The sequence below is a fragment of the Gossypium arboreum genome, chromosome 1, assembly GCF_025698485.1.
Source record: "Gossypium arboreum isolate Shixiya-1 chromosome 1, ASM2569848v2, whole genome shotgun sequence".
Lineage (NCBI taxonomy): Eukaryota > Viridiplantae > Streptophyta > Magnoliopsida > Malvales > Malvaceae > Gossypium > Gossypium arboreum.
In genome coordinates this window covers 106,242,068-106,314,156 of record NC_069070.1, presented here as the reverse complement: position 1 = coordinate 106,314,156, position 72,089 = coordinate 106,242,068, and the positions used below count along the sequence as shown (strand labels likewise).

Sequence of the window (72,089 nt, the reverse complement as noted above, 5' to 3'; positions counted from 1 at the left end):
AGGATATTACACAATCGTTCTTGAGACTAACTTATTATCACGATTAAGGTAAGTGTACCTATCGAACAATACTATAGTTCAGCAAGATCGGATTGTCGAACCCAAAGGAACTACGAGTACTAGTATTTACTTCCATTTTATTATCTAGCTTAAAAATTAAGAGGTTTGGTTGTCTAAACTAATTACTAACTAAGAATGCACAGAAAGAAAACTTGGGAAAATACTTTTGGGAAAATTAGATTGATTGAGACAATACCTAAGGAAAAATCCACCTAGACTTTACTTGTTATTTGACTTTGAATCAAACAATTTATTCATTTGACTTGATCCGTAGAAATCCCTAAGTTATGTTATTATCTCTCTCGAGACTAATAATGTCTAACCCTAGGTTGAATAATTGAAACCGCTTTCTAATTAACACCCTAGAATTGCATTAACTCGATCTATGGATTCCCTTATTAGGTTTCACCCTAATCTAAAAAAATCTTATCGCTCTATCTCTAGGCATGCCATCAACTTCGCTTAATTATGACAAATTTATTCTTAGACAGGGTCTTCCTCCTCTGAATAAGAGCTTAACTTGAATCAATATCCTAAAATATCAAAAAAAGAATTAAGAACACATAATTAAAAACAAGTCATGTAACACCCCGTACCCGAGACCGTTGCCGGAGTCGAACACGAGGTGTTAACGGACTTAATTCATTAATTAAACAGCTCATACAATTTATTTTAAAATTTCCAGACAAGCTGGCTAACTGCATCACAGTCGCTTTAAAAATCATATCTCGAGTTATGAAACTCGAAATCCAATTCCGTAAATTTTTCCTGAAACTAGACTCATATATATATCTACTAATTTTTTTCTAGAATTTTTGGTTGGGCCAATTAGTACAGTTTATTAGTTAAAGTCTCCCCTGTTTCAGGGTTCAACTACTCTAACCTCAGTGTATTACGAATCAGATATCTCCCTGTACAGAGCTTCAATGACTATGCCGTTTATCTCTAATAAAACTAGACTCAATAAGGAATCTGTACATATAAAGCATGACTTCTAATTATCTTTGTAAAATTTATGGTGAATTTCCAAAGTCAGAACAGGGGATCCAGAAATCGCTCTGGCCCTGTTTCACAAAAATTTAAACATCTCATAAAATATAGCTCATATACCTGTTTCGCTTATTCCATATGAAAATAGACTCATCAAACTTCGATTCCATAACTTATTCATTATTTAATTCCATTTATACTATTTTTAGTGATTTTTTAAACTCACGTCACTGCTGCTGTCTGAATCTATTTTATGGTAAATTTTACCTTTTTCATGGTTTCCATGGATTAGCTAGCAATTTGACATACATAATACCAAATATGATCATGATTAGCCATTCCAATGGCTAATCATTACCAAGCATTTCTATCTCCATACCACTCAATAACCATATCATAAGACCATATATACAAAATGATTATAATGCTATACATGCCATACTCAAAATATACAAGCCATTATGTCAAGATGGTATACGAATAGTGTGAGCGTGCCTCCGACCGTTTCCGATTTCCGAGCTGGCTTGTCAACACTACAAGGAATGAAAAGGAGGGAGTAAGCATAAATGCTTAGTAAGCTCACATGCAAATAGCAAGTAACATAACCATATAAGCAAACATAAAACATCATTTGCATAATCATCACCAAGACATTCATATCACCTTTTCATTTATCATCTTACCATATTGTTGTTATATCGAGTTTTCAACCCGAGGGTTAAGTACATACCTGTTCAAATTATCCATTTCACAACACTTACCAATACGTCCCTTTCATCTTGAGTATTCCTCCATTTGAGTAGAACTTTACCCGTTGAACACATCGAATATAATTCGATACATGGAAAGTTTGCACATAAGTGCCACATATGTAGCCAAGCTACCATGTAACCCGCCCATAAGTGAACTCGGACTCAACTCAACAAGCTCGGCGTTCAGATCCATAAGTGAACTCGGACTCAACTCAACGAGTTCGGATGCCTAGTTACATCACACGAACTCGGACTCAACTCAACGAGTTCGGACGCCAGCATCCATAAGTGAACTCGGACTCAACTCAACGAGTTCGGATGCCCAAATATCCCAGTGACATGTCACTTGTATCCTAATCCATTCCCGAGGTTCAACGGACCTTTTCCCAATCATGTGTCTCAACCATCTTCTACGGAATGCCGATACTGATACTCGGTAGTATTTCACATTTTCCAAGTATATCACATAATTTGACATATTATCAAACAATTATCACAAGTATAATATTTCATAATAATTATCATATCATTTAAAAACATTAAAACATTTAAAATAATAACTATGTTACCAACATCTACATATGAACTTACCTCGTATGCTGAAAATGGCTATTTTTACCATTTCGTCCACAACTTGGTATTTTCCCCATTTTAGCCCAATTTCAGTTTTCCTTGCTCTATCATTTAAAATATAGTCTAATTAGGACTCACATTATTCAAATTGACCCAAAATCATATTTTGAAAAATTACAATTTTGCCCCTAAACTTTTGCATATTTACACTTTTGCCCCAAAGCTCGTAAATTAAAATTCAGCCTATTTTCTTATGTTTTATGACATGCTGATCATTTTTCCTTCTATGGCAACATCAAATTCTCACTCTAACATGTACTTATGACTATTAGGTATTTTTACCGATTAAGCCCTTTTGCTCGTTTTCACTTAAAACCGAGTAGCACAAGTTGTCTAACATAATTTAAAACCTCATATTCTATCATAAAACACCAAAATACACAAATTTCACCTATGGGTATTTTTCCAAATATAAACCCTAGGTTAAATTATTGCTAGCATAAGCTAAATCGAGCTAGGGACTCCAAAACGTAAAAATCATTAAAAACGAGGCTAGAACGAACTTACAATCGAGCTTGGAAGCTTGAAAACCCTAGCCATGGTTTCTCCTTGCTATATTCGGCCATGGGGTTGAAGATGAGCAAAATTGGCTTTAATTTTGTATTTTAATTCATTTTACCCCTAAATGACCAAAATGCCCTTACTACTAAACTTTCCAAAATTCCATCCATGTCCAATTTTGTCCATAGACTTAGAAATTGGTAAAATTACTCTTTAAGGACCTCTAATTAATAATCTAATTCAATTTTATGCAAAATACTTCTAGAACACAAGTTTTGCAATTTATTCAATTTAGTCCCAAATTTCAAATTAAGCACTTTATGCATAAAATTTCTTCACGAAATTTTCACACAATCATGCAATCATATCATAGACCTTAAAATAATCATAAAATAATTATTTATATCTCGGATTTTGTGGTCACGAAACCACTATTTCGACTAGGCCCAAAATCAGGATATTACAAGTCAAATGTTTATCATACAATTCAGATAATAATAACAAGATCCGTCTTAGGTTTCATTCCCCTTAGGTATTTAGGGGGTTTAGTTCATACTTATGAAAGAAAACATCTCAAAAGCATAAATATAACAAAACATAAGAAAACTCAAAACTCCTGAAGGAACTTGAAGGGAGATTTTCAGTCTTGATGATGAATCCGGCTTCTGAGATGGATTAGTCAGCTTTCCTTAAGTAATTTCTTGCTTCCTACTCTGCGTCCCCCTTCTAAGTGCCTCCTCAGGTGTTTAAATAGGCTTTGGAATGCCTAAGAGCCCTCAAAATTTACCTTTTTCGAATTGGACTAAACTTGGGCTTGGCAGGGACATGCCCGTGTGCGATTACTTAAGGCCGTGGTCAAGGCTGTTAAATGGGCACGAGTGTGTGATCCACCCATGTAAGTCGTGCTTCAATCCTGCCAAAGGGACACGGACGTGTGACACGCCCGTATGAGAAAGTCCAAGCCGTGTCGATTTCCCACGTGGGTCCATTTTCTCCGTTTTCGGCCCGTTTCTCGCTCTTTTTACTCTCCTATGCTTACCTAAGTATAAAACATGAAATTAAAGGATTAGGAGCATCGAATTCACCAATTCTAAGGGGAAACCACCCATAAATGCGCTAAGCATGGGATAAAAATATGTATAAATTATGGTTTATCAATGGTCTTACATGTAATTACATCTCGATAATCTAATGTAATGACATTTGTATCCTATACTATTCCTAAGGTTCGTACGGGACTTTCAGATGTCGTAACCTTGTTGATTCTTGCTCGTAAGTACTAGTTCAAAATTTATAGTAATTCAATGACAATTAAACATGTATAATTCAATTTAAAGACATTTATTTGCATATGAGCTTATCTCGATCATCAAAACGTTGAAATGGATCGACTAGTCAGAAACTTTATTTTTCCTTCAATATAGACTCGTACGAGACTTAACTTGATCTAATCAATCAAATTCAGCTATTTCAATTCATATTCTATTCATTTTAACTCAATTTCATATTTTGATAAAATTACTATTTTACCCATACACTTTTGACCATTTTACAAATTAGTCCCTAAGCTCGTAAAATGAAAATTTAATCAATTTCATAATAACCCAAGCTAGACAAATTTCATACATGTTCATAACAGCCCATATTTTTCATTTATTCACACTTTTACCACACAATTTATCATTTTTCACAATTTAGTCCAAAATTTACATTTTTACTAAAATTCACTTAACAAAACTAAAGGTTTGAATGGGTCGGGCTACCCGGCCCGGCCCGGCCCAAAGGCTCGTCAAAAAATGGGAGGGTTCAGGTAAAAATATAGGCCCGAAATATGGGTTTGGGTAAAAAACGAGGCCTGTTTAGAAAATGGATCGGGCTCGGGTAAAACGTTATTGGCCTACTAAATATATATTTTTTATTTTTAATCATATATACATTTTATTTTTAATTTTAATATAATCAATTTTTATTATATTTTCAATTTGTGTATTGTTTTAAGAATTGTTTTAATATATTTTTTATTTGTTTCTTGTTTTAATATTTGTTTTAAATGTATTTGATGATTTAATATATTTTAAAATTTTTTATTTAATGAAATAAGTTAAAAAAATTTTAATATGGGCCGGGCTCGGGCTTAACAATTTTATTTTGGGCCGGGCTTGGACAAATTTTTAGGCCCATATTTCAGGTCGAGCCGGGCTCGGGCCTAGAAAACGGGCCTAAAATTTTATCTAGGCCCAGCCCGACCCAGCCCATGCACACCTCTAAACAAAACTCATTAATCTAACATCAAAGATTTATTTTCTATCATTAAACATCAAGACACTCATACATTCAACAATGGCATCATCCAAATACTTTAACAGATTTGAAATCAGAGGTACGGGCTAGCTATATTACGAAGCAACGATCCCAAAAACGTAAAAATCATCAAAAACCGAGTAAAAATGGACTCACATGCTTGGACAATAGGTAGCCGACCCTTGAAACTCATCCATGGAATTCTTTTCTTTCTTCATTCGGTGGAAGATGATGAGAAATAAGCATGAAATTGTTTTCATTTTATTTAATATAACTAATTACACTAATTACCATTTTACCCTTTGTCATAAACATTAATATTTCACCAAATTATGCACCTAACCGTCCACTTTCAATATAAAAGGGCTAATTACAACATAATCCCTCAACTAATTTATCTCTTATCCATTTAATGCATTTTAACTATAAAACTCATATTTTTCACTTTACTCGATTTAGTCCTTTTATCAATTTAAGCATCCAAACGTTAAAATTTCTTTACGAAATTTTCATACAAACATTATATCATACATTAAACCTTAATAAAATAATAAAATAAAAATTTTGACATCAAATTGTGGTCTCAAAACTACTGTTTCGATTAACCCTAAAAATGGGTTGTTACAGGAAGAAGTCGATGTCGGTCATGTAAGGCAGAGGTTTGTATGTCCTGAATCACAAATCTGGATCAAGAGCATTATTTTAACTATCATCATTAGAACCACAAGGTTTTGGTTCAGTTGGAACTTGCTTTAGTTTAGAAAAGGGTGTTACTTTCAAACCATCCGGATCGGACTATTGGGTTGGTTTGTGGTTTGACTCTAATTCGTCAACTACATCGCTACCCCTTCTTCCTTAAATGCATCTTCTTTCTCATCTGTAACTACATTGCCATCTTCAACTAAAGGGCTCTACGTACTCTCGTCGGACCCGATCGTAGAGAGTAACTTATCGATTCTTCTATATCCCATGTACCCGATAAAATCTACAGTGGATTACGAACCGGTGTAGGTTGATAGGCCCTCGATACAAGTGCTTTTGCCCTAAAACATCGAACCAACAAAGTTGAAATCGAATGTACTGATTGAATGTCGTGCCTAGGTGTCAAGGTTTAGGTTACGGTTATACTCCAGTTGAAAGTGGCCATTAAAGTTTACATCAATGTCGAAAATCAAAGAATGTCTGCCCATTGATGTTTCAAAGACATCATAGTAAGAGCTTTGTAACAAACTGGTGAACCCACTGCACAACCGTGTAGTAAGACTTTTTCCTTCAGCTTCGGTTCCAATATTAGTCGCAACAATGGCTAAAGATGAGCCAGTTCCATCAGCCTTAGTAAACTCAACATATAACTCTATTACAACATTTTCGTTTGAGCAGTGTGGTGATATGATCCGCTCCCGCCTAAGCTCAACTTTCACATCAAATAACTCATACTTAAAGGGGTCAACCGGTGTCGGACATCTATATTGCAAGCTCGAAATTTTTCCCCAGCTTGAATCTCTGGTTTTCTCTTAATTCTAGTTTGTAGCTCACGTAATTGAATTGTACAGTTGAAAGCCAATTCCACGGAGTAGGCTCCTAAAAATATGACCTTGAATTTTGTATTATAGATTTAACTGTCGTAGTAAATGACGTATTTCACTTGTCGGCTCATTTCAATTTAAAATGAATTGGATATTTAGAACAAAAAAAAAAATCTTTAGACGGTTATCCAAAGAAATGCAGATGACTCTCACAACTCAACTCTTCGGTGTTTGATATGAAATTGTTGTGTGCCTAAATTTTGAATATTTCAAAACTTTAATAGCAAAATAGAACAAGGGTAGAGGGAATGTATACTTCAAAATCCATTGCTAAAGACGCGCTTTTATTGAATAATGAGAATGAAATGCAAAATAGTACTCAAAAACGCGTTTCACAAATAATATAATTACATTAGACGCATGTTTTAAAGGGTATTCAGTGCCTCAAAATGTTCTTCAGATTTTATCCAAGATTCCCGGGGTTGGGGTACTTTTTTCAAACTTTATAAAAATGTTAGTGAAAACTCATAAATGTTGCCTTATAAATACCATATAGAAATTTGTGCGCATAATCATAAGGAAAAATTGTGGGGCTTCTTGCTTTAATTAATGTAATTTTTTTCTCCATTTCCATGCAGTCGATGTCTTTAACCTTCCTTCTTATCCGAAGGTCGGCACCATTGTAACAGCCCGATTTTAGCTAAATCAGAACAGTGGTTTCGGAACCACAAATTAGATATTGGAAAATTATTTTAATTTTATTTTTGGTGTTTATAGCATGATAGCATGTATGTGTGAAAATTTTGTGAGCTAATTTTATTGTTTAATTGCTCAATTTGAGAAAAAGGATTTAATTGCGTAAAATGCAAAAGTTGCATACTATTTGTTTAAAGTTCTTAATTGTTATGATTTAATAATTCAAAGGTCCTTATGATGATATCAGACCATTGGTAGTGCTAATGGACATTAATAGACATGCATTATAAATTTTTATGTTTAATTCATTAAGGGTAAATAAGTTAATTAAAATACAACAAAACATGAATTTTTGTCCATATTTCTTTCTTTGGTCGAATATTGAAGAAAAAGAAATATTTGAATTGAGTTTTAGGGTTCGGCACTTGCAAGTTCAATTTGGTAAGTGTTTTGAGCTTGGTTTTTGATAATTTTTACGTTTTTGAGGTCGTTGCTTTGTATTCTAGCTAGCCCGTACCTTAGATTTAGAAATTATTAAAGGTTTAACATATTTCCATTGTTGAATACTTGAGAAATTTGATGATTGATGATAGATTATAAAGGTTAATTTATAGATTAATAGTTTTGTAAAGTAATTTTTGACAAAAATGTCAGAAAGGGGTTAAATTGAGAAAATGTGAAATGTAGTGGTCAAAAGTGTGAATAAATGAAAATTTTGGCTGCTTGGGACTTATATGTTATTCAGCCAAGCTTGGGTTTAATGAAATTATATGAATTTTGTGTATTTGTAAAATAGGGACTAAATTGATTAAATGTAAAAGTTTAGGGTTTAAACTGTAAATAGGCCTAAATGTATGTTTTGGACCAAATTGAATGAGTGGTTGATTAAAGAAGTTAATTTTGAATATATTTAGATCAAGAAAAGAGGAATCCAAAATTAGATAGGGGGAAAGACAAGATTATCGAGCAATTGACTCATTTCACCGTTTTCATACCCGGGTAAGTTCGTATGTGATGATTTCATTATAAATGTATGTTAAATGCTTTGATATTGCCTAAACTATGATGATGAGATTTTCATTAATGTATGAATTATAAATACGATTCTACGAAATTATTCAAAGATAGAATCGATAAGTTAGAAATCCCAGTTGAACCTTAAGAATAGATTTGGATACTTGTGGCATGTTATAAGATGATATACCGATTTGGCTTCGGGCCATGCATATTGGATGAGTTGGCTTTGGGCCATGATATTAGCACTTCAGGTGCGAGTTATACCTATTTGGCTTCGGGCCAAGCATATTGGATGTTTTGGCTTTGGGCCATGAAAATAGTTCTTTAAATAACACACAGTAAACTTCACAGCTTAGTAAGTTCATACTTATTATACTCAACAATTCAAAATATACAAATCATCAATTCGTACAAATTGATATCTCATTCGTGGTAACCAACAAACCTTTCTTAATCTTATTCAAGAGTTTATGGACAAGTTCATAACTTCTTCTATTTGGATTTCATGCTTTAAATGTACATACCTATACAAATTCATATCGAACTCATTCCTTTACATGATACTGTCGAATACTCAATATTTCGCACACTAAGTGCCAAAGCATAGCCGAAGTTACTGTAATCTCATAACTAAGTGCCTTTCATAGTCGAAGCTATCACAGTCTCGCACACTAAGTGCCTTTCATAGCCGAAGCTTTCTCAGTCTCGCACACTAAGTTCCTTCCATAGCCGAAGCTATCTCAGTCTCGCACACTAAGTGCTTTGTATAGCTGAAGCTATCTTGATACGCACACTAAGTGCCAAACATAGTCAATTTGTCATAGCATACAATCGTAGTCGCATATATACAATTTATGCAATATTAAAGCGTTAAAACCATAGTTGTAACAATGTTTATCATGTACAAACTTACCTCGTACTCGAAATTGATGAATATGATCGATTACTCGATAACCTTCGATTTTCCCCTATCTAAATCTGAATTATTTCATTCTTGATCTATATGCATTCAAAACTAACTCTTTTATTCATCAACACATTCAATTTAGTCCACAAACACATATTTAAGCCAATATGCACTTTGGCCTTAAACTTTCACATTTCTTTCAATTTAGTCCTTATTTCACAAAAACACAAATTACACAAAATTTGACAAAAGCCATGCTTGGCCGAATTCTCTATAGGTCCCTAACAGCCCATATTTCACAATTATTTCACAATTTAACCCTTCAATTTACACTTTTTATAATTTAATCCTATTAAGGCATTTTCACTCAAAATCATTTAACAAAACTCGATAATCTATCATTTAACTTCCATAATTCATCATCAACTATCAATGGAATTTCACAGAAACATCAACTAATTCAAAAACTAAGGCACGGGCTAGCTAGTATTCAAAGCAACGATCACAAAAACGTAGAAATCATAAAAAACTGAACAAATTTCATACCTCAATCAAGCTATGCAAGTGCCGAAAATTCAAAAACTTCAAAACCCTTTCTTTTACTTTGATATTTGATTGGAAGATGAAGGAAATAAAATGATTTTAGCTTTTATTTTATGTAATATTAACATTAATAATAGTTTACCATTTTACCCTTAGTTAATAAACTATTTATTCATCAACTATAAGGCCATTAATGTCCATTAACCTTATCAATGACATAATATCATCATAAGTCCTTTCATTTAATAAGTCGTGGCAATTAAGCACTTTTAAATTATAACATGCTACTTTTGCATTTTACGCGATTAAGTCTTTTTTCTCAAATTGAGCTATTAAATGATAAAATTATCTCACGAAATTTTGACACATATATAATCACATGTTGTAAACACATAAAAGAATATTAAAATAATTTTAAAACATCGAATTTGTGGTTCCAAAACCATTGTTTTGATTTAGCTAAAACCATGTTGTTACAACTCTCCCCCCTTAGAGATTTTTGTCCCCGAAAATCTTACCAGTGAATAGGTTTGTATATTGCTTTTTCATAGCATCCTCGGGTTCCCACGTAGCTTCTTCTACCCCATTTCGATTCCATAATACTTTTATTAATGCTATTATTTTATTTCTCAGCTCTTTGATTTCACGAGCTAGAATTCTGATCGGTTTTTCACTATACGATAAATCTGACTGAATCTCAACTTCGGTCGGGGAAATAACATGCAAAGGATCAGATCGATATCGTCGAAGCATCGATACATGAAATACATTATGAATCTTTTCATACTCATATGGCAATGCTAGCCAATAAGTAATAGGTCTAACTTGCTTGATGATTTCATACGGTTCGATGAATCTCGGACTCAATTTGCCTTTACGATTGAATCAAAGTATTTTCTTCCATGGAGATACTTTCAAAAACACTTTATCCCTGATCTGAAACTCAATATATTTTCGTTTCAAGACTGCATATGATTTCTGATGGTTTGACGCTACTTTCAGACTATCACAAATTACTTTCACTTTTTATTTTGTTTCTCTAATCAGATCAACCCTGTGAATTATATTCTCGCTAAGTCCGGTCCAGTACAACGGTGTTCGACACTTTCGATGGCATAAAGCTTTGTACAATGCCATTTTAATACTTGATTGAAAACTGTTGTTATATGCAAATTCAATCAACGGCAAATACTTTCCCAAGTACCTTCAAACTCAAGAATACAACATCTCAACATATCCTCAAGTATTTGAATAACTCGTTTGGATTGACCATCCATCTGTAGGTGAAATGCGGTACTAAAATGTAACTTCGTACCTAATGCACCTTGCAATTTCTTCCAAAATTTTGATGTGAATCTTGGATCTCTATCCGAAACAATAGAAACAGGTACTCTGTGTAATCTCACAACCTTAGAGGTAAACAACTTAGCAAGCTTGTCAAGCGAATAATCTGTTCTTACCAGAATGAAATGAACCGATTTAGTCAATCTGTCAACTATAACCCAGATCACATCTTTCTTACTTGGAGATAAAGGCAAACCCGAAACAAAATCCATAATCACTCTATCCCATTTCCACTTAGAGATCATAATCGGCTGCAATAAACCAGACGGTACCTGATGCTCAGCTTTAACTTGCTGCCAAATCAAACATTTCGAAACAAATTTTGAAATATCACGTTTCATACCATGCCACCAATAGAGCTGTTTCAAATTGTTACACATTTTCATGCTTCCCAGATGAACAGACAAACAACTACTATGTGCTTTATTCAAAATCATCTGAATCAATTCCGAATTTCTCAGAACATATATTCGGCCTTTGAATCTTAAACAATCATCAGAATCAACCTGAAACTCTGAATCAATGTTTGAATCACATTGAACTCTTTTAGCTAACATTTCATTATCAATCTTCTGAGCTTCATAAATCATTTGTACAAACAACAATCTCGCTTTCAACTCAGCTAGAATCGAGCCATCATTAGAAAGAGCCAATTGAGTATTCATTGCACGTAAAGTAAAAAAAAAATTCAGCTTAATGCATTTGCTTTTCCCGGATGGTAGTCAATCACTAGCTTGTAATCTTTTAGTAATTCTAGCCATCTCCGCTGTCGCAAATTCAAATCTTTCTGAGTCATCAGATATTTCAAACTCTTGTGATATGAATAAACATGACATTTCTCACCAAACAAATAATAGCGCCAAATCTTTAATGCAAACACAATGGCTGCTAACTCTAAATCGTGTGTCAGATAATTCTTTTCATGCAGCTTCAATTGTCTAGAGGCATAAGCTATGATTTTGCCTTCCTGTATCAAAACGCAACCCAAACCATTCAACGATGCATCACTATAGATCACGAATTCTTTACCCGATTCTGGCTGTACTAATACTGGAGCTTCAGTCAAAATAGCTTTCAGCTGATCAAAACTCTTCTGACATTTCTCGGACCATTCATACTTTACATCTTTCTGAGGCAATCTTGTCAATGGATTAACAATCATCAAAAATCCTTTCATAAATCAGCTATAATAGCCAGCTAGTCTCAGAAAACTGCGGACTTCGGATACATTTCTCGGAGGCTTCCAATCTATTATTGCAGAAATCTTGTTCGGATTGACTCGTATACCCGATGATGACACAATATGCCCCAGAAAACCAATCTAGTACAACCAAAATTCACATTTACTGAATTTTGCATATAACTGCTTATCTCGCAGAGTCTGTAATACAATTCTCAAATGCTCGGCATGTTCAGTTTCATCTCTCGAATAAATCAAAATATCATCTACGAACACAACAACAAATCAATCTAAATACGGTCTAAAAATCCGGTTCATTAAGTCCAAAAAGATAGCAAGTGCATTCCTTAGTCCAAAAGGCATAACTAGAAATTCATAATGTCCATACCTCGTTCTAAAAGCAATCTTTGGCACATCAGAGTCTCTAACCTGCAACTGATAATAGCCTAATCTCAAATTTATCTTTGAAAACACTGTAGCCCCTTTCAATTGATCAAACAAATCGAAAATTCGTGGTAGAAGGTATTTGTTCTTGATCGTCATTTTGTTAAGCTGTCTATAGTCTATACACATTCTCATCATGTCATCTTTCTTTTTCACAAACAATACGTGAGCACCCTAGGGCGAGAAACTCAGTCTAGTAAAACTTTTATCTATCAAATCTTGTAACTGGGCTTTCAATTCTTTTAATTCTGTTGGTGCCGTTCTGTATGGAGATATCGATATCAGCGTTGTACCAGGCATTAACTCAATACCAAATTCAATCTCTCGGATCAATGGTAAACCCGGTAACTCTTTAGGAAACACATCCAGATACTCACACACAACTGGCACTGATTCAATCCTCTTTTAAATCACTTTCGTATCAAGCACATAAGCCAAATAAGCTTCGTAACCCTTTCTCACATATTTCTGAGCTAACATCGATGAAATCACTGCCGGCACGACTTTCAGATCATCTGACTCAATTCAGATAATCTTATTACTTTGACATCTCAAATCTATCGTCTTTCTTTTGCAATTCACAATAGCATCATGCAACGTTAACCAATCCATACCCAGAATTATATCAAATTCGTCAAATGGTAACAACATCAGATCATCTAGAAAACAAATATCCTGAATCATCAATGGACAATTCTTGCACACTTTATTAACCAACACGCACTTGCCAAAGGGGTTCGATACTCTAATTACAAATTCAGTAGACTCTACAGGTAAAGTCTTACTGGATATTAAATTCACACATACATATGAATGAGTTGATACTGGATCTATCAATGCAATAACTTTAGTATCATAAAGATTAAAAGTATCGGTAATGACATTTGGAGATGACGCTTCTTCGCGAGCGCAAATAGCGTAGGCTCATGCAGGTACTCTAGCATCAGATCCCGCAGCAGTGTCTCATGTCACACCTCTGCCACCACTTACAATTCTCATGTTTCTGGGTGGTTTACCTCTAACTACAGTGTTACTCGGCCTCGTGTTTTGAGCATTACCTTTTTCAGCTAACTCTTGGCAATCTTTAATAAAGTGATCTCGTGAACCACAACTATAACAAGTTTTGTTATTATTTTTCACCCAGCAATCTCCAAAATGCCTTATTCCACATTGTTGACACTCGGGTTTAACATTTTTATATTACCAACACTCGATACTGATGTGGCTTGAGTTTTAAGGTTGGTGTATTGCTTTCCGCGATCTCTATTCTGATATCCCATTGAAGCTGTCAATCGATTAAAACAGTCTCTAGATTTCTTCGACGGGGAATGATAAGATTTACTCATCAGTCTCTTCCTTAAATCTTTTGCCTCTGAATCAGCCTTTCTCTTTTCTTTGCTGAGATTATTGGCTTCACAAGCCCTCTCAACCAGTACGAAAAATTCCTTCAATTCAAGTATCCCAACTAATAGCTTTATATCTTCATTTAACCCATTAACAAATCGTTTGCACATAATCTCCTTAGTAGACACATATTCTCGAGCATACTTGCTCAAACGTACAAATTCTCTTTCATATTCTGTTACGGTCGTTCGACCTTGTTTCAACTCTAGAAACTCTTTATGTTTCTGATCAAGAAATCGCTAGCTTAAGTACTTCTTTCAAAACTCGGATTGAAAGAACTCCCAGGTAACTCATTCTTTAAGAACCACCGATGTCAACGTTTTCCACCAATGATAGCATTATCTCTCAGCAAAGATACAACACATTTAATGCATTCGTCAGAAGTATAAGACAATTCCTGGAATACTCTGATTGTATTCTCGAGCCAGAATTCAGCCCTCTCTGCATCATCATCAACTGTAGCCTGAAACCCTTCAGTCCCGTGTTTACGAATCTTATCAACAAGTGGCTTACTCAATCAAATTAGATCTATCACTTTTGGCACGACTGTGATTTGTTGAGGAACGAGTGGGGGTGGAGGTTGTTGAGCAACCGGATTCTTTTGAACGAACTCCGTGAACCACTCACTCATCATTTGGAAGAAAGCTTTCTTCGCCTCTCCACTTTGGCTACTTGAAATAGGCCTAGAATCGGTCAGCGCTGCCCCTTGAGCGAGAGCGGTCACATTACTTTTCACATTATCAGCTACGGCTCGATCGGGATCCATTTGCTATATAAAAAGACATTTTATCTATCAAGAACCATCACACTATCACAGTTTATATATATATGGCATATATAGCTGACTCTCACATGCTACGTTAGTCCTAGAATCGACTAAACTGTAGCTCTGATACCAATTAAATGTGATACCCAAAACCAATATCCGTCTTCGAATTAAGGTTAAGAGGTATTACTGATGAAACACAATATTTAACTAACATTTCACAACTTAATAAACATTCATTCACAATCATAATCAAAATCTATTCATATTAATCACATTTGTCCCTTATAAGGTCCTACGAGACCTTAAAACATGCTTAGAAGTGGTTCGAGACTAAACCAAAAACATTTGCAAACTTTGGAAAACTTAAAAAATTTTCAAAGATTTAAAGGTCACGCGCCCGTATGAATAGGCCATGTGCCTCACACGGTTATTAGAAACGCTCGTGTCACAGGCCGTGGGAAAATAGAGCATGCATACTGACTTGCACCACATGGCCAATGACACGCTCGTGTGCCATGGCCATGGGAAAATTAGGGAGGTTACTGTCTTGGGTCACATGGCTGACCACACGTCCATGTGCAAGCCCGTGTGCCACACATGACAAGTAGACACGCCCGTGTGTCTAGGCCGTGTCAAAACTGTAGGGTATACTGACTTAATTTTAAAAGAATACCCCAAGGGATACACGGCCATGTAACATGACTGTGTGTCGCACACGACTGAGACACATGCCCGTGTCTCTGCCCGTGTGGACAAAAATAGGCTATTTGCAAAGCCAATTTGCCACCCTTTTCTCATACGCACCTAGCCATCAAAATGATATCATTTTAATACATTAATAGGCAACCAAATCATGCTATTTCATACACATTTCATGCCATTTATACATTATCCTTTTCACTACTCAATTCCACAACCAAAAACATGCCAAATCAATTTGATACTTTAACTAATATCCATATTTAGACATAATCCAAATCAACAAACATTTACTAAACCAAAATGGTATCCAAACATTATCTTAAATTATACCAAAGCTTACCATTTCTCAAACCATAAGACATCATTAACAATTTTCTAAATACTTATTCATCAACCCATCAAAATAACCATATCATATCTACCAAAACATAAGGCGTCATAAATACATCACTTAACACATATTAACTCATAACATAAGTCAAATTCAACTTCATCAATAACACCATTTACAAGCCAACTCACATAAATTCATAGTACAAAACATACCAAAATGACACTAGCCTATACATACCATATACCATATATACAAAGCTTCTAAAAGTACCAACGATATGATCGATAGTGTGATGACGTTTCCTGACGATCCTCGAGTCCAAGCTAGCTTTGATCATTTATAAAACATAAACAAATAATACACAGTAAGCTTCACAGCTTAGTAAGTTCGTACTTATTATACTTAACAATTCAAAATATACAAATCATCAATTCGTACAAATTGATATCTAATTCATGGTAACCAACAAACCTTTCTTATTCTTACTCAAGAGTTTATGAACAAGTTCATAACTTCTTCTATTTGGATTTCATACTTTAAATGTACATACCTGTACAAATTCATATCAAACTCATTCCTTTACATGATACTATCGAATACTCAATATTTCACACACTAAGTGCCAAAGCATAGTCGAAGCTATTGTAATCTCGCACATTAAGTGCCTTTCATAATCGAAGCTATCACAGTCTCGCACACTAAGTTCCTTCTATAGCCGAAGCTATCTCAGTCTCGCACACTAAGTGCCATATATAGCCGAAGCTATTCCGATTTTCACACTAAGTGCTTTGTATAGCTGAAGTTAGATACGCACGCTAAGTGCCAAGCATAGTTGATTTGTTATAGCATACAATCGTAGTTGCATATATACAATTTATGCAATATTAAAGCATCAAAAACATAGTTGTAACAATGTTTATCACGTACGAACTTACCTCGTACTCAGAATTGACGAATCGGATCGATTACTCGATAACCTTCAATTTTCCCCGATCTAAATCTGAATTATTTCATTCTTGATCTATATACATTCAAAACTAACTCTTTTATTCATCAACACATTCAATTTAGTCCACAAACACATATTTAAGCCAATTTTCACTTTGGCCTTAAACTTTCACATTTCTTTCAATTTAGTCATTATTTCACAAAAACACAAATTACACAAAATTTGACAAAATCCATGCTTGGCCGAATTCTCTGTAGGTCCCTAACAGCCCATATTTCACATTTATTTTACAATTTAACTCTTCAATTTACACTTTTCACAATTTAATCTATTAAGGCATTTTCACTCAAAATCACTTAACAAATCTTGATAATCTACCATTTAACTTCCATAATTCATCATCAACTATCACAAATCTTAAGAATTAAATAATGGAATTTCACAAAATCATCAACTAATTCAAAAATTAAGGTACCAGCTAGCTAGTATTCAAAGCAACAATCACAAAAAAGTAGAAATCATCAAAAACCGAGCAAATTTCATACATCAATCAAGCTATGCAAGTGCCGAAAATTCAAAAGCTTCAAAAACCTTTCTTTTCCTTTGATATTTGGTTGGAATTGAAGGAAATAAAATGATTTTAGCTTTTATTTTATGTAATATTAACATTAATAATAGTTTACCATTTTACCCTTGGTTAATGAACTATTTATTCATCAACTATAAGGCCATTAATGCCCATTAACCTTATCAATTACATATATCATCATAAGTACCTTTCATTTAATAAGCCATGGCAATTAAGCACTTTTAACTTATAGCATGCTACTTTTGTATTTTACGCGATTAAGTCCTTTTTCTCAAATTGAGCTATTAAACGATAAAATTATCTCATGAAATTTTAATACATATATAATCACATGCTATAAACACATAAAATAATATTAAAACAATTTTACAACCTCAGATTTGTGGTTCTGAAACCACTATTCTGATTTAGCTAAAACCGGGTTGTTACATATATAACCATGAGTGATGGCTTATTTTGGAATGTTTGGAATGAATATGGTTATGGTTTTATAGTTGCAAATGGTTAATTGATTTATGGTGTATAATACTTGAGAAATGCTTTGATGAAGTATGATTTTGAAAGTTGAGTTGATAAGTATTTGAATAGGTAATTGATATTGAATTGAGTATTGAAATTGGTTGAAATGGATATGGCATGAATTGTGCATTTGGTTGATGATTTTGGATGTCTAATTAAATGATGAAATGATACCATTTTGATTGTTTAGGTGTGCATGAATAAGGGTGGCAAATTGGCCTTGGAAATGGCCTATTTTTGTCCACACGGGCAGCGACACGAGCGTATGTCTCAGCCGTGTGTCCCCTGGTGCTGTTATTAAAATGAAGTTAGTATGCTCCACGTGGTCTCACATACGGGAGTGTGACCGGCCGTGTGGTACAAGTTAATATGCCCCCTAATTTGCACATGGCCTAGCACACGAGCGTGTGACTTGGCCGTGTTGCATAAGTCAGTATACCCTACAGTTTTGGCATGGCCTAGTACACGGCCTAGCACACGGGCGTGTGTAGTCACTTCGAAGGGCACACGGGCTAGACACACAGACGTGTGGTTGGCTGTGTGACCCAAGTTTGTATGTATGCCCTGTTTCCACACGGCCTGAGACACAAGCGTGTCCGGAGCAGTGTGAGACACATGGCTTGTTCACACGGGCGTGTGACTCCTATATGTTTGAAATTTTTCTAAGTTTCTAAAATTTTCGTATGATATCGATTTAGTCTCAAACCACTTCTAAGTCATTTTTAAGGCCTCGTAGGCCCTTATAAGGGACAATGTTATTGTGATGAATGATTTATGAGAATGAATGCTTTATGGTTGATAAATGTATGTTATACATTGTGAATTGATTGGTAATACCTCGTAACCCTACTATGGCGATAGATACGGGTTACGGGTGTTACAACTACCGTGGTCGTATAAGGACTCTCAAGTGGATAGCGACTGTTGCGGTGTAGTAAACGTGATGGTTCTTTTGGCGTGACAACAATTGTCGTTATTAAACAACCTATTAATAACTACAACCAATATTGCGCCGACTCGAGTTTGACCTCTATTGTGTCAGAACATTTGCTCTTCCCCTAAAAGCCCTCTTGTTTCCACCTCGATGTCAACCTTTGGATAAAATCAAAGGTTAAAAATATCGAGTGCGTAGAAATAGAGAAAAAAATTACATTGATTATATTGGAAAACCCTTTTGTTTTTCCCTTTGATTATAACATCAATCTTATGTATGGTATATATAATGCATTATTTGCGAGTATCCAAAAATCTTAAACTCGTAACAGCATAACGACCATCAACTGGCCCCCGATTTTACTCGAACCTGTGACCGCATCACGTCGTCAATTGGGGCCTCCATTTAGACTTCGACCTGTGACTATATCAAATATTGTTACCCTGAAACCTGACTTCCATAAAATGAGTTTCTGAGATAATGGTCCTATCCCGACATGACATATGAAATGTATGTGTTTTGAGAAGCGTTATTGCATCCCCGACCCTTCAATTCTACTTATAAACTTTCATGGTTTCATCCCTCAAAAACCTATCCTTAAACCCTAAAAATTACCCTAATCCTAAACCAAACATAATTAAAAACTCTAACCCTAACTTTATCAAAATAAAAAAATAAAAATCAAAGAGAGTATGGCTTTCACATTCTCTCTCTAAAAATGACTTATTTCCCTAATTAAAAAAAACAGCCTAAAAGGTCAAATTTAAAAAACCGCATATTTCATTAATGTAGCCAAGGAGACTCAAAAGAAATCACGAGCAAATTTCAATAACAAATTTAAAGATTCCCTATTGTTTTGGTTTTTTTAGGATTTTTTAAATCATTACGATATTTAGATAAGGAAAGAAGATGATAAGATTTAAAATTGCATTATCTAAGTGTTAGATTATAATTTTAATTGTTTCTTCAAATAAGTCTTGATAATTATTTTAGGATTTAATATTAAGATTTAATTAGAATTTAATATTTATGGTTTAAATTTCAACAAAATTAAGGTTGATGATTTTTTAATAATTTTTAAGATATTAGTTTAAAATTTAGGTCCAAGTTTTAGGGTTTATAGTTTTAGAATTTTATAAAAATATTAAATTAAAATATTAATAGTAAAATTGATAAATTATAAGTGAATCCTAACTATTAATTTAAAACAAAATTTTAATATTAAATCTAAAAATATTAATGGGATAGATTTAGCTGTCCTATATATTAGGCTTATGGATTGTTAAAGAAGTTTTTTAAAAAGAAAAAGAAAAACAACTTATTTGATCTTCAAATTTTATTTAAAAAAGTTATTTTAGTTCTTTATTTAATTTTTATTTTTATTTTTAAATTTATATTTTTTATCAAATTACTTCAAATTAATGAAAGAGTTAATGTTTTTAACTTTTCATACATATAGATTGTCATGTGGATGACAAATAAACATGCAATTAATTTTTAAATTTAAAAATTAAAAATATATATAAAATTATTTTTAATTTTTTTAAAATTTAAAACATTAATTAAATATTAACATATCATCTACATGATAATCTACATGTATCGTCGTCAAGAAAGCTAACAAATGTTAACTTTTTAATCTATTTTGAGTGATTTGATAAAAATACAGATTTATAAATTAAAAAGACAAAAATTAAATAAAGAGTTAATTTTTATTTTTTGTAAAATTGAAGTTGGAAATAAATCATTATATATATGTTTACAATTTTTACGAGCATTTAGTATTTACAAGTTAGAAGTAAATGATTTATCTGTCATTGTCATCAACATTAGTTTAGTGTACAAAACTTGAAGCAAATAGTGTGAAATTGTATTTTTATGGGTTTGCTTGTCTTTTTCAAATTTCACCGTCTTTATTGATTGATTTATTAGTGGTGGAGAAGCAAGAAAAAGTCACTTCCGTGATTATCTTTGATTTATAATTAGTTTTAAATTTATTATTATTTTTCAAACATCTTTAGTAAGTTGTTGACAAATTCTCCTCTTTTTAACTCTTTTTATACTTTATGTTGTTCCATGGTGAGATGTTCTTCTTTTATTTATGAAATAAGAAATTATTATATTATTATTTTAAATATAATGCAAGTTCCAAAATTCGAGTTCCTTCCGAATAATATGGTTGTTATGCTCAAAATTTTTAAATGTTTTTTTATACTTATACTTATATTTTTGAATTGTGAAATACTAAAAGTAATGTTTTTCTTGTAAAGGGTAAACTTTAAAATATTTATTTATGTATGATTTAAATTATATTTTGGTTATTGAACTTTAGTTTGTTATATTTTGGTCATTAACATTATCGATTTGTAACATTTTGTTCACTAAATTATTATTCAACATTAAAACTATTACAGAAACCTGACATGATCCAAATTGTATCATTAAATGCCGACTTAACTTCTATGTTATTGTCATGTAGCTTCCATGTCATTTTTATTTATTCATTTTCTTTTACTTTTTCACGTTTTCTTAACAAAACCTTAGCCTCTTTTAACTCATTCTCCATTCTACACAAAAAATGCACCCTTTCTTGTAACACCCCAAAATTTAAAAAACGTTAATTAAAGTATTTAGGATAAATGATAATTTTTTTAAGTAAATGAGGATTTTAAGTCAAATAATACTGGAAGAGATAAAATAGGCATTAAGAAATAAGTATGAGAAGTAAATTATCGTGTAACACCCCACGACCGACCCGTCTGTCGGATTCGGATATGGAGCGTCACAAATGGTTCCTATACTTAATTTTTGCTAATTTAACTGTCAATAAACAGTCTAGAAATAAAATTGTCAAGTAATGATATTAAAAAAAATAATTCTTACAACTAAGGCCATAAGCCACTAAATGTTTAATCCCTCAAATTATTCCTATCTTTGATTAGATTGTTTGTTTACAATGAAACCCTTAAGGGTTTTAACTTAGGGTTAACACATTCGAATTTCAGACTTTAAGGACGTTGTCTGGTTACTCCGTAATTTATCCTGAAGCGAAGCCTCCAATGGTGCCCCTTTCCTATGTGCATGACTCTAATCCATCAATGACCCTTGTTCAGCACTCCATCTTACACGGTGTGTTCATTGACTTTAAGCTGACCTAACTATTGTCCGGCTTCCCAACATAAGACTTTATGATAGCCTTTTCAACTATCCGCCTAAGGATTCCTAAAGCATTCCTTTCTTGGCAGACTTACATTTCTCATACCATGGTCTCGAAGGACTCATTGACATTTCCGTATTAGACGGACTTATAGTGGACCTCATGTACAACCCTAACCCGTCTATGTCGTCAAATTAGGGTTTTTATGTTGCCAAATTAAGGTTACAGAGTGTCATGGTACAATTCAAAACATTTAACTTCAAATACAAAAAATTATTCAAATTAAATAATAACATTCAAAAACACATTTTATTTACAATAAAAATACATTTACACCCTTAAACTGAGCCTACGAGGCCCTAAAAATAGTTTGGGAACATTAGGGATTAATTTGAAACAAATCAAAAAATTTGGAAAAAATTAAAAAATTTTGAAAACAGGGGTCACACAGCCATGTGATTTGAAAACATAGCCATCTGGCCAACCGTGTTCAATTCAAAGTATGGGACAGACAGCCGTGTCTCAACCCGTATGGGTATTCGAAATAGGGTCACACAGCCGTGTCGCAAGCTGTATGCTAGACTCTGTGTGTAAGAAAACTGGTACACCCCAAGGCGCAGTGAAAAAAAAAAATCTGGCAATCACATCCAGGGATCCATGTGCGAGGAACGAATCGGGGTGAGAAGGGTATGAACTATTACCTTTAATCGTCTAGAAAACCAAAGATAACTATTGTGAAACTGATTACGCAATTGTATGTCGGTTCCAAGCCGTTACAAAAAGTTTCAGCCTCTACGTAACCCACCCAGTGTGACACTGAATGGAAAGAACTCTCTTAATTTTTTTCTGAGAGAATTTACTATGTAGCGGCTGCTAGACCTCACTCTATTTATTTTAGATATATTAGGTTTTCTTAAAAACCCTATATTTCCTAATTCAGGAATAGTTGATATTTTAATATGAATCAAAATTCATTATAATAATTAACCGAATATAATAATTATAATTACCATAATTATAATAATGTTTGACCGAAAAATTACAATTACAATAATTATAATAATATTCTATCGTAAATTATAATTACAATAATTATAACAAAGATTTCGATAAATTATGTTTAGTTAAATTTTATACTAATCAAATTCATATATATTAATTTAACCATGTTCTCATTATGTGTACAACATATTTGTACATATAATTCGCTTGATATTTAATTGCCCAATTAAATTAATTCTTTAATTAATTTAATTGATGTGACAGCTAAAAACAATACCAACTATGTTTGGATTCCGTTCATTTCAACCATAAAGTGTGACCCCCTAGGTTCTTGTAACGTTAGCAGTAATACTAGAACAATTCTAATATTACAAACAATGAGTGGCTTCTAGCAATGCATCATTGCTACCTAAGTTACAAGAAGCCATGATTCGACATAACCCCCCTGTGATTAACCCTTCATGTATTAAATCCTTTTGTCCTTTATATTTAGATTGGACACAAGTCATGGAATAGTCACAGTTGCATAGTTCATCTAATGTTTCTTGATATCCTGAGTAGACTATGATAAACAAATAAGTATGATATCTCATATCAACTTATTTGAGCATGGCCATGCATTTGTAGTCTCACTCAATCAAGTGGCTTAAGATATTGATCCCATTATGTAGGAGGGACAAATCCTATATTGATCGACCATATCCTACTACATAGATTGTGGTATATCCAACATCAACCTTTATAGAACAACCAGTTACTGTGGACGTTTGACTATATCAAAATATACAACTCACGATGTTGGGATAATGATGATCTCAGTCTGTGGATCGTATACATAGTAATCACTATGAGTAATGTTGTGACTATTACATAATAATCCAAAAAATATACTCATAGCAGGTCGGTCCAATATGTTGTTCTCTAACACACATACTCATGTATTGATTTTGACATCCCATGTTAATGACAACACTTTGTCATCAATAAATTACACGTTAGTCTTAATGCATTATTGTTGTTTAAGCCCACAATAATACTCGACTAAGGACCTTTTAAGAATAATCATATTATTTTTAGGACATTATTATAAAACAATTTATTTATATACGCAGAAAAGAAACTGAAATAATAATGGCAATGCTTTATTTTAATAAACGAGGTAAAACAAGTATGTTATTACAATAATCTCATGGTTAGTCTTTGGGCATACTCTAACAGTATGCGCATTCGAAGTTTGGTTACACGACTGTGTCACCAAGTTGTGTAACTCTCAAAGACCATGTGGTTCATCTTGCACCTAAAAATTTAAAAGACACACAGTCGTTTGGTGTGGCTATGTGTGGCACACGGCCGTGTGACAGCCTGTGTCCTAGGTCGTGTATTCCTTAAATAACCCCTATTACAAGCTATTTCAAAACTAGTTATTTGGGTACCAGACTAAACCATTCACACACACAATCATATAACTAAAACACATTCAAATACACTCCAAAACATGCCAAATCAATCATCCTATAAGCTTAACCAATATGCCATTAATTGGCACCACAAATCACATACCAAAACAATTCAATTTCACACCAAAATCCATACTCTAATCATTAATCACACACACCACATAACCAATTCATTCTCACTTCAACAGACCATAAGTTATTTACATTGACAAGACATTCACAAGTGACCAAAACAGTTATATACATATACATTTACAAGCCAAACATCAAAACATACGAACAAGTACTCTTAATCCACATCACATTGACCAAATAGCATAAAATACCTATTAGATGCCATTTATAACCATTAACCAAAATAACCAAAAAATACCAAAAAGAGGAAGGATAGTGTGATTATGCTCCGATGAGATTCCAACTGATCGAGCTTTCCGATAATCTACAAAATAAAGAAAACAACTATATAAGCAACTAGTCCTTAGTAAACTTGTGAAAAGGAAACTTAAACTTTATCAAAACACATTATTTTTAAAATAACCAAGTATATTTTCATTAAACCATGAGCATAGTATCCTTTCCTATACACACCATTTCACAAGGTTAGAAAATGTGTCAAAGTACATGTAATCCAACCAAATCATGAAACATATCACAACAAGCTTTCAATATATATTTCATTATTCACATATTCAAATGAAACTCTTTTCATTTCAAGTATATATATCAACATTTTCCATTTCGTCTTTAAATGCTTAAATCATTTCATATACATATATGTTCAACTTAAACTTTAATCACCTGTTGGACCAAATGAAAAATCACCTGATACTCGGGAAATGCTAACACAAGTTGTGACTGTATCATGTAACTGTATATGCTCACACGAGTTGTGGAGAATCCGCAACAAATTCAGGACCTTAGCCGTCGGTAGGACATCCAAGACCAGTTCCCGAAACCATATAACCTCTAATAACATGTCATTTGTATCCTAAGTATTCACAAGGTTCAAATGGGACATTTACTCATCCAAAACCTTTCATTTCTATCCATTATACCGTTTCAATATACTTTCAAGAGCTAATCATTTCAAAACATAACTTCTTATTTAATTAATTTCGTGATTTGATCCATAATATCATAATATGAAAAAAAAATTAATCAAAACTATACATATAATTAGTATTCATTAGCAATTAATCCAATTTAGCAAATAACATATTTAATCCTTATACGAACTTACCTGTACCCAAAAGCGACTTCTAACACGAATCGACGACTACTCCGATACTTTGGCCTTTCCGCAATTAGTGTTCATTTGAGTTGTTTCTTGATCTAGATAAATATTTTTTATTCAATTAATCCAATTATAGCATTTTAAATAATTAATTTAAGCCTGTAGCCAATTTAAATATGAATTTACAAAATTACCCCTAACATTTTAACCTTTATGCAATTTGGTCCCTAAACCCGAAACTTGAAATTTTACCATTTTTAAAGAGAACCCATGCTAGCTAGTTTTATTGGGGGTCTATTGCAGCCCACATCTTTCATTATTTCACCCTAATTCAATTAAATTTGCTATTTTCTCAAATAAGTCTCTAAACATTATAATAATAAAAAAATCACTTAACAAAATACTTATATTTAACTATCAACCTTAATAAGCTTAGCAAGCTTAGCTTTGAGGTATAATAATAGCCTTCCTTACATCCTAAGTACTCGTAGGATGGTGAGGCTGTAAGAAGGAAAGGTAAAATTGTGGTTGGAATAAATGGTGACCTCAAGAAAGAGTTATTGCAATACTTCCAAAAGAATGCTATAAGAAGGTATTCAGGAGTCCATGCTAACCGACACTGTCTTGCAAGCCTTTTATTTTGGAAATGTGTGTCCAATGATATTAACCAATGGGTGTGAGAATGTGAAGTTTTTCATAAATCAAGAGCAATAATTCTGTTCGATCTAGGTTACTCCAACCTTCGCTTATTCTTTGATATGGTATGATTTTGTTGTGAGCATGAATTTTATAAAAGGGTTACCTATATCGAGAGGGAATGATGTTGTTTTGGTAGTAGTTGATAGGCGCACAAAGTATGGACATATTGTGGCACTATCTCATCCTTTCACTGCTTTGAAAGTAGCTCAGGAATACTTGAATCGAGTTTACAAACTCCATGGAGCCCTTGAATCTATTGTATCAGACTATGAAAAGATCTTTATCAATCAATTTTGGCAAGATCTATTCAAAATACTTAAGACTCGACTGCACCTTTCTACTGTTTACCATCTTGAAACTGATAAGATGCATGACTGGTGAGAAACCAGGGGACTGGTTGTTGTGGTTGGCCCTTGCTGAATAGTGGTACAATTGTACTTTTCACTTGACAATCCAAACTACACCATATGAGGCTTTGTATGGATAGGCCACTCCTTAGCATTTGCCCTACCTGGTTGGCGTATCACCAGTAGACAATGTCGATAGGAGGTTACAACAAAGAGAGGCTGCAAGAAAGCTACTCAAGTTTCATCTTAAGAGGGTTCAAGATAGGATGAAATATTTAGCAGATCGTAAAAGAAGTGGGAGATAATTTCAAGTGGGTGACTTTATTTATCTCAAGTTACAACCTTACAGGCAAAATATTGTTAAGAAAGTATAGAACCAAAAAAAATTTCCCAAGTTTTTTAGGCCTTTAGCCATCAAAGCCAGGGTAAGGAATGTGGCATATAAGCTAAAGCTACCCTTTAGTTCTCGTATTCACCCCACCTTTCATGTCTCTTAACTTAAGAAACATGTTGAGAAGTCACATGTTCAATTTGTTCTACCAGTGGTAGGTACTGATAATGTTATGCTCAAAGATAGGGGTGTACAAAATTCGGGTAAAACCAAAAATATTCGGTTAACCGATCGAATTCAGTTAATCGGTCAGTTAACCGAATTAATTCGGTTGGGGTCGGTTAAAATTATTTTGAGTTTTCGGTTAACGGTTAATTCGGCTCGAAACCGGTCGGTTAACCGAAAAAAATTAATAAAAAAATTATAATATATAAATAGCCCACTATTCAGTCAAACCCAATCCAACATAAACCCAAATACCCAATCTAATATATATTAACTTAAGTACCCAACTCAACCCAATTACCTAACCCAATCATAAAATTTACAAATAATTTAGTAAATAAAAACAAAAATCTAAAACTAAAAATAAAAAACATATAATTTTATACAAATAATTCAGTTAATTTGGTTAATTCGGTTAATTCGGTTAGTTTGGGTAATTCGGATAATTCGGTTAATTCGATTAATTCGGTTAATTTTATACTTTTTTTAACCAAAAATTAAAAAATATATAATTTTCGGTTAATTCGGTTAATGGACCGAATTAACCGAAAACTTTTTGATTCGGTTAATTTTTTAAAAAAAATTTCGGTTCGATTAATGGTTACAAATTTTGAAAGGTCGGTTAATTCGGTTAATGTTATTTCGGGTCGGTTAACCGATTGAACATCCCTACTCAAAGAACCTACTCATATTTTTGAGAGACGTATAGTCAAGAGGGGAAACCAAGCTGTCACTGAAATTGGTGGAATGGACCAACACATTCCCTAAAGATTCGATGTGTGAACCTCTACAAGAGTTGTAAAGAGATTTCTTACTTTTGATTTTTGAGGAGAAGGATCTTTCGAAGAGGGAGTATTTGTTATGGTAGGAAATGGTTTGATAAGTTAGTTAAATGATACGTTGTGCTTTAACAGCCCTGGTGTTAAATAAAAGGATGCGTTTAGTCGGCCTTATGTAACCGTTGTTTCTCTCCCAATTCAAGCTAGTATAGGAATTGAGTAGTTATGAAATCTGTTGAATGAAAATCTTTTCTCTCTTTTCTCTTTCTGAAACATCCCGCACCACCTCTTTGACCCTTTTTCTCCATTTTGACCATTAGATTTGCAATTTGACAACTCGAAGCCCACAAAATAGTTTAGAGTCAAGAAATGAACTTCTATGGTTTCTTTTGATCTCTTATTTTTCTATTCCCTTTTTCTCTTCATTTTTTTTTTTAATTTTCTTTGTCTTCTTGCAAAATTTTGTTCATTTAGTTAGACTTAGGGAAAATCAGTAAAAGCTATAAGAAAGGGTTACTCTTTTGTAATCTGGGAATAAGCTTTAAATGTGGTTGAAAGTGAAAATGTGAATTAAATGAATGCGGTTTATTACAATATTCTCATCTTTTTGTAGGATATGTGTTTCTCTATTCTAGCGCATAAAGGCTTACTGATGTGTTTATGGAAACTAGAATTTTTTCTACTAGAAATCAGCTTTTATTTGACTTAATTTTAAAAACTACCTATTTTCATTTAAAATCAAAATTTTATACTGTAAAATGATGAATATTACTGAGGAGGTAAAGCAAACGCATGGTAATGGAGACATGGAGTCGGTCAACCACATCTTTGAAGCTTCGATTAGTAAACATTTCCATGTTCTCAAATGTTGCGCATATACGTGTGTTTTAGGCCAGAGATGATTTTGATAAAACCAATGATGGATTCAAAGAGAGAATGACAAAATGAATTTGGAGGTGAAGTTTGAGCTTTGTCAGGCAGTTAGTGATGATAGTTAGTGTGGGGACTTGGCACCAGAGTTGGCCGGATTTTGGGGTTCGGCACTTAACTTTGGCTTTGAGAGAGAAGACAAAGTGAAGAGAGAAGAAAATAAAATGAAAGGAAAATGAGAAAGAAAAAAAAAAAGAGAGACAATTTGTGCTACACGCATAAAAAAAAAATTATGTGCATATATATATATATATATATATATATATATATATATATATATATATATTTTTAATATTAAATGGAAATAATGTGGATGACACATCAGCGTTAACGACACAATTTGTACCACATCAGATTTCTATTAAAGCTTTAACATCGAATAATGATCTAGTGACTAAAATGTAACAAACTAAAGTTTAGTGACTAAAACGTATTTTAAGCCATTCATAAGTGACTATTTTTGAAGTTTACCCTTTTATAAATTGTTTCTCTTTATACATTGCTTGCTTTTACTCATAAACCTTCTTAACCATTAAATTAGAGGAAAATTGTGCATAAGCGTGCTTAAACTCATGTTCTCCTATAAAATCTTATTAATATAATCTTAGGGATAAATCTCAAAACTATATATGGACTTTGATTTTTTTTTACAATTTTATACATCAAATTTTGACTTGATCCAATTCTCATAAATTATTAACATAATTATTGATATAGCTTCATTTTATGTTTATACATCGTGTAGTAGGCCCAATTTGCCCGAACCCTAAACAAAAATAGAAAAAAAACAAAAAAAAATAAATCCACTGTCCAAATTACAAAATTACAAACATAGGCTCAATTTACAAATTAAATGGCCCAAAATTAACTTAAATCCTAAAGCCCAAAATTTTCAGAAAAAACAAAAAAATCGTAGTTCCTTAGTCGCCGCTATCAGCGCGAACGTCGCCCTTGATGCCTCGGGAGCGTCCCCCCTGTTGACCTTGCCAACGCCTGCAAAAATGACAGAAAAGAAAACAGAAACAGCGCAAGAAACGGAAAAAAAAAAAAGCGAAGACAAATAGTAGCAAGAACAATAGCATAGCAGAGAAAAACGAAAAGAAAAGAGAAAGACATGTTGTAATCTAAAACGGCTATAAAAGTCGAGTTCTTGTAAGATTGAAAATGGAGAAAAAAAAAGCAAATCGAAAACAGAACACAAATATTTGAGGTGATTCATTCTTTTATTTTTTTAATAAGTAAATAAAAATATATTTTTTTACCTATCGTTTGGTCTTCGCACCATCGTCGGTGTTTCTTCTGCCCCTGAAGGCCGTCGAATCCTATGGGATTCAGCCAAGGCCGTAGTGGAGGACACTGAACCGAAAGATTTTCTTTCTTTTCGGGAAGTTTCAGCTTTAGTTTAGGATTTTTTAACTCTGAATATACGTGAAAAAATACATAGAAAGGGGTTCGGCTTTTTTTCGGCCATTGTGGACGGCGACGTCGTCGCCAGTTATTGGTGGCCAACACGGCGAGGACTCGTCAGACCGACGACTGGACTTGGGGACTGAGAGAGAGGGGAGAGCTTTTTGAGAGTTTATTTATTTATTTATTTGGGCATGAAATGATTTTCTTTGTGAAAAAATTGGTTTAAATAGACCCCTAAAACGACGTCGTTTTAGGGCGGGCTTTAATAACCCCAAAACGACGTCTTTTTGTCCTTTGACCCGAGATCTAACCCAAGACTCCCCAGGATCCGCATGTTTTCAACAAAGGGGATATTTTCTCTCCTAATCCTTCCGCCTTTTGGGTTGTTTTAATTCGGTCCTAATTCCATTTGTTTTTCTTTTGGAAATTATACCATTTAATTTTTGCTTGTTTCAATTTAGTCCTTAATCTGCTGACCCTCTAATAAATGACGCGCGTCCCAAGAGCTTGGGATAATTTCCCATTTTGCGCGTATAATTTTGGTCCTTTATTATGTATTGTTATTGTTTTTTTGCAATTTAGGCCCTTAAATTCTACTTAAGCTTCAATTTAGTCTTTATTATATTTATGCATTTATTTTATTATAATTTAGGCTCTCAATTTCATTTCAATTTTGTCTTAATCCTTATTTATTTAATTTTGCCCTTTATAGATTTTTATATATTATTTCTGTTATATTTTGTTTTATTCATTTATTTATTTATTATACCTTTACTTTTCTAATACTTGAAATCGATTTGTTTTTGTATTTTCTTTTTAGTGTGCATTTTTGTTCTTTTATTTATTATTTTTTGTTATTATTATCCAATTATTTATTTGTTTATTATTTTTTTCAAAAATTAGATTGTTTATTTTTTTCTTTGCATATTTCATGTATTATTGTTATTATTTTTATTTTTATTATCATTATTATTTAGTTTTCATTTATTATTTAATTAGTATTAAAATTGACGATTTTAACATGATTATTGCCATCGTTATTATTTGGTGTTTTATTATTATGGTCATATCATCATCATTTACTAATATGATATTTTTTATTTCTTTGTATATCATCGTTTCGATTTTACGTGCTATTATTTTATTTTATTATTACCACAACTATATCACGAACCGTGTTCAAATGTATTTACTTGTTCCTATACTACACCCAAATAAATTAAATACATGCTATTTCAAATGTTATATTCGTTTTGGCTCAATGCATAAAAAAGAAAAATTTTAAATCGAGGCTTTATTCATTATTTTTGGAATTAGAAAAGTCGTGTTCCTAACTTACAGAATATGTCTTCTTTTTAAAACCGGGATAATCGAATATATCTTAAAATAACTAAAATTTTAGCATTTATTCCCACTTTTGAGATTTCAAGTTGCCGTATCCTAACTTACGGGATGTGACCTTCTGTTACCTCGAGATAAAAAGGTCTTTAACATACATTTCTGTTTATTCAATCGATTTTTTTAAGTAAAAATAACATAATAAAGGATCGTATTTTAAAATCTCTTCAAATTATCAATTTTCGACACTAAAGACTTCAAGTAATCAATTAGGTACCAATCTTGGGCATAACGAGGGTGCTAATCTTTCCTCGTGCGTAACCGACTCCTGAACCCATTTCCTAGATTTCGTAGACCAAAAATTATTGTTTTAGTAAATCAAACCTTTTATTAAAACGATCAAATTACAAGGTGATCCAATTACACCTCATAAAAAGGATTGGTGGCGACTCTCATTTTTCATTTTTTTATATATATAAAATGTTGATTTCAAAAAAATAGTTTCGATAGCTTGGTGACACCACTGGGGAATAAAATAAGAGAGTCAAGCCGCGAGTTGATTACTTTTTGGTCTTTTTGTCGAAAATTGATAATTTGGTTTAAATTTACGATTCCTTTATTGCATTTCATCCTTTATGTTTTGATATCTCGGGTTATATAGCGATCTAGTATATTTGTTTTATTGGTTTACAAATTTCTTTTTGCGTGTTTTTTGCATATTACATTTGCATAACCGTTCGATTTTGCATTTCTTAAGTGAGAGTGAGAAACTATTCCTTTGTGAGGTATTCACCTCCGTGTAGGATAATGGATCACTTTCGAGATATATTTGCACCTATGTCTTCATGAGATCTTCATCTCCATATAACCATAGGGAAATGTATTCCCCTGAATTGAGCTCAGTCCATATGAGCCTATCATGGGTGAAGATTAAGAAATCTGTTGGTTCAAGTACCCTTATTTTAGAACTGAATAGCATATAATGAGCCTTAAGAACGTACCCTAGATAGAACCATACCGAACCTTAGTGGTCACTCGAATAGGTGTTCTATTTGTTATTTCTTGCTTGCTTTAAATTATAGCTTTGCATGAAATATACTGGCTTGTTTCTTTTTGTTTCGATTATGATTGCATTGTATTTTCATCATAAAAAAAAGTGTTGTTTCACGTTCGATTGCTAAATAGAGAGCTTGTTATAGAAAATGAGTTTCTTGATAAAATAGAAGACAACACGGCCGCGCGAATATTGTCCGAGAAAAGGAAAAAAGAGAAAGGTGACAACCTGTGAGAGGGGCAGGTCAGAGATATAGACCACGTTATGAGCAAAGTTTTGGTCCTATTACAAGAAATGGCGGACCACTTGCAGACCCCAGGTGTTCAAAGCCTGAAATATGAATTGGAGTCGGATCGAAGCCGAGAATTAGCTTTGTTTCTTGGGAAAGTTAATGTTTCGAATGTGAAGGCAAGACCGTATATGTATCCGCTTTATGTAAAAAACTTTTTTTTTAGTAAAGTTGTTCTAATGAAATTGAACTAAAATCAACGCCTTTTTGCATGCATCTTTTCTTTTCATTAACATTACATTTCATTACATTCAGTAAGTTTTATAAAATCCAAAAGTGCATCGAGTTTAGAACTCTAGTACAGACCCTAATGAGTAATAAAGAGTTGGAATTCTTTGAAGATATCGAAGGTTTGGAAAGGAAAGATGTTTGTACTTTTGAAGAAGGAATTAAAAAAAACCTATCAGGAATTTGTTCCTACATCCTCGGAGGTGTCCTGAACAAATGGACTGTGAAGCAGATTCCTGTAGTTTTTAGGGCCAATTCAGAGTAATATTCAGAACACACCCGTTGCTCTAAGCTTAGGAGCAATAGAAATCCTTTTGTGAAAAAGGAACATGTCCACTAGTTTTATTTCAATAAAAACAATGTATCTTTGTGTCCAACATCTCAAATATTCTTTTATTTTTTTCATTTCATTCATACTCATACCACACAGATAATTATTCTTAGATTTATTTGCTCTTTGGGTCTTCCTTCGTTCCTATAACAGATTTCCAGATATCAATGATATGAGCGACGCTGCTACTAACTTATAATTCTCTTTCGAGCAAGATATGTGTCTAGAGGAACCTTAGAACTTTGAAGATGAGCGAGATTGTAACTTGTCTCCTGATTTGTTAAGGATGGTAAAGCAAGATGAGAAACAGATTCTACCTTATAAAGAGTCAATAGAAATTGTGAGCTTATGAGAAAAATAAGAAAAGAAAAAGGTGAAGATCAGAGATTGCATCACCGTAGAGACAAAGCAAGATCTCATGGAGTTACTCTAAGAATTTAAAAATGTCTTCGCATGGTCGTATCAAGATATGCCTGTGTTAAGTACTAATATCGTGGTACACTAGCTCCCCATAAAAGAAGAATGCAAGCCAGTTCAACAAAAACTATGAAGGATGAGGCCTGACGTCCGGTTAAAAATAAAAGAAAAGGTTAAGAAATAATTTGACACTAGTTTCCTACAAGTGGTTAAATACTCAAAATGGGTAGCTAATATTGTCAATGTCCCTAAAAAAGATGGGAAAATATGAATGTGTGTAAACTACATGGATTTAAACAAAGCCAGCTCGAAAGATAATTTCCTATTGCCTCACATTGACACTTTAGTAGACAACACGGCAGGTTACTCACTGTTCTCCTTTATGGATGGTTTCTTGGGATACAACTAGATGAAGACATGGAGAAGACCATATTTGTAACCATGTGGGAAACATTTTACTATAAAGTTATGCCATTTGGACTAAAAATGCGGGAGCGACATATCAAAAAGCCATGGTAACTTTGTATCATGATACGGTTGAGGTTTATGTTGATGATATGATTGTAAAGTCCCGCACAGAAAAGGAGCATGTACAAGTCTTGAGAAAATTGTTCTTGAGATTGAGAAAATTCGAACTGAAGCTCAATCCAGCAAAATGTACCTTCAGGGCTAGGTTAGGAAAATTGCTAGGATTCGTAACTAGTGAAAAGAGGATCGAGATTAACTCAAACAAAATCAAGGCTATACAGGAGTTACCTCTGTCGCGCACTCAAAAGGAAGTTCGGGGTTTCTTAGGGAGATTAAATTACATCGTTAGGTTTATTTCACAATTAACCGAGAAATGCAACCCCATATTCCATCTCCTTAAGAAACACAACCTAGGTGTATGGGATGAGGAATGTCAGAAAACTTTTGACAAGGTTAAACATTACTTGCCCAATGCCCTAGTGCTGATGCCTCCCTACCCAAATAAGCCGCTGATATTGTACTTGATAATATACTTAGTCAACATGATGAGTCAGGAAGAAAAGAAATAGCGATATAATATCTCAGTAAGAAATTCACTAAATGTGAGACGAGATATTCACCAATCGAGAAGTTATGTTGCATCTTGATCTGGATAACCTGAAGGCTAAAACAGTACATGTTGTACCACACAACTTGGTTCATCTAAAAACTGGACCCTCTAAAGTATATGATGGGGTTGATTGCTTTGAATGAAAGAATGACCCGGTGGCAAATTTTGTTTTCTGAATTTGATATAGTCTATGTGAATCAGAAGGCTATAAAAGGGAGCACAATAGCAGATTTTCTGGCCAATAGAGCTCTAGAAGATTACAAGCCTTTGAACTTTGATTTTCCGAATGAAGATCTAATATATGTTACAACCACTAAAGAAGACTCTCAAGAAGGTCATCCTTGGAAGCTAAACTTCAATGGAGCCTCAAACGTTGTGGGCAACAGAATTGGGGCAGTCTTGGTATCCTCAAACGGAGATCATTATCCATTCACTAGTAAATTAGATCTTTATTGCACGAACAATATGGCAGAATATAAAGCATGCATCATAGGTATTCGTGCAATTATAGAACATAAGATCAAATTACTAGAAGTATATGGGGATTCTACATTAGTGATCTATCAACTTAAAAGTGAATAGGAGATGAGAGACCCCAAACTAATCAATTATAAGGTTCGTTCTTGAGTTAATTGATGGGTTTGATGACATCATCTTCTGCTACCTCTCGCGAGATAAAAATCAGATGGTTAACGCCTTAGCTACTTTAGCTTCCATTATCAAAATGAACAAACAAGAGGATGTAAAACCTATCCAGATGAGTATTTATGAGGCTCCAGCCCATTGTTACAACATCGAGGAAGAAGAAAATGAGGACCACCCTTGGTACCACAATATACTGAGATATGTAAAGAACCGTGAATACCCTGATCAGGTGACCCAAAATTATAAAAGGACACTAAGGAGACTGGCCAATGACTATGTCTTAGATGAGGAGATCCTGTATAAAAGAAGAAAGGATCTGGTGCTACTAATATGTATGGACTCCATTGATGCCAAGAAGATTTTAGAAGACATCCATGAGGGCGTCTGCGCAACGCATGCTAATGGTTTTGCAATAGTCAGACAAATCAAGAGATTCAGATATTATTGGTCCACCGTGGAAGGGGATTGTACCAGTTATGCCAAGACATGCTATAAGTGTCAAATTTATAGAGACAAAATTTATGTGCCTCCTTCACCTCTTAATATTATAACTTCTCCATGGCCTTTCTCCATGTGGGGCATAGATGTCATTGGGTTGATCTCGCCGAAAGCTTTCAATATGCATTAGTTTATTTTTGTTGTCATTGATTACTTCACCAAGTGGGTAGAGGCTGTTTCATATGCCAACGTCACAAAGTCGGCAGTAAGCAAATTTTTGAAGAAAGAGATCATATGTCGATATGGGATGCTAGAAAGGATCATATCTAACAATGCATTGAATTTAAACAACAACATGATATCAGAAGTCTGCAGTCAGTTCAAAATCAAACACCACAACTCGTCACCATATCGCCCAAAAATGAACAGTGTAGTTGATGCAACCAATAAGAACATTAAGAAGATCGTGGGGAAAATGACTAAGACTTACAAAGATTGGCATGAGAAGTTACCATTCGCCCTCTATGCTTATCGAACGTCTATCAGAACCTCCACTGGGGCACCGCCTTCTCATTGGTTTATGGAATGGAGGCAATTCTACCTATTGAGGTCGAGATTCTTTCTCCCTGAGTTTTGCTAGAACTGAAGTTTGATGAAGCAGAATGGATCCAATCTCAATATGATCAATTAAACTTGATTGATGAGAAGAGGTTGAAAGTTATCCGTCATGGTTAGATATACCAAAAGTGAATGATGCGAGCTTATGACAAAAAGGTTCACCCTAGAGAATTCTATGAGGGGGACTTGGTGTTGCAAAAGATCATGCCCATACAAGAAGACTTCAGAGGAAAATGGATGCCGAATTGGAAAAAACCTTATGTGATGAAGAAAGCCTTTCCTGGAGGAGCATTGATTTTAACCAAGATGGATGGTAAAGATCTACCCAACCCTATGAATTCAGATTCAATCAAGAGGTATTTCACCAAAAAAAAAGGAAAAGAAAACAAAACAAAAAATGAGAGGCCAAGATGAAAACCCGCAAAAAGGCGTCTTGAAACTAAAAGAGTTTTGAGTTGAAAACCGAAAAGGGCGACTCAAATTTTGACCAAAGAATGGGCATGAAATAGTCATTTCCCCGTAAAGGTAATAAAGAGGAGAAACTTTACATCTTGGGGCATCAACAAAGTACTCTAGATCTTCTAAATACATATCATGCTCAAAAGAGTCCTCGAGAAGTTAGCATAGAGAAGCTCATGCTACGATATCTAGGGCACCTAGTTTCATCTTATTCAGTTTGTATTTTGGCATTGTTTTCCACTTTGATTAATCTTTTCGTTAAGGACTTTGCTCCCAATAAATTTTAGTCTTATTCTTTTTTTATGACCTTGTTCAAGCATTTTTGCATTGAAATAACGGTTAGTGGACTAACAATGTCAAAGTAGTAAAAAGATTTCTGCATATTTCTCTGAAAGGTTTTTAAAAAGTATAAGGACCTGAAACAAGACCACTAGTCAGAACTAACCAAATCTAAGAGTTGGAAAGGTTTGGGAATGAATAGTTTAAATTATGATTATTTCTTTGGGTTTTCTATCAAAGATACCAGCTGAACAAGAAGGCATGGTAACACATCAGTGATAAAACCTCGATGAGCAACGAGCGATGACAACCTAAGAATTAAAAGGGGATCATTCTTGAAAAATAAACATTCTGCATTCATGCTAAAATTATTCATACATATTTAGTTAAGAGCACTGATTCATTCTAATCATGACATCCTAATCACTTGGCATAAATAGGCCTAAAATGGATTCAACAAGTCATGTTTCCTAGAAAATAGTGTAACAGATCAAACAAATCACAAATCTTATATCCCTGAAGTTACAGTGGGATGGATTGAAATCATTATGGAAAACCTTATCTCCCTAAAGTTGTAGTGGAGTAGGTTAAAAATAACAAATCTTATCTCCCTAAAGTAGCAATGGAATAGATTAAAGTTACAAATCCCATACCACTGAGGTTGCAGTGGGACGAATTAAAGTTATTATGGCGAATCTTATCTCCCTAAAGCTGCAGTGGAGTAGGTTGAAGATAGCGAATCTTATTTCTCTAAAGTTGCAGTGGAACAGATTCAAGTAAAAAATTACAAATCTTATCTCTCTGAAGTTACAGTGGAGCAGATTGGAGTTATAGATCTCATCTCCTTAAAGTTGTAGTGGTGTAAATCGAAGATAACAAATCTTATTTCCCTGAAGTTGTAGTGAAATAGATTAGAGCTACAAATTACAAATCATATCTCCCTGAAGTTGCAGTGGAATAGATCAAAGCTACAAGTTATAAATCTTATCTCCCTGAAGCTGTAGTGAGCAGATTAAGGACGCGAATCTTATTTCCCTAAAGTTGCAGTGGAATAGATTAAAGCTACAAGTCAAATCCTATACCTCAAAAGTTTCAGCAGGTAGGATAAAAATCTATAATGGAAAATCTTATCTCCCTAAAGTTGTAGTGGAGCAGATTGAAGCCTTTAATCTTATCTCCCTAAAGTTGTAGTGGAGTAGATTAAAGATAACGAATCTTATATCCTTGAAATTGTGGTGAAGCAGATTAAAACCACTAATTTTATCTCTTTGAAGTTGCAGTAGAGTAGATTGAAGATAGCAAATCTCATCTCTCTAAAATTGCAGTAGAGCAGATTAAAGTTATAAATCTCATCTCACTGAAGTTACAGTGGGACAAAATTGAAACCACTAATCTTATCTCCTTGAAGTTGCAATAGGTTAGAACGAGGCTACTTGAAGAAGATGAGCACTAAGAAGTCAAGATTCGGCGAGACATGGCAAAATTTGTCCTTCTTAAAAGTCTTTGCTCCATTCTCGTTACACGACAACGAGCAAAGAGGGGCAGCTGTAGTAGGCCCAATTTGCCCAGGCCTTAAACAAAAATAGAAAAAAAAAACAAAAACAAAAATAAATCCATAGTCCAAATTACAAATTACAAACAGCAAGCCCAATTTACAAATTAAATGGCATAAAATTAACCTAAATCCTAAAGCCCAAAATTTTCAAAAAAAAAAAAACCCTAGTTCCTAAGTCGTCGCTGTCAACGCGAATGTTGCCCTTGATGCCTCTAGAGCGTCTCCCCTCTATTGACCTTGCCAACGCTTGCAAAAATGACAATAAAAAACAGAAATAGCACAAGAAATGAAAAAGAAGCGAAGACAATTAGTAGCAAGAATAGTAGCATAGTAGAGAAAAAAGAAAAGAAAAGAAAAAGGCATGCTATAATCTAAAACGGTTATAAAAGTCGAGTTTTTGTAATATTGAAAACGGAGAAAAATACAAAAAAAAAAAGCAAATAAAAAACAGAAGACAAATATTTAAAGGTGATTCATTCTTTTATTTTTTTAATAAGTAAATAAAAATATTTTTTTCCCTATCGTTTGGTCTTCGCACCATCGTCGGTGTTTCTTCCGACCTTAAAGGCCGTTGAATCCCTTGGGATTCAGCCAAGACCGTTGTAGAGGACGCTGAATCGAAAGGTTTTCTTCCTTTTTGGGAAGTTTCAGCATTAGTTTGGGATTTTTTAACTCTGAACCGGAGTTCTACGTGAAAAAATACATAAGAAGGGATTCAGGTTTTTTTCGACCACCGTAGACGGCGATGCAAATCGCGCCAAGGACCGATGGTAAGGCGGTGGCAACTCGTTGGATCAACAATCGAACTTGGGGATTGGGAGAGAGAGAGGGGAGAGCTTTTTTAGAGTGTTTTTTTTTTATTTGGGCATGAAATGATTTTTTTGTGAAAAATTTGGTTTAAATAGACTCCTAAAACGACGTCGTTTTAGGGCTAGCTTCAATAGCCCCAAAACGACATCGTTTTGTCCCTTGACCTGAGATCCGACCCAAGAGTCCTCAGGATCCGCGTGTTTTCAACAAAGAGGATATTTGCGCTCTTAATCCTTCCGCCTTTTCGGTTGTTTTAATTAGGTCCTAATTCCATTTGTTTTTCTTTTGGAAATTATACCATTTAAGTTTTGCTTGTTTCAATTTAGTCCTCAGTCTACTGACCCTCTAATGAATGACGTGGGTCCCAAGAGCTTGGGATAATTTCCTATTTGGCCCCTGCTTATTTTCGCGCGTTTCATTTTGGTCCTTTATTATGTTTTGTTATTTTTTTGCAATTTAGGCCCCTAAATTCCACTTAAGTTTCGATTTAGTCCTTCTTATATTTATGCATTTATTTTATTATAATTTAGTCTCTCAATTTCATTTCAATTTTGTCTTAATCCTTATTTATTTAATTTTGCCTTTATAGATTTTTATATATTATTTTTGTTATATTTTGTTTTATTCATTTATTTATTTATTATACCTTTACTTTTCTAATACTTGAAATCGATTTGTTTTTTGTATTTTCTTTTTAGTGTGCATTTTTTTCATTTATTTATTATTTATTTATTATTGTTATTATCATCCCATTATTTATTTGCTTATTATTATTATTTTTCTTTCAAAAATTAGATTGTTTATTTTTTCCCTGCACATTTCATGTATTATTGTTATTTTTTTATTTTTCATTATCATTATTATTATTTATTTTTCCATTTATTATTTAATTAGTATTAAAATTGACGATTTTAACATGATTATTGCCATCGTTATTATTTGGTGTTTTATTATTATGGTCATATCATCATCATTTACTAATATGATATTTTTTTATTTCTTTGTATATCATCGTTTCGTTTTTACGCGCTATTATTTTATTTTATTATTACCACAACTATATCACGAATCGTGTTCAAATGTATTTAGTTTTTCCTATACTACACTCGAACAAATTAAACACATGCTATTTCAAATGTTATATTCGTTTTCGCACGATGCATAAAAAAGAAATTTTTTAAATCGAGGTGATATTCATTATTTTTGGAATTAGAAAAGTCGTGTTCCTAACTTACGGAATATGTCTTCTTTTTAAAACCAAGATAATCGAATATATCTTAAAATAACTAAATTTTTAGCATTTATTCTCACTTTTGAGATTTCAAGGTGTCGTATCCTAACTTACGGGATGTGACTTTTTGTTACCTCGAGATAAGAAGGTCTTTAACATACTTTTCGGTCTATTCAAGCGGTTTTTTAAAGTAAAAATAACATAATAAAGGATCGTATTTTAAAATCTCTTCAAATTTTCAATTTTCAATTTTCAATTTTCAACACTAAAGATGTCAAGTAATCAATTAGATACCAATCTTAGGCGTAATGAGGGTGCTAACCCTTCCTCGTGTGTAACTGACTCTCGAACCCATTTCCTGAATTTCTTAGACTAAAAATTATTGTTTTAGTAAATCAAACTTTTTATTAAAACATTCAAATTTCGAGGTGATCTGATCACACCTCATAAAAAGGATTGGTGGTGACTCCTATTTTAGTTTTTTTTAAATAAAAGTCGACGATCAAAAAATATTTCGACACATTGCATACACAAATAATTATATTTATTCAAAATAAAAGAAAATTGATTTATTTATTTCTTTAAGTGTGTATGATTGAATCCAAATTAAAGTTTCATGTATATATTTACACCACAATAAAAGTTTCATGTTTATAATTGCACTAAATTAAAGTTCATGTATTAAATTACACATTGAATTAAAATTCATGTATAATTTTGAGACTTATTCCTATAAAGTTTTAAAGGGTAAATTACATTTAAGATTACTAAACTATTAGTAAATTTACATTTTGGTCACTCAACTTTAAAGAGTTTCAAAATGATTATTGAACTATTCAAAAGTTATCATTTAAGTTATTGGGTTGTTAAAATTGTTGTTGTATGGCCTTTTCTATTTGTATTGTCTGCACCAATTGAAAGTTTTCTTTTACATTTCATTTCTTTTTTCATGGAACAACTTTAAACATCACAAATCTCTAAACCAAAATTTAAATAACTTTCTTCTTCAATCTCCGACACTAATTATCAAATTAACTTAGATCTAAGGAATGTTCTTCTACTCGTCGATAGATAATTGATCTATTTTACCATTGTTGAATAGTCGCTTAGAGCTCGCTAGCTAAACTTTTTCTTTTTTTTTTCTTTTTAGAAAAGAACTTAATAACCTAATGATTTAAATAAAAACTTTCAAATACTTTAATGACTTAAATAAAAAAATTTGAATAGCTTAATGATGATTTTATAATTTTTTAAAGTTGAGTGATCAAAACGTAAACTTATGACCCATGCGTGATTTTAAATTGATAAAGTCTTAATTAAAAATATATAAATTTAGTCTTGAACGTAGATTGCAATCTAAATATAATTTTTTTGGACTCTGGCTGTGGTTTAACGAACCCAACAATTTTGTTTTTATAAATAAAAATATAAAATAGTACTAAATTCTGTGTCTGCTAAGCTTTTACTAGAAGTCTGCTAAGCGACAAATTACAGCTTCAGTGTGCATATTTCTGAAAACATCATAAATAACCCAATATTATTGCAGCCTTTTGGAAGTCATATCTTGTCCTTTGCTTCATCCCTCGCATTCGACCATTTCAACCATGGCGATTGACAATAAGCTAGGGAACTACATCTTTTCACTTGTTTCAATTGTTTCGGCTGTGAAATGGGCGTGGAGTATCCTGCTTCGTTACTGTTTGTTCCCTTATACAATACCTGCAGACAGTGGTTACAATTACAAGCAAGACTGGGGTACTGATGTTGAATGTGCTATCTGCTTATGTAAGATCGATGAAGACGATGAGATTCCGGAGTTGAGATGTGACCATCTTTTCCATAAAGCTTGCTTGGATAGATGGGTTGGATCCCGGCGATTCAATTGCCCTATCTGTCGCACTTGTACTTTAACTCCTCCACAACTAGCTTCCGGCATGCAAGTTATTGTTTTCAGATATTGTTCTTTCGATGATTCCAGCAGTCAGCGGGAAACCTGGTAGCTGCGTTAGATTTAAATGACCGCCATCACCCTGATGTTGCTGCCATTTTAAGCTTACTATTGTTAATATTTAGCAAGGTGCGGTATTATGCTAGGGGCTGCTATCGTGTTGGAGGTCTTTTTGCTTTTTTCAGTAATAAATAAAAAATATGTATGATTTGGTTGCAATCAAATTTATTATATCTGCAACCATAATAATTCGATGTAATTAAAGACAGGCAAATCTGTTGTGAAAAAGGAAAGCTTATAGTACGTACGTGAGCCAGTATTGTTGGATTTGAAATCTAGGAACTGGCTATCCTGTGACCCTTTTTTTTCTTGGTTTCCAAAGTATGCAGGGACTGGATCCGGTGATTAATCCTTTCTGATCTGTAAATCCGTTCAAGGAGTAAATATTGAACATAAATTTTAAAATTGTTTCATATTTACGACTAAGATTAAATTCTCAACCACTAATTAAAATAGGAAAGAAAGCAGAAAGACAACCCTATGATTTTTTATTAGCTCAGGAAAAAAGTTACTTATTTTTACTTTTTATTTTCTAAGTTATAAGTGCATGAATCATATTTAATATCATTATATGATAAATTTAGAGGACAATTTAAGCATAATTTTTATAAAGTAAGATTCATATTTAGATGCTCAAGATCTTAATACATAACTTTATTGATAAAGTTGAAGTTTTAACGTATTCTTTATTGTTGTTTTATAATTCATGAAAACTTTTGTTTAAATTTATAGCTGTTTTTCTAACTTTTAATCTCTATGTTGTCTCTAAAATATAATCCGTCTCTTCAATGCATCTAATATTGGTAACATGAGATAATATTTAAAGCTTGTAAATTCAGTGAAATGCATGCACCTAAAACTATTAGCTTGTTAAGACATTAAGAAAAGAGAATCACGTCCTGAGTTACAGCTAGTGGTAATCTCATATTAATATGATATGTAAGAAATGTAGTGAACAGAGTTGAACACAAATTTGTCCAAATCTATCTTAAACTAAACACTAATTTACTGTTTAGAATATCATTAAAGCTATGCGCTGACAGATATTTGAATTTTTATGCATATTTCATATTTTTGAAGATTTATAATATTTGGATTCCAATATTTTATTTATTATTTATAGTGAATGAAAATATTAATCATCTAATAAGTATTATGAATAGTTTTAAATCAAATGGAATATATAAAACCATTCTAATAATCTTTTCCCTAGTTTCACCTTTTTTGTTTTCCATTCTTTACACAAAATCAAGTTTGTTTTCTCTCCTTCCTCGTCACGCGGGTTCTTGTAAAGAAAAAAGTCACAAATTAATCTTTTTTATTTCACGACTTTTGATGCCCAAAATTTCATTGTTCTTACTGTTCAAGTTCGGTAGTAGAGTTTGATTGAATCAATTTCAACTTGATTCGTGAGTAAGTTTTGTCTCCTCTTTTGTTTTGGATCTTTTTGTCGTTAGTTTTTTTATTACGTTAAAGTGTGATTGGTGCAATATATCGATGTTAACCAATTGAGTTGTTTTAAGTGAAGTTCACCAGGTGTTTAACCTGCCGGTAAATTAGGAGTTTCTGTGGGTGTATTTCGCCTTCAAGGGTAAGTGTGTATCGTTGTTTGGGGGCTGTTGATTATTGAAAATAGATTCCATCAGTGTTGAATTTTTGCGAATCGAGATTGATAAATCATCTTCATTGGTGTTTATTTAATGTGTTTAGGTTTTTGAGTTTTTTGAGTTCTTGTGGGTGATTCCGCATCAGAAACGAATTAGGTGTGTAACAAAAAAATTAAAAATCAGCGAACGGCGAAAATCAAAAAATAATTCTGTCGATGCTATATGGCCATGTGCTAGACCGTGTGGTAGGCCGTGTGTGAATTGATGAGCTACAAGGTCTAGATCAAGTGGACCACACGGGCGTGTGAGCCCAAAATTTTGAATTTTTTGCTAGGGCCATAAACATTGTTTGGATATATTGTAGGTCTTTTGTAGAGTCAATATATTATAAATTAAGCTATAAAACACAAATTTTGACCACTTGTTAGCGTAAAATTAGATATAAATACACATGTTTAAAATAATATAAGATAAAATCTGTAATATGCTGTGTATGAACTGAAAAATGTTACGTATGGCCTGATATCTGATAAGCATGACTTGAGTTTGATTTTTGAGCATGTATGACATATACATATCTGACATCTGATATATTTGTATGTGCATTTGAGATGAGATTTGTATATATGGAGGAAGTGTAGACATATAATAACTTGTCGTATTTGGTGGCTCAATCACACATATTTCTGTAAACAGTGATAAACTGCCTAATGATTTGGAGCTGCAAATACTCTGAGAATTGTCATACCTACACTAAGAGATGTGTAGGGCTGGACGACTATTTAATATCCTATATGGTGTGTAGAGATGGTCAGAGATGATGTGTAGCTGATAGGGGTAGGATTGTAAATTTGCATTTGATTCTGTTTCTATATGTGATATATGTTCTATATCTGCTCTATTATGAATTATGTGTAAAATTTAATCTATGAAATTGATTTAATAAGTTACACACTGAGTTTTGAAAACTCATTCTCTATTTGTTTGTCACATTCAGATAACCCTCATATTTAGGCAGATAGGTGCAACGAAAGCTCGGTTATAGTATTTTGGTACATTTGATTTTTTAAAAAATTTTGGGATTAAGGTGTTTTGTAAATTTTGGACTGCTTGGACACTTGAGATTGTTTTAGTTTTAGATTTTATTTTCGTTTTTTTGCTCAAAGTTGTTTAAATGTTTTTATTGACAATGCTCATTTTTCCTGGAAAACAATGGATTTTTTAACAACAAATTGAGTTTTACAAAATTTAATGTGTTAAAGTTTTCCACTGCAAACTTATACATTTTTGAAAATGTAAACAAATAATTGTTTCACAAATCGGATAAGAAAAATATGTTTTCAAATAAATTAGATTTTTACGTAACAAAAGTTAATGACACCTTTTCGAAATAAACGAATTATGAGTTTCAAATGAACTTACAGTAACATCTCCAAATATGGTCATAACATCTAGGTCGGATTTAGAGTGTTACACAGAGAGTTGTAATCTTGATTGAGAAGGAGGGGTGCTACCAAAGGGCTTGCATATTTGCATCAAGCCTAAAAAAATTTCACCCTGATATGAAGTCCAATAACGCATTGCTTGATGAAAAGTTTGAAGCTCATATTGATGACTTTGGAGTAGCAAAAGCATTGACAAGCCAAAATCCAAGTCAATGCTAGGTTCTTATGACTAAATTGCACTAGGAAAGTTGATCTCATGCAAGCCTTTCATTTTCACAACATATGTAGCAGGCCGTCTTGTAAATTCCCTCGTACAACTTCATCGTTCTTCTTACAGTCTTTAGTAATCTTATTTTGCCTACACTATTTTGTTTATTTTCATTCCATTTCTACAGTAATATGGCATGCATTCTCCACATAAGCGTTCACCATTTCTTTGAGCTTAGTAAAAAATGGTTCAGTCAAGACGAGAAGGAGCACAGTGACCCACCAGCAGCACCATTGTTTGAGCCCAGTGAGTTGACCTCTTGTTCATTTTACCGAGCTGGGATGGTTGCTGCCTTCTTTTTCTTGTATATCTCCGTGTCGACTGTTATGTTATGGCAGTTCTTAAAGGACAATATGTGGCTATTTTGTAAAATCTGAAAACATAAGAAAATATTTGAACTAGGGAAAATTATAGATGAAAGCATAGGCATTAGTGTGAAATTAAACAAAAATTTCAGCGTCCTAAACTGGAGGTTTTGGATCTAGTGAGCTGAACCATGTACATCCAAGAGGCAGTGTAGCCAATTTAAAGTACAAAACTGGTTCGGGCCTCACCTCATTGGTGGAAAAAGCTGAAGCAAAGGGATATTTTAGATGTGCATTATGAGGTTAAAAGTAGCGCTAGCAATAGCGGTAACTATGTATAATTATTATAACTATGTACAATTTTATCAAATCAAATTAAACAAGCTGACCAAGGTTGATCAGTCAACCCTTGATCAACATCTTACACGACTTTCTATGCCACATGTCGTCATGTCATTGAAACGCTAGTTATTGCAATAATAGTTGATTGATGTAGGTATAACCTTAGGGAAAGAAAATTTAAGTATTATTTTTTATCATAAAAATTTGAAATAGCAATTTGAAAATATTGACATAATTTAAATATTAATATGTAGGTTAAACCTTTTTAAGTAATTATGCAAAATTTCAAACATCTAGTTTGATGTCATCCTTAAATAAAAATATAAAATGTTGACTTTCAAATTTGGTCTTAAAAATCATAAATCAACTTTTATCAAACCTTGCCATTGAGGCCTTAGTTATGTAAATCATGTATCAACAATTTTATTTGAGTTGAGTTGGTTTGTTGAATTAATTATTTAGTTTAGCATTTGATTGGTTAATTTTGATGATGATCATTAATATGGTTATAAGTTGTATTTAAAAAAAATTTTGACATAATGATAAATTTAGTTCTTAATATTTATTTATTTTTTTGAGTTAATTTGACTTTTAAAAAGAGTTGAATTTGGCTATAAACATTTTAAAAGAATCAAATTATTGTTTTTAGATCAACATGTTGACTAAAACGTTAACATTTTAAACATAACATGTATGGTAATTCACGTGTACTTTATGTTTTTCAAAGTTTTTATTAACTTTTTATAAATTTCTAAATTTTATTTTTATTTTTGAATATTTTATAATTTTTAAATTATTTAATGTCATAGCATATAAAATAAATAGTGACATATTTGCATGAAGCATATGTGGTTTATCACACATGTTGTCATGTCAACATTGTTAAAAAGAAAATGTATCAGTGAAACGACCAAGTTTAACTCAAAAAAACCAAATTGAGATGTAAATGTAAAAGACTAAATTTTCCACTACTATGCTTAAAAAGATTTTATTAAACCTTAAAGATAAAATTTGTTGAATATAAACTATGATTTTAGATAGAATTGAATCTATTCAAATTTAAAGTTTAATGACAAATTTGGCCACTAACGTTTACATGTTTTATCAAAGTGACTCTAATTATATCTTTGAGCCTTTTTTGGCCATCAGCCTTTATTTCTTTTTCTTTTTTAAAATTTTTTTTAACAGATTTAATGAAAACACCATTAAAAAGTTAACGGGATGATGTGAAATTTCATATGTGGAATATTTTAATGAGATGTAATTTATTACTTAAGTAACCCAATAAGATCATTATATGTGAAAATTAATAAAATAAATAAATCATAAATGAAATTAAAAATAAAAACTCTTAATTTAAAGAAAATAAACATAATTATCTAAAAAGTTTCAAAATGAATTAAAGTATTTATTTATGTTTATTTTGAAACCTTTTTAGCTTAATGACACTATCCGTTAACAAATGTACTTTCATAAAATCTGTTCAAAAAGCAATTTGAAAAAATAAATAAAATTTATAGTAAAAAAATGTTAAAAAATATAATTAAGGTCATTTTGACAAAACATCTTAAGTTCATTAAATTTTGTTAATTTAATACGAGACAAAATATGATTGTGACAAGATTTTTTTTTTATTAATTTCGTTGAAAAGGAAAAAGAAAAACGAATGGAAGAAAAAGGAAAAGAAAAGACATTAAATTTTGTAAGCAGGCGAAGGAGGTTACCATTAGATTCAATATCCACGGACGCATGATTGCGACAAATTATGATTATAGTTGTAAGATTGAGTGTGACATGATCGTATAAAAATTCTTTTGAACGGAAGTATAGAAATACTGAACTATTTAAAAAGGGCGACAGAGACTGAGGGCTTAGTATAGATTACTGAACTGGTTAAAAATTCGTAAGTTTTTTTGGGAGGGCTTTATACTTAAATAAGCAAGCAATCTCGTTGCTATATAAGGTTTACAATAGGTTGGAAATACTTGTGGTCATGGCAGACCTAGTAAATTAGGGAGGGCTACAATCAAATTGCAACGAACCCCAGATATCATACAAACAAAACCAAGCAGCAAATATGGTAGCTTCCGTCAATGCCCAGTTTTGCTAATGAGGCTGCTATGCCATTCATTTCAAATTCACAAACATGTACAACATCCAATATCCTCGTACTTGATTGACTTGATCGTTGAAAACAATCCTGTACCTCCAAGGCCGATCTTCTTTGTCATGCAGGGTGCAGGTATTCATATTTTGCCCCCTCTAACAGACTCTCAAGCAAGGCAACCACAAATAAAACTTACAGGCACACCTCTAATTCTTTTAGTCATTCAGGTTCATAGTTCTGGAAATGGACAAATTTCGACTCCAAATGGCATCATCCGTTCCACCCAAGCTTCTTTATTACTGTACCGACAAGCCTGTCTGGCAGCATAATCACTCAACTGTATTTGTACATGTTTAACATTTAAAATATATATATCTCTACACACACATGGGAAGCCCCAGGTAAACCATTATGAAGATTAGTTTCTGAACAGAGGGCCAATTTTACATATCCAGGCAGAATGCACCATAGGTATATCACATGCAGTAGAGAATGACATGTACAAACTGAAAGAATGGGCCGACTATAATACAAGAGTCCCCAGTATCACACACACTTAAAAAAGAAGACCATTACAGGGGGAAAAAGCTAGCAAGTTGGGTATCACAGGTGGAAAAGCTTAGGTTTATAGTATCATGAAATGTCCTCCAAGTCTAAATTTGTTAGAAGTGATAAAGTGTAAATAACAAATTGACATTGGGCTAAGTAAAGAAAAAAAAAAAAATCTAACAACTTCTTTGGTACTTCCACAATACTTTTTTCATAAAATATTTATACAATAAAATTCACAAGTCATTCTCAAATAAATCAAATTAAGAAGTTCAATTTTGTGGTAGATTTGCAAGGTTCAATAAGTTGGATTATGTACTGCCTATCATGTTGGATTTAGTTTTGACTTCCAAAAGCAGGTTATTAGCCCTATCAAGCTTATATCTGTATTAATTTTTCTAGAAATAGATACGACAATGAAATGGCAATTTTATAGAAAAAAATAAAGATCTGGGAATTGTATCAACATTCAACACAAACAATCAAGAATGAAAGAAATAAGAGATTTACCATTCTGTCACTGTGTTGATATAAGCTTATTAGTTGTCTCGCGAAGCACATTGTGGTTTTCAAACACCCCATCATCTCCATTCAAGCTAGGATCTAACTACCTAAGAGAATGGAACTGTATACTGCAGAGATAAAGGTGCAATGACTTGAAATCAACTAGACTTATCCTCAAAGCAAAAAGTTCAATTTCTTCCACTCTCACATCCATCAAATGGCTGCTTAGAATCATTGATGTCACCTAGACTACCAAAAGCAGTTTGATCATAACTATCTAAAATTGGGATAACCCAGTCACCGTCTCTTCTGCCTCCCACATTTGTTCTGAAAACTGAGCCATTTCTTTCCTCCTTAATCTCTTCCAGATCTTCCAAAGGTCTAGTATTTCGACGCCCAAGCAAGATAAGGTCCAGCATTTTCCTTCGAACAACATAAATAGGATTTGGCAAAGCCAAACACCCTTTTGAATAGGCTTCTCTAAGGAAAACAGTCTGAGTACTTCCTTTGGTACATATATAGAAAATACCAGGGTGCTTCAAAAGCAGTTCATATACATTAACTTCAATAGCAAAATCCTTTCTAAAATGAGCCAATCTGCCAACTTCAAGCATCTTCTCTACTGTCAAGCTCAAGAGCTCATGAATAATCCCAACTGCCCGCTTCTCAAAACGCTCAATCCCTCCACAAGTACGAACTCTGAGAACCTCCTTGCTCACATAAGGCTTCAAATAGGGAAGCCTCTGCCAGTTCTTTAATTTCTCTCTATAACCTCCCTCTATCTTAAACCCTGTTGGAAAATTAATGGGAAATGCATAACTTGTCTCAAACTCACTCAACCATTTATCTACATATTCTTTTTCTCTCCATTTTTCAACTTCAGCCTTGGCCAAACTCTCATTCCTGTCAACCAGCTCAACAATTTCCAAATCAACTAACCTAAAATCCTTTGAATGTGTTCTTAAAATAGAATCTCTGAAATCCTCAGGCAAGCCAAGTTCTCTCCTAATTAACCTCAAAGCATGGACATGAAGTGTCCCATTTTTTGACATCATGAGCAGTTTCTTTACCTTTTGCACCAATTCAGGTTCATATTCTTTGACAATTTTTTCTTCCTCGTCAATCAAATCTCGCATTCTCTGAGTTATCTTGCAGCATAAATTCCTCCTAAGGGGGTGTACAAATAACTCAAAGACATGTGGATATTTGTGAAGAAATTCACCCATGCCCACATTCAGACCGACAATGTTTCTCCATCGTGACATCAGTTGCACAGAGACAAAGGGACCACGCTTTCGCTGGGCCATAAGCTGGTGGATGTTAAGGATGGTTTTGAGTTTGTTAATGTGCATCATGAGCTTGTCTAGTTTTAAATCTTTAGTTCTGGATTCTAGGCGAGTCTGAGCTGAAACAATTGGTTTTTTCCATCTCCTTTGAGAAAATGAATTGAATGGTCCAAATAATATTCCATTGCACCTTACACTTTTCAAAAAGATCATGCTTTCAAGACCTAGAGAACTTCTCAACTAGTCTCACAAGCTTCCTTCACCAAAAAGCTTTTTTGTAACTAAACAATGCCTACCTAATGTGCATGATAAAATGTTAATAAAGTAATAAAAAAAAAAAAACTTGGAAAACCAATTGATACCTTTCTGAAGCTAAAACAATTTCTAAAATTTAACACGATGTACATGATAAATTGTAAATAAAAAGTAAATTTAAACAAACCAAAACCAAAAAACATGAAAAATCTCACATACTTGCTAACCAGTTATATAAAATTGACATCAGCAGCAACCCATAGTTAGGAAAGCATGTAAATTCTTAATCTAAATCGAAAATCCGAATTCCAGGCCAGTTAATGAATAAAGCACATATGAACTACCCAAATTAAAATGTAATAGAAGATAAATTTCCCTAAGACTCACGGTAGCTGGCGAGTGAGTTGGCTGCTGGGTAAAGTGGCAGGCGTCGGTTGCTCGGTTACAGCCCCTGAGGAAAGGGTGGCCACAGTGGATATTTAGGGTTTGGGGAAATCAAATATCTGTAGAGCAGAACGGAGAGGCGTCTCGGCAGTCCAGGAAGTCCGGTTTTTTTTTTTTTTTGTTGGGTCATGGGTGGGTGATTCCGGTATGGTTCATTTTACGGTTAATGCTTAATTTAGTCCTTCAACTATACCAATTTTCTCACTTTAGATCTTAAAGTTTTTTTAATCTAGATTAGGACCTAATGTTATCTTCTGAAAAGCAGTTCAGTCCTTTAATGTAAAAAAGAAAAAATTGATTGAGCCTCCTACCATTTATTTTCCATCATTAGAAAATTTAAGAATATAAATGACTAAACCGCATTGCAAAAGATAACTTTAGTTGTTTAACTGAACCAAAAAATAAAAAATTTTAGGGGTGCTCGAGTCGGTTTAATTTCGGTTGGACCTAAACACAATATTAATATATTTTATGCTTATCTAAGCCTAGTCTGACCTAAAATTTAAGTTTAAATTTTTGCTAAAACCTACTAATATTTGTAAAAATTAACTCAAACCCATTTTAGTCACATTCATATTATTTTTAATTTTTAAAAATATTTATATTATATTATTTTAATATTTAATAACTTGATACATTTTTATTTATTGAAAATTTGTATATAGTTATCTTAACATTATTTTAATGTTTACATTAAAGTAATATTATATATTTAGTATAAATTTATTTTTAATGTATTCTAAATTATATAATATATAAAAATAACATAATATAAAATATTATAAACTTAAAACCGGTCAGGCTTGGACTTGAAATTTAAGGCCCAAGCTTGACTCATATTTTAAACGCGCTTAATTTTTTTGTTCAAATCTATTTTTCAAGCTTAATATTTTTAGTCAAATCTTCTTAAATTTTAAGCGAACCTTCGGGCCTGAATAGATAACCTAGCCTATGAACAAGTCTACTTCAACTTTATAAAAAAAAAATTACTTTAGCCCTCTATTTAATTTTTTACCTCTTTTAGCTCTTAAATTTACATTTTTTGTTAAATAACCTTAAAATAAAGAGTTAAATAATTATTTTTATAAAATTGAAGGGGGAAAAATGTTATTATGGGTAACTGAAAAAGGGTTTCTTTTCGGACATTCTTTATGATATTTTTTCAAAACATTAAATAAGCGAAATTAAATCTTAATTTACGGGCTTTCATATATATTTTCTAAAAATATGCGTCACCTTTTGCTAATGTCAAATAATTTTCCAGTTGGGCAAGGTTTTATTCATGAAACATTCATGCTATATCGCAAGTGTATATATATATAACGAGAACATGCGATAAATCTTAAATTATAGAACGAAGAAACTCGACCAAATCTATCGTAAATATCATATGAAGTTGAGTAAGTGATGGATTCGATTACACATTTCATTAAATGTAAACTGAACAACTTATTAAAATCAATGGCCATACCGCCATCGTTGACATATACATATATACAAGCTACACAAATTCGTGACTTTCTCCCCAAACTCCATTATCCGTATCCCTTCACGAGTATAAACAAAGGCAAAACTTCTAATTTCTCTTTTGGAAGTAATAGTAAAACCAATCAAGAATCTACGAGTTATTTAGATTTACAGCAGAATAATAATAATAATAATATGATATGAAGGGCGAAAGTCTCATCTTCCCTCCCCAATGATACTATGGAGCATAGGTTTTGTAAGGTTTACTGGTGAACTCTCCGCACCAGCTGCTATGCTTGTACTACCGTAGCTGGTATCACTTGCTCTAGTTGCCTCATTACTTATAAAGCTTGTTGTGTCATCGAATTTCCAGTCGGTTAAGTATCCAGGCCTTGAAACCTCCCTGCTCACATCTGTGTCTCCTGAAAGCATGGCCACGACACGAGACATGGATGGCCTCTGCAGGAGTGATGTCTGAGTGCACAAAAGAGCGATTCCTATAACACGCTTCACTTCTTCCTCGTCGAATTCTGATAAATTACTGTCTACCAGTTCAACTTCCCGGTCTACTTCATGCAGGTGCCAAGCCTAATGAGCAGAAAGATGGAAAGCATAGTTTAGAAAAAATAATTATATGCATAATGCAGACGAAACTCAGAAAGCAAAGATCGAAGGTGAAAAATATGTTTTGAAGATGCTAAAAGTGACACGAATATGAGTCTATAAATCTAACTGATGGATACAAGATATTTAAATGAGGATGTTGGAGCAGAAAACCCAATGTCAAATACCAAAGCAAAAGGTACATCTGCTGTTCCTCCCATATATCCAATAAAGAAAAAAGAAAACGAATTTCATACCCATTCAAGAAGGTACATCTGCTGTTCCTCCAATCCTGAGTCAGCATTAGGTCTTCCACTAACAATCTCTAGACACACGACACCAAAGGCAAACACATCAGTCTTCTCTGTAAGGTGCCCACGCATGGCATACTCTGGTGCAAGATATCCACTACATTGGTAAATAAAACAAGAAGTTAGTATTTATTCTCCTTGATGCATAAAACATGTTGAAAAGCAATAAATTTGGTAAAAAAAAATCAGGTTTGCTAGTCTTAAGAATCTTACATTGTCCCTGCAACACGGGTACTTATGTGGGTCTTCTTATCATCGTAAAGTTTGGCTAGACCGAAATCGGAGATTTTTGGGGTGAGATCAGAATCAAGCAAAATATTACTGGACTTGACATCTCTGTGCACAATGCGAACCCTTGATTCTTCATGAAGATAAGCTAAACCGCGTGCTACTCCCAAGCATATATCATAGCGTGTTGTCCAGTTGAGATCCAAACTTTTTCCTGCTTCATGAAAACCATAGGTAACTATATACATTCAATATTTTTCCAATTTTACATCTTCGAAAGATAGGCATATGATTAATAATTTAGTTGATTCTATCTTCATACCAAACAATATTTGATCTAGACTCTTGTTTTCCAGAAATTCATAAACGAGGAGACGTTGTTCAGCCTCAATGCAGCAACCATATAGTTTGACAAGGTTACGGTGTTGCACAGCAGATATAGTGGCAATTTCTGTAACAAACTGGCTCTTGCCTTGCCGGGATACTGCAGACAATTGCTTGACAGCAATTGCTCTTCCATCATCAAGTCTTCCCTATGTAGTGTGATTAAAAAAAATAAAGAAAAGATGAAACAAGCTATCACAAACTCAACAAATAAACTACTAATAAAGTGATTAAATCATTTTTATTATACTGGAGTTCCTTTCATTCAGTCTTTTAAAGTCAGTATTAGACATACGATTCCATCAAATTAAAATCAACATAACCAGAACAGAAGCACACATTTTCTCACAAGGAAGGAAAGATAGAATAACAATAAAAATGTCAAGTTTCATTTATTTGGTTTTAAAATGCAAACGGATGAGGGGATAATAGGATCAGTCACTTTCAATTTATTATCATGTCAAAGGCTCATGTCTTATCGCTGCTCGTGTCTTTCCCTTTCCTCATTTGTATATGTTAACAATGGTTGACAATCAAATCAAGGGGAACTGCTTCTGCTTCGGAAAATCTATATCTTTATCTATTGTGTTTGACTAAGTTGCTGTTACGTGTTAATAGACACCAACTCAGTTGGTGAATTTACTAAATAAATTAAAACTATTATAAAATGAAAAAGTAAGGCTATGTATGTCTTGTCCACCTTAATTTCACTGCAATTATTTTAACTTCCGGCTTTCCCTAATATCACTCCATGTCTTACACACTTGAATTTTTGTTATTTTATTAATTTTTATTTTTAATTTAAAATAAATTTCATATGCATTTGCATGTGTTACGAAATCTAGTTGACATAAGGATTTTGTAATCTGAGATTAGTCATGGATCCACAGGTGTTATGGGCATTTGAGACAAAAATCCCATATCCAGGTTTATTCACCCAGCTCCATCATTTTGCCAATAAGAGAACCAAAAGTTACCTTATAGACAGGCCCAAACCCTCCCTCTCCAAGCTTATTTGCAGGACTGAAATCCTCTGTAGCAGCTTTAAGTTCAGCATAATTGAAAGTGTAGGGTCTAGCATCAATCCCCAGGAACTCTGCAAATTCAAGAATAGAAGATTTATTTTCTTAGGAGAAAAGGTGATTCTGTATATGTTTCTACGGTCAAATAAATTTTTAAAACTGATATAAAAAGGTTTTATGCTAAAAAAATTTCTTCGTAGATGTACTTTAAAATCTTGTCCAGTTGAAACCAAAAACTGGTAGCAGGAGAAACGGATGGTCATTAGTACCTTACTTTTCTCAAACGTTGTTGGTGTATTAAATAACAAAAGGAAATTATGTGGTTCCAAAAATGCTTGGTCGCAAAGGTGTAAAATGTTTTCTTTGAATTCAAACTGGTTTCTTCCATTCTGTCCTTAGGATGAAATTTGCGTCTGCATCGACTTGGTCCACATGGATGCAGCAGACAAGTTTTTAAACCCAGAAATGATCTCAAAATAAGAAGTTACAATTATAATATTCGCACCATGGCTACGAAGTTTACCTTCATCATCCTTCATAGGGACCCTTCTTCGTCTCCTAAAAATGAAGAAAGCTGCAATAGAAAGTAGGCATACAACTCCAACACCAACAACAATTCCCACAATCAAACCTGTTCTACTCTCCTCGCTGGTTGGAGCATTATTACTAACAGTAGGTATGAAATCTGAATGAATCAGAGGAATCAGTATTATTGAAACACTGTGCCATTAACCAAATAAATTGTTGATTGCTGACCTGGGGTAGCACTGATTGCTGAAATGGATGGTCCATATGTACCTTGAGCTGGAACACAGCAAGTCCCTTTTCCAGCCCAAAACAAATGAACTTCGAGGTAGTTTTCCGATACCACAGCTGTAAACTGTCTTGTAACTGCTCGTCTAGAAACACCACCTGCTTCCTTCCGTATGTCAAAATCCTCTAAAACACGACTCCCCTGGAATAATCAAATTCAGAAATAAAGAAAGTTAAATGCTGATGTTATTCTTATAAAAGAGTATGATATGAATCACGCTAAAACACAAAACGTTCATAAGCTAAAATTATCCTACTTAAGACCAAAAGGATCCTTTTCAAGTTTGAACCCGCTAACTTGTTAAATTCATTATTCGAAAGGTTCTAACCTTTACGACCACTAGGTGCACTAACAATTCTTCATGAGCTAAAAATTTCCCATCCAAGAGGAATCATATATGCGAAGAATTCTATAGAAAAACTGTGCATAAAATTCGAAATGAGGAAACAAAATCTTAGGTGGTCATTTCCACAAGTATTTACAAAATTGAGTTAATCTCAGTTCCATTTTAACTGTGTCGTTTCTAGAGATGAAGTACTATTGTCAATATATGAGCACTGAACAAAAATTGTTACTTCTTGAAGAGTTTTAGTTAGTATTAAAAACTTTAGCACCATCTGGAATACATCAGCTTTCAGGATAACAGTGGAAGGGCAGGACAGGGAAGAATTCCATAAAGAGGTACAAACCTGGATATAAATATCAAAAACACGCCTCCCAAGACCTTCCCATCTATTGGTTTCTACAATTTGTGTTTCTGCAAATTCAAGCCTAACAGTATAGTTGCCATTTTCAAGCCCCAATCCATAGTACCTTAGTGAGGAAGCAGAGATCCGTGCTGTCTGGAATAGCTCTGAGTCTAGGGTGTTTGTGAACTGAGATCCTGAAGTAATAATGTACTGAGGATTATGGGACGCAGTAAAATATCCAACATTACTGACTGCCCACCTATTTGTGTTGGTAACATAATATGACGCCGGACCAAGTGTCTCGTTGTCTCTCTCAAACAGAGTCCTATCTGATGATGTTATTTGTTGACCACCAGAATTAATTGCGAAGTTAAAATCTGCAAATGAACACAAAAGAGATACTCATCAACCTCACTGAAAAGGATACCTTTAGTGGAAAAAAATTAGCATCATTTGCAACTCTTACAGTCAGCATTCAACATAAAAGCAATGAAAAATATTCCTCAAAGTTGACCTACGTTTGGTAATACCATTTAACACTTTTCCATAGTAGGGGTGATTCAATAATAACTAAGGAAACAGACAAGTTAACAGCGAAGGCAACAAATATGCGAAACCAACAACATGAAAAACAGATAACGGACAATAATGATCCAATATTGTGCCAATAATACGTTCTAATGAACTCAGGAAGGTCTTTCCATCCTCTTCTAGCCTAAGTAGCAACCTATTTGCTTCACCTTAAGAAGCATGAAGAGGGAAAGTTTAAATTATACTCACAGATTCCAGATCCTCGATTACAAGGAAAATTACGTTGAAGGCAGTTCAGTCCGGATGGCAAAACACTGAAAATAAAAGAGCAACACAGCTGTGTAAGGATGAGGATCACTTGCTTAATAATGTTTGATGACAAATGACAGTCCAAAATCCAAATATCAATCAGCTTAACTTAAACATATCAAATTCACAAATGACTTTTTTGCAAACTGCAATAAATTGTTACCCTTTTCCTTCAAGAAGTAGTCACTCTTTTTCTCTAGATAAAATTGTAAAATGTACTAATCATTCATTATATCACATCATAACACAAAAGGTAAAGTGAAAGGAAACCAATGGTAAATTTAAGCATTAGAAATACTTTTTTATCTATTCCTATAACAAGGCGTGAGGCATAAAAAGAGAAGTACACAAAAGCCAAAAACCGTAGAAAATAATAAAGACTACCGACTTGTCATACAATAGATAAGCAATTTTACTTTAAAACATATAAACAATGATAGAATCTAGTTTTTGAGAGAAAAGACTACTATAACGATAGAACTAACATTATTTTATTATCATTTATAGCACCCATCTGGCTCAAGAGCAGTAACATAGCAAGGACAAGTGACCAAATACAATCTAGACCCATAATGTTCTAATTAGAGGGAAAACTACTTCTTAAATCAACTTCATATCTTCTTCAATCATGTAAAAGAGAAAATAGCACCAAGAGAATCACCTGCTGTTTGACTCCCCTATTGTGAAGTTGTTGGCAACTAAGTTACTGTATAATGCACACCATAGAAAAAGTAGTCAATTTCTTGATTTTTCAGTGTATATGCGAGGACACAATGTAAAAATTGAAGCTTTATATAATACTGGACAACCAATCTCAAGAGATAGCAGAGGACAAATCTTAAAAGAGCACAAAATATTTTAACAGGAGTTAAGAACCTGTAAATTACAACAGAATCTGTTTTTATCTTATTGACTATATGCATATGTACAAACATAAACCTATAAGAAACTTACATTAATAAATTTGGCTCAGAGATCCAAGAGGGAAAGTTCCCAGCTAAATTGTTGTACGACACATCTCTGCAAGGGTTGCATGTTGAGAATGAAACATATTCAAAGACTAAGAATGAAGTAAATCACATCAATTCATACAAGCTTTAAACACCGTCCAAAACTTCTGTCTATCTATGTTTCACCATCAATTAATCTTAGGTGACATTGGAAGTGTGCTATACATATGGTCCCTAGTTTCCTAGGCAAAACCAGCAGTGAAGGCTTTGGCACAATAATGTGCCTTCATCTGTACCTTCTTATATCCAACCTGGAAACATTTATGATTTCCAAGAAAAAAAAGCCAGAATGAAGCATCCTTTTCATATAAATAATACTTCCTTTTGCATAAAGAACCACTAAGAAACTTTAATAGGTAATCAAATAGAAACAGCAGCATTCGATGGCACATCTGAATTCTTTTGACATGTATGCTACATTTTATTATTCATTGTTCCTAAAAGTGGTTCCTAAGGTTCATTTCTGTCGACTTTCATCCTACACAACTTTTAGCAGCTGGTCCCTTGGGGATTTGTGGGCAAAAGATAGGGCTATACCACCAGAATAATAGGAACAAGAGATTGCAGCTTAAGATGTCCCTAAGATTCGCATAAATGAATATACTGGCAGTAATAAACAATTAGGCCAAATAAATTTGTATCTTTGTATATCATCTTCTCATTGAGTTGAAGGATACAAGTTGCACTTACATATTGCGAAGAGATGAACTCTTTTCTGCAGGAAGTGTACCATTCAACTTATTATTTCCAAGAAATCTGCAGATAAAAACATCAAAATGAACTACATTTTCATGCATAAAACAACAGGTACATGAAGATATTTTCCTTAGAAGTTGGAGTCTTACAAATGAGTGAGTGAACTCAAATTAAAAAGTGAATCTGGGATCTGTCCAGTTATATTATTGAAGCTTAAATCCCTAGAAAAAAATACTCAACAGTTATTAGAATGTATGAAACAAGCAAAAAGTGATAAAAATAATAATTCTATTTAAGCCAATCATGAAGCTCCCCAAGTTTCACCAAACTCATCAAATCGTAACCAGCTCTCTCCCACCAAAATAGACATACATATCAACACACATGGTGTGTGTCTGTGTATATGTGTATCAGTATGTGCATGCACAAACATATATGACACACTTATGTAAACAATCAAGCTTTAAGTAAAATGGTTGCTAACCCAATTTTAAGTAAAACAGGTTTGGGTTTAAGAAACTTTATGAAAGGCTCTCATAAAACATCTGACCATCATTTTAGAAGGACCAATCAAATGGTCAGTTGACTGCTTTTAGGTTCAACACTCTATACCTGCCTTGACAGAAGCTTGACTTATAAGGAAACAACCATTCAAGAAAGTAACTTACAGCTGTGTCAAACTCTGGTATTCTCCCATACTGGATGGAATTGTACCAGAAATATTATTGTTCCTTAGATCCCTGCATGCAGTATCTTTTCTTGAGGCAATGCTACTATAATTTATTGGACAAAAAGAGAGAAAAAAAAGCAAAATTAGGAGAAGCAGGAATTGAGCTGGCTTACAAGACACCCAAGGACTTCATATCCTTTATGAATGCTAGAGAACTTCCATTAGATAAACCACTTATTCTCCTACAAGTACATCATATTAGAATGTTGACGTCAAAGACCTTCAATTTTTTTTTTTTAAGTTCGAAAAAAAAAATGTAAGGCACTCACAACTCTGTCAGAGAAGTAAGATTGGCAAATGTTGAAGGTATAGGACCTTCAAAAGAGTTCCCTTGAAATCTCCTACAACCAAAGAATAGACCGAGACATAATAAATGTGCAGAGATAGCATTAAGACACAATTATGTATCCCATTTTCCTCTGCTGCAAATCAGAGAAGACCTTAAAACCAGAAAGAAAGTAAACCATACAAGACAGTAAGCTTTGACCAATTTCCTATAAACTCAGGTATCCTCCCAGTAAGTTCAGTATCTGATGCCCACCTGAAATAAATAAAATTATTGCTTCAAATTTCATGAATAATTTTTTTTTCTGAGCTTAGCACATTGTTTGGGAAATTACAGAAAACAACACATGAAAAAAATTCTTACACCGTCTCTAAGTTCTGCAGATTAGCAAATGTTGAAGGGATCTCACCACTTACCCCAGAACTATCAAAATAACTGCCAACATAAACAAAGTTCCATCACCTCTGATGGTCGCTACAATTTTCATCAAGAGAACAAGAAATGAATAGCTCATAAATTTTAAGGATCAAACCATCCGAGAGGTACACAAACACTACAAAAGAAGTAGGTTGCATAAAAACAGAATCCTATAAATAAATAACCGCGGGTATTTACATATTATATTTCAATCATACAACATCCTTGAAACCCCAAAGGCTTCATGTTCAAATACATATCATAGAGAAATTTATCATGTTATACATCCTAAAAGAGGTTCAACAAAAATGAGTAGTAGACTCTGGCTGCAGTACAATGCATGATAAAATGTTAGTTTGAATCCATATATGTGTTTAACCTTTTAAATATGATGTGCTGATCATGAACAGAAGTTACTTCTCTTATTTTTAGGACACTAAACACATATGATAAGGAAAACTTCAGCATCTTAGAGAATACAAGATCTTGAAGAACAGAGAAAGTTCAGAGAAGCGTACTTGTGCAAACAGATGAAATTGCCTTCAAATCTAGCCACTAATAAGTTCAAACATATTCATAGCTTACTAAATGGTACAGAATATAATAATATGACCACTCAGGTAGAAGAAAGGTAATTCCATCAATAAAATCTGCTACCAAGTGGATATAAATGATTTACCTTAACTGTTTTACTCCATATAGTTTCACTATCTCGTGTTAAATGAATAATAAAAGAAAGTGTCTTAACTGTCACAAGCATACATGCAATTCGTTGTAAAATGATTTCGAAGCATTAAATCAGTATATCACTTTCTATAAAACCTTATGAAAGAGAGTCTCTGTTTAGTTAGGCTCTTAGCTTGTTCCAATATCCTTACATGTATTGATTCATGTAATTATTTGGTCGTTCCTATTTCCGCATCTTTATTTTGAAGGACTGCTTTCTTGTGCTCATTTTCTTTATCAAAATATGAACATCATTATGGATCGCATTGTAGTTTGTTCAAAAGCCTAGGCAAATCAATCAGATGAATCCCACAAACTATAGCTCTGGTAAGGAACATTACCTCAATTTTCCATCATACAAGAATCCTTGTACAATGAAGGACCAGTGTATCCAATGGCAATGATGCCCCCAGCAAATGAGCTTTGAAAGTAATTATTATTTAAATTACCAAAAATATTAGTTTTTCATCATTTTCCTTGTCAAATTAGAAACATATAGATAGGGATGGGACAACCCAAACCACACGAGAGACTTCGAACTGATACACTCCAAATGGATAGAGTTTTTTTTCTTTGAACAATAGTGGTGTGTCAGGGCAGGTTTTTTAAAATTTTTTTTGTTTAAAATGTGGGTATAGAGCAGTTCTAGTATTTGCTTGCTCCACCCCGCTTTGATATTTGAATTTACTGTGTTATCCTTATATATTTTACTTTTAGAAGGATAAAAATGTAATAGTACATCATCAATGAACCCTAAAATATATATGTTAGATATTCATCGGTTATTCTTCTATGTCTATATATCAAAAGCACATTGAAAATATAAAAAATAACAAATAAATATCAAATGAGGTAGGGCAGAGCAGTTATGGATGTAGCCAACATCCACGGAGGTCGTAATGGTATTCAAGTTTTCAAATCCATGGAAGAGTGGGGAGGGGGTTAAGGAAAAACATGCCAACAATGAAGTGGTGGTAGATCTGGCAAAGTGGCAATATCCGCCCCCGCCTTGCTCCACTGCAACCCCTACGGACTGTCTATAATTCTTAATATTACTATTAGACATTGTGTGTTAAAGTGGACTGGAAGTCAAGAACTAGACCGAGGTATAAGATGTCAGTGCTTTAGGATGGTCTAAGCCCTTAAGTTAGCATACAAATCTACACATTTTTCTTCAGATTACATAACTCTTATGGCTTTACAACAATAAAATAGTAAATATATAAATAATGTTATTCACTAAAACTATAATTAGTTTTAATAGTTGTAATCAGTATCTCTCTATGTAACTTTTTCACTTCTAGACTGCTTAGATTGTGAAATAATCCCACCATATTAATTAAATAGTTTTCCTCTGTAAAGCATTGATATTTGGGAATCGCCAATCATAGGAGTAGTTGCAAATTTTGGTCATGTGTCACATAGATGTTAATCCACTTTTAGTTTTTTATATGATATATATATATATATATATATATATATCTATTTTCCAGCTACAAACTGCTCCCTAAAACAGCTTACAGAATCTGCATTGAAATTGGAACATTAAGCAATGTAAAAGAACTTACAGTTGTTGCAGCATTGAACAGTTGCCAAGCTCAGATGGTAGAGGGCCGGAGAAGTTATTAGTGCCAAAGGCACTGCAATATTGAAAAGGACATCAATGAATAGATTATACTACTAAAGTACTTTATTGATTTACTTTACATGAGTATAGTACAGTGAATATGAAAATGACAATCCCACAAAGTCAATAAGTAACAGAAAAGAAAAGGGAAGATATGAAAAAAAAAAAAGAAAAAAGAAAGAAGAAATCTGTAAATAAATTCTGTTGTCGAAATGTATGTGTAATGTAAAACAATGTAAAATAAGAAACCTGCATTTTAGGGATGATGCTCATCATACAATCAAGGAAAAGTGGGAAAAAGAAAGTTGCAAAATTAACAAAAGAGAAAAATGAAAAGATTAGCTTACAATAATCGTAAATCAGTAAGCAATCCTATCTCCTTTGGGAGCTCCCCTGATAATGCATTAATGCCAATGTCCCTATTCAACACAGAAGTTAACATCCGAACTAGAAAGATTTATAATAATGAAGTCATAACTGAGATTTTACAAATTGTACTTACAGCCATTGCATTCGAGTTAGATTGCCAATGGAAGTTGAAAGGGGACCTGTCAAGTAATTCTGGCCCAGTCTCCTGAAAGAAATGGGTTTGACAAATGTCAATATTCATCATCAAGAAACATGGACAATTGATCGTGGAAAACAGTCTGGCTAGACGATATTCAACATAATTCAAATTTCAAGCTCTGCAGCACCTTGATCTTAGCAGAGACATGAAAGGATGTAATCCTTGAAAATGTACAATTGTAAGAAAAGTAAATATAATCCATACAGATTGGTAAGAAAGGTCAAAGTCCAGAGCTCATCCGGGATCACACCCATGACATTCAGTGCATAAACTTTCCTGTAAAAAAAGATTATCTCAACAAGAAAGTATAATATGAAGCTTTTACAAAGTATATTAGTCTGAAAGTTCGGATACAAAATTCTCATCATACCATCAATCATTCATCCAAAATTTGATAGAATTTAAAAATTAAGTATTACATGATAAGTTGAGAACAGTCTGCAAACATAAACTCAAGTTAAACATTCAATTTCATTTGTTTAATCTTTTTCCCAATAACAGAAATTTGAAATTAAACTAATAGGATGACATAATAAAAAATCCTTCTAAAAAAAGTACTCTATAGATCTACTTATCAGTAATCATGCAGCAAATGGCTATCAAATCAAAGGTTGTTATTTTGTTTTTCTGTACATTAAACAAATTAAGCATGCTTCCACATTTTCGTTTTGTTCCCATAGATTTTTTTGGCTAGGTAGATAAAAGAAATAGCTTTCTTTCTTTTTGGCCTAGGGATAATGAAACAAGTTATGGAGGCTTAGAATTAAACCCAGAGGTAAAATGTCTAAAAATAAAAGAAACTGGAAATTAGACAAAAGAGTATTTTTAGTACTATATGAGTGAACTATTACTAAGATGCATAAAAAATCAATGTGAAATCTAATATAAAAGTTTATGCAAAATATTTTTTAATTTTATTCATGCTAGAAAATAAATAATTATATTCCTTGTATATTTTCATTTTAAGTTCAAAATATCTCAACATTAAAAGATGATAACTTATAATAAATTTGAAGCAGAAAAAGAAGAGTGAGAGATAGAAAATAAAGATAAAAAAAGTTAATAGATAATATTTTCATATATTAAAAAGTTTTCAAGTCCATAGTAGTTAAAATTTAGGTTAATGAAATATATATGATTAAAGAAAAAACTGAAAAGTTTTTGCTACGAAAAGTAGAACTAAAGCAATATGCAAGTGGATGGGAACAATTATAGCTTCAATACAAGCAGTTTCAAGATCATTCAGACATAATGTCAAAACAGAAGCTATACAACCATCAAATACCGTACATGAAAAATAACAGGTTTTCATGGGATTGAGACACCGGATACGTACAGGCGGGTGATATGACAAGTAGAACCATTGCTGAAAGAACAGTCGCACTTGATGAAAGGGTTGTAAGCAACGTTGTCGATGTCGGTGGAGTCAGAGTCGAGGGCCGCTCCACTGCATGGATCACCCGTTGTGTTCCATTGGTCCTGTCGTGCTGTTATTCCCCAGTCTTCAAATATTGAGTTCAATGCTCTCACTGAACTCCCATTCAAGGGTGTCAACTTTCTACATGTCTTCTAAATAAAATTTAACTAAAAAATATTGACAGTTAAAACAAATAACCGCTTCTTAATTCTTAATGAAGTTTTTAACCAAATTGTTCTCGTTTTATTATAGGTATCCAATAAAAACATGATATGAGTTACATTTTATTAATTAGTTCGTACACAGTTTAATAATCATTTTATTATTTAAAATATATAATTTTTATATCATTTATTTATATATTTTCACAAGTAAATTTAAATAAAATAATATTAATAATATTATTATTAATATGAATCAAACTACTTTCAATTATAAGATGATATCTAAAGCAAGCCTCCCTATCAAACTAAATGGATAACCCATCTCACAAAAAATTACTAATAATTTTATAAAATTTTTAACACATAAAAAATCATTCAGATTCAAAAATAAGCTTTTCATTCATCATATCATCATCGATGAAAATAATATTATAGTCATATTCGAACAACCTGAATATTATGTATCTAATCTCTTAAACGCCATGCAAAGAAATATGTATCCAACTAAAGAAAGAGAGCTTAGTTGTAACTTATTTCGATTTAGCGCACATGTTATTTCCAAACGTTTGAAAAAGGTAATATAACGAAAATATTAAGAACCACCAACCTTCAGCAGGATCAGTAGTTGGCTGAGATTGATTTTGAGCTTCAGCTGCAAAAGGCAAAACTAAAACACAAAGAGCACATAAACTCAAACCCAGAACTTGTTCTGATCTAAATAATTTCCACATCTTCATAAATTACTGCTTCCAATGTTAATTAATTGTTGTTTCATGTATATGTATGTATCTCTCTCTATATATATATTTCTCTGTTTGATTGTTGAATGAAAAAAAGTTGTAGGAGAGTAGTTAAAAATGTTGCCTTTTATGAATAATTGCAAATTAAGCAACCTTTTTGGATCATAAAATTTGACCAAACCAATATTCATTTATTTTAATATTAGAGTAAGAAATGTCGGAAGGGATTCCATTACTTCCCTTTCCTCTCATACATGATGGTTGGTTTTCATTTGTACAAAATTTTAAATAATTTTAGTTGAATTTTAACATATATTCATTACAATATTGTTAAGGAAATGCTAACCCTATGAAAAAGTCTGACTGTGGATTATCAAAATATTTTAGACGTTGTTATTGATTATTTAATTGTTGAATATTCAACTATAGTATTTCAACGGAGCGCATTGGTGGCGCACCAGCCATTACATTTGAGTTTCACGTACAAATACGACAATGACACCCGCCCGTCCATGCGTCATGGATGGTGCTATTATATATCCTAAAGTTCTAATAAAAAATTTACTTTTCATACCATGCATGACCTTTTCAGTTTATAAATGTTTTTAAATTATTTGCACCCTGTGCTTTAATTGTCACACATAATTTTAACTGCAAAGTCAACTACCAGTAGTTAAAAGTTCTTATCTGAAATATCTTAAAACTAAAGTTACTAAAATCGAATTAGATTGATCAGTTGAATTGATTAGATTGAGAATCGATCGGTAGATCAATGCGGAGCAAGGGTGAGAATTGATTGAGCCATGAATCGCAATTGAATAGGAACCCTAAACCAAATAAACTAGTAAAAATTGGTTGAATCAACATTTCTATTTTCGAGTCAAATTGCTTAGGCAAAAAAAAAAAAAAAACTCTGGAGCCTAACATCTTGACTTGTATGGAACAATAGTTTAAGTTTTTACTAAACATTCGTTTAACACATCCCCCAATATTATTATAAAAATTTATCGTTTAACAACATTTAATGCCACATCAAAAATCTCAATCGATGTTAAATTATCACAAGTGTGATGAATGAAATAGAGTAAGACGTAAATAAAAATACCTTTTCGAGACATGTTATTTTAATCATATAAATTAATGTTAAAATAATTTATTATATACGAGAGAGAGAGAGTTAATCCAGGTCAAAATGTTCTTTCAATTTTATAAATCTTCATGCGTTGCTGCTTGTTTTTATGTTTTTAGGAGAAATTTGAGAGTGAAATGTTGTTTTAAATCATTATATTTGATTCGATTAAGTTTTTATTGGATTCAACATACATTTTGTTTCATATTTTGTTGGGAAAATGAAAAAAATGTTTTTATAATTTGCAGAATTTTCTATCTTTTAGAATTTTCTTTAATTTTTTATTTTTATTATTTTGTATATATTTATTATTTTTATAATTCTATATAATTTTATGTAAATTTCTATAATTATTTATTATTTTCTATATTTTAAAAAACTGCAATTTTATATTTTTATAATTTTTATTAGTTTTATTATTTTAAAATATTTTTATATTTTTACAAATTTATAAAGAAAATATCAATTTTGTCACATGGCACAACCATAGCATGCCACGTGGCAAACATAATCCAATAATAGAAAAAAATTTAACCGTTAAACTTAACGGTCAAAGGGCCTAATTGGGTGTATTTTTAAAGTTCATTGGTGCAATTGGGTGCAAAAAAAAAAAAAAAAACCTCATTTATTTTTTCCTAAAAATTCAACCGTTTTGTGTACCCTTAAGTAAAAAAAAATGGCATCAAAAAATAAAATTATGACAAGTGAACACCTTTAATTATAATTTAACACTATATCCATTATAATATTAGTATAATTATTAGGCTTCACATTTTAATCCATATATAATACTTGATTTAATTTAGAAATATTAATATTTTCTTTATATTCGAATAAGTTAAAGGATCACATTTGTTGCTAAAGCAACTTAAGTGATCAATCTTATAGTCTAAACACATAAATTCGAGTTTAAAACATAATACATAATGATACAAAAGTAATTACATATCAATATAGGTGAAAATCAAGCTCAAATGAGCCTTAATACGAAGTACCAAGGTCAAAATTGATCAAACAATTAGCCAAGTTCGATACTAAGGCAAAGTATCAAGAAAGTGCCTTATGTCTCGAGACAAAAGATCCTTGTCTCGACACCTGAAACCTCTGAAACTTTAGCTATTGATTTTAGTGTCTCGAGACTTAGTCTCCTATATCTCGAGTCAAGCACGCCATGTGTCAAGACATGCACCCAGAAAATGCATTTTCATACAATTTTGTTCAATCTGTCTCGAGATCTAAACTTAGAAATGCAAAAAATGACATTTTAGACCATGCAATCATGCTCCAATAATGCTCAAACATATTTGACACTAAACCAACTCATTACCATCAAGTTTAGCATGCTAAGACAAGTCTAAAACATGCAAATTCATAGCCAAAAACTGATTAAGGAAAAATTTAACTATATAAGTAGTTTGAACACTTATGCACTAACATGTAGTCACTTTATAGTCTCACATTTAAAATGAAGCATAAGCATTATACATGCCAAAGTATTAACAAGAAGTGTCAGAATATCAAAATGACCAAACCAACATCCAAAAATATCTTCCTAAGGTCTAGGTACATGCCAAAAACTAATAACAAAGGAAAAAAATATCTTTACAAAAAAAAAATGATTAGTTGAAAACTCTTGAAAGTGATGCTACTTGTCTTCAAGAAAAACTTTCGAATCTCTTGTAACATGCGCATAGAATAGAAATCTACATGTTGGGTTTTCCTTAAAGCTTAGTGATGCTAAAAAAACTTCTAATAATACAATAAACAATTTACAAAATTAAGAGCATACCAACAATATTTATGTTCTCAATTTCATGACATATAGCCTAACCATGATAGTAGGCATTAGAACATATTAACAAGTTTGTGATGCTAGTATAGAACCATTAATTATACATCTACCACAAGTAAGCACATAAGTAACACAGATATTTCCATGAATCATTTCAAATAATCAATCAACATAGGAATATTTCAATATAGACATATTTACCCAAAACCAAATATGGAATCATGAATGGATGCATGGATATCAATTCAAATACCCGAAAAGTGGTGTATAGGGCACATCAATAAGGTACATAATAATGAATCTCTAGTGCGTGTATAACGCGACTTATCCAACTATTCCCCGAAAAAGAATGCATGAATGCGTGAAAAGCTACAAAACGAATTTATTGGGGCACACTAGCCTAACCTATATATACAAAATTTTAATAGAGCTCTACATACCCTGTAGCATGAAAACTATACATAAGAACTATCCAATATCATTAAATAGGGCCATTAAGATTATTCATAATCATTTTAACATAACTCAATAACTTGATCTCAACACAAAAATTTCAATAGCAACTTATCTTTTTTATGCATTTCGCAATGACAGTCATAACTAATCATAAAGAATACATCAATTTTCTAAACAAGCATACTTAATATACATGAACACATCAAGATTTCCATCAAATAATAAACAAATCAATCTATGAACTAAACAATAGATCCTAAAGCATTTAATTTGAAAAAATGTATATAATATATTGGAAATTAAGGAGCAAAAATTGAAAATCAATCACTTCTCTATAACTTTCTCCTTCCTCTTGGCCTTATAACTCTCCGCCACTTCCTTAGCTTCATTGACACAATAAAAACAATGTTTCAAGACTAGAAGGAATACATTTGATCAAGCGAGAAACCAAGTCCACTTCCAAAACTCTTATTGATCAACCTCTCAAACTCAAATCTAAACTTATCAATTCTGAAATCTATTATTACTATTTGGACTCTAAAACTTAAAAATAGTCCATCTCCACTTCAAATCCATAAAAAAATCAAGATTCCTCGACACTCTTTCTCTCACTAGAATTCTTCTAAGTTATTATTCATCTTACTAGAATTGATGTTGAATTGTGTGAATCCGTTGACTTTACCTTTCAATTACATGTTTAGTTGCAAGTGGACTAATTTATTAACTATTATAAGATAATAGATGAAAACAGAAGTTTAGTTATGTAGTTTTAAAACTTCTTACATTTTAGATGTCTTACTTAGAGAGTAATCCACTATAAATCAACTTACACAAGCCATGATTTAATTCTAACTCACTCACCAAGTTGCAACTTCACTCGTATATACAATCTTAATCACTCACCCACTAAGACTTTCCCCTTTAAAAGCTTAGTTGTAAATTAATCAACAAAAATAGTTTACTTAAAATAAATTTGCACTAAAATAAGTTCCTAACATGAACAATATAAGTACTCTATAACAATCTCGTATCTAAAATAATTACAAGCATTCTCTTAAATAAATATACAATTACCTTAAATTAAACTGAATCAAATCTTCAATATGGAATAGAATAAACAAAGATCTTCTTTGTTAGCTTTGATTTTAAAATGTTTTGATATAACAAAATAACTCTAAAAATATCTTAATAAAATTTGCAAAAATCAATTGGAGATCACTTAAAATATTTTCAAGTGGTATAAAACTCAAAGACCAATTTTCAAAAGACTTAAACTTATTGCAAAAGTTTTTTAGAACTCCTAAATCTTTCGAAAGCCTTTTAATGCAATTTTGAGGTTGTGCATCCATACTAGAACAAGAAGTACCAATGCATGGCAAGTCAATAACTAAAATTGCAAAGCAGGGGAGCAATGTATC

General features: G+C 32.7%; 3 protein-coding genes across 5 annotated transcripts; 1 reads left to right on the top strand and 2 right to left on the bottom strand.

Moving 5' to 3' along the window:
• Positions 1 to 42,890: 42,890 nt before the first annotated feature.
• LOC108471940 (putative RING-H2 finger protein ATL53) lies at positions 42,891 to 43,607 on the top strand. Its single transcript, XM_017773480.2, has one exon. It carries the CDS (start codon positions 43,040 to 43,042, stop codon positions 43,433 to 43,435), a length of 396 nt encoding a protein of 131 aa, XP_017628969.1. The 5' UTR covers positions 42,891 to 43,039; the 3' UTR covers positions 43,436 to 43,607.
• Positions 43,608 to 49,253: 5,646 nt separating this feature from the next.
• LOC108470822 (protein ROOT PRIMORDIUM DEFECTIVE 1) lies at positions 49,254 to 52,764 on the bottom strand. 3 transcript variants are annotated; one of them, XM_053029955.1, is made up of 3 exons: positions 52,499 to 52,764; positions 50,577 to 52,152; positions 49,254 to 49,854 (listed from the first exon to the last, which is right to left on the bottom strand). In XM_053029955.1, the coding sequence occupies exon 2, from the start codon at positions 52,067 to 52,069 to the stop codon at positions 50,759 to 50,761; it is 1,311 nt and encodes a 436-aa protein (XP_052885915.1). In that variant the 5' UTR covers positions 52,070 to 52,152; positions 52,499 to 52,764; the 3' UTR covers positions 49,254 to 49,854; positions 50,577 to 50,758. The 3 variants fall into 3 exon arrangements, with proteins under 3 accessions (XP_052885915.1, XP_052885908.1, XP_052885913.1); XM_053029948.1 differs by having other exon boundaries at positions 49,254 to 49,834; XM_053029953.1 differs by having other exon boundaries at positions 49,254 to 49,830.
• A 1,155-nt stretch (positions 52,765 to 53,919) lies between these two features.
• Positions 53,920 to 67,539, bottom strand: LOC108472551 (probable LRR receptor-like serine/threonine-protein kinase At1g56140). Its single transcript, XM_053022676.1, has 24 exons — positions 67,162 to 67,539; positions 66,310 to 66,502; positions 65,178 to 65,249; positions 64,908 to 64,979; positions 64,753 to 64,824; positions 64,347 to 64,418; positions 61,999 to 62,070; positions 61,819 to 61,890; positions 61,619 to 61,690; positions 61,463 to 61,531; positions 61,288 to 61,359; positions 60,769 to 60,840; positions 60,614 to 60,679; positions 59,868 to 59,933; positions 59,575 to 59,619; positions 58,854 to 58,918; positions 58,074 to 58,450; positions 57,327 to 57,525; positions 57,094 to 57,255; positions 56,526 to 56,644; positions 55,487 to 55,697; positions 55,150 to 55,378; positions 54,883 to 55,033; positions 53,920 to 54,610 (listed from the first exon to the last, which is right to left on the bottom strand). The coding sequence occupies exons 1-24, from the start codon at positions 67,289 to 67,291 to the stop codon at positions 54,239 to 54,241; spliced, it is 3,102 nt and encodes a 1,033-aa protein (XP_052878636.1). The 5' UTR covers positions 67,292 to 67,539; the 3' UTR covers positions 53,920 to 54,238.
• Positions 67,540 to 72,089: the final 4,550 nt, after the last annotated feature.

What these genes read in the sequence shown, in the direction of transcription:
- LOC108471940 (XM_017773480.2), top strand. Translation starts at nt 43,040, where the DNA reads ATGGCGATTGACAATAAGCTAGGGAACTACATCTTTTCACTTGTTTCA.
- LOC108470822 (XM_053029955.1), bottom strand. Translation starts at nt 52,069, where the DNA reads ATGATCTTTTTGAAAAGTGTAAGGTGCAATGGAATATTATTTGGACCA.
- LOC108472551 (XM_053022676.1), bottom strand. Translation starts at nt 67,291, where the DNA reads ATGAAGATGTGGAAATTATTTAGATCAGAACAAGTTCTGGGTTTGAGT. An exon ending in AACTACTGATCCTGCTGAAG is followed by an intron (nt 66,503 to 67,161) that starts GTTGGTGGTTCT and finishes ATGGGAGTTCAG; the next exon opens with TGAGAGCATTGAACTCAATA. An exon ending in ACTTGTCATATCACCCGCCT is followed by an intron (nt 65,250 to 66,309) that starts GTACGTATCCGG and finishes CTTTTTTTACAG; the next exon opens with GAAAGTTTATGCACTGAATG.